The 70,755-nt window shown below is 48.5% G+C and overlaps 1 protein-coding gene across 4 annotated transcripts; it reads left to right on the top strand.

Moving 5' to 3' along the window:
• Positions 1-21,888: 21,888 nt before the first annotated feature.
• SLC25A37 (solute carrier family 25 member 37) lies at positions 21,889-58,071 on the top strand. 4 transcript variants are annotated; one of them, XM_040966445.1, is made up of 4 exons: positions 21,889-22,274; positions 51,414-51,642; positions 53,631-53,687; positions 55,919-58,071. In XM_040966445.1, exons 1-4 carry the CDS (start codon positions 22,062-22,064, stop codon positions 56,437-56,439), a joined length of 1,020 nt encoding a protein of 339 aa, XP_040822379.1. In that variant the 5' UTR covers positions 21,889-22,061; the 3' UTR covers positions 56,440-58,071. The 4 variants fall into 4 exon arrangements, with proteins under 4 accessions (XP_040822379.1, XP_040822381.1, XP_040822380.1 ...); XM_040966447.1 differs by lacking the exons at positions 21,889-22,274; positions 51,414-51,642 and adding an exon at positions 51,668-52,140; XM_040966446.1 differs by lacking the exons at positions 21,889-22,274; positions 51,414-51,642 and adding an exon at positions 51,668-52,232.
• Positions 58,072-70,755: the final 12,684 nt, after the last annotated feature.

Here is a 70,755-nt window from a genome sequence, read left to right as displayed (position 1 = left end):
GCCACTTGGATATACAGTGCTATGTTAGAAAGAGGTACAGGTTTTATTGTAAAATGAAATGACTCCCCAAAATTTGGAAGTAGAGGAAAAGTCTTCAGGATGCACTTAGCCATAGTTGGTCAGGGGGTTCTGGGTAAATATTTCTTCTTCTGTTCCTACTGATGTTTCTTCACCCAGCATAATCTAACAAGTCCACTTACAGATTTACTGGTGATAAATATTTAACTCCTGTTAAAAATAGCTACTTTCTGGGAATAAGTCTTCTCAGATAGCTGAGTTTAACCTTTTAATCTCTTAAACATTTTTACATTGGAATGATTCAGAGTAAGTCTAGTCCTAGAATATGTTGCCTACTTTTCTTTTTCAACAGAACAGAACTTCTTTATCCAGCTAGCCCAGTGTTACCTTCTGATGGGCTGCACTGTCAGCATCTGTCCACAGCACCCACATTCCGTATGGGTTTAGAAGTTCACTTTTTGACTAGTTTGCAAAATAATAAATGTGATAGTTAACACCAAGAGAACTCGCTAAGAAGAAAGCATGCACACCCTTTTTCCCCATTATTTTTATTTTTGATGAGTTTTACATAGTTGATTAGAGTGATAAGGGCCAAGGGCTATAGGAAGGTGGGTAAGATCACCATTTCTACATTCTCTTTTTTTCCTTCCTGTATCTAGGGGAAGGAGGGCGATAAGGGGCTAAGCCGCACCCAGCCTCCCAACTACCCCAGGGTCCCCAATGTGGGACATGCTCTGACAGTCCTGCTATAGCTCAACCACCCCCCAGTCTTGGCCCTCATGTGAACTGACATGTGTCGCAACCCAACCCAACCTGACTTACTCTCCATTTTGGTGCTCGGATTCACCAGTGGGTGATATGAACTGGCCCAGCCTGGTCCACTTCTGACCTGTGCCAAATGTATGCCAGTGGGTACCATTCCCTGGCCTGGTATGAGCTGCTCCCTACCGTAGTTCTTACGTTCACCTGCAGGGACTATGGTCTGGCAGAGGAGTTCCCCAAGCTCCTCCATCAGAACTTCTCCCAATGCCAGATCTCGCACCCATCATTCGGTCCATGGGACAGCCCTACTTAATCCGTCTACTGTCCTAGCAGGAACAGTGACCTTTCCTGACCAGCCCACACCTATTCTCTGCTTTTTTTTTTTTTTTTTTGTCAGATACAGCCTAGCCAAGCCTGGTCCACACCCAGATACAGCTCACACATGGCTCAGCAGGAGCAAAGACCTAGCCTAGCCTGTCCTACACCTACTCTGGTTCTCAGGAGCACCAGGGGGTGCTGGAGCCCAGTCCAGTTTGGTGTACCCCAGACCCACTCCACACTTGTGCCAAGGGACACTGCAGCCATGTTCAGATCAGATAGCAGCCTCACTCTGGCCTTCACACTTACCAATGGGAACCACAACCCAGTCAGGCCTGCTCCCAGCCATAGATCTTGCACATGCCAGTGGTTGCTCTGACCTAGCTTGGCATAGTCCCTCCCCTGTATTAGCCTTTGCCTTTGGATGTTGTAGCCTGTCCTGACCTGGCCTGCTCCCAGTCCCAACTCATGCTGGTGGGTGCTGAAGCCTGGTCATGCTCAGTCTGCTCCCATTCCTGACTCATGCAGACTGGTAGGAGTGACAGTCTAGTCCTGCATGACCTGTGATCTAGCCTGATTTCTGCACTTGTCTGTGAGCTAAGGTTTGCTTGACTCTGCCTGGTCTGTCCTCTTCCAAAACCAGCCCACACATTTTCCAGCGATTAAAGCTATCTTGCCAAGCTTGCTCGACCCCCAGGCCTAGATCATGTGCTCAGCAGTGGTCACTGTGACCCACAAGGGGAGTTTCCCACGTTCTCCCACTCAGTCCACTCCCAGACCCAGATCTCACACATACCAATAGGTGCTTGGCCCTTGCCCGGCATAGCCTGTCCCTGCATCTTGTATGATCTTGCCTTGTATGAGCTGGTGAATGTTGCAGCCCAGCCTGCCCCACACCCTATTCTAGGATGGACATGTAGCTGCTGCAGCCTGCACCTGCCCAGAGTATTCTCAGTCCCTGTACCCATAAGTGATGACAGGTTCACACCTAGCTCAGACCATCACCACCCCAACTATTAAGCTAACCAGCAGGACTTGTATTTCCACAGGATTTGGCTCACATATCCCTGACAGAATCTACCTCTGGACCTGGTTCTCTCGAGTGCTGGTGTCCTGGCCCTGCCTGATGTGACCTGTCACCTGTTCTGACATTCAGTCAGGTACTTGAATCTAGCCCTGCTAGACAGGCCCTCAGCCCTAGCTTTTGTGTAGACTGGCATATGGTGGTCAGCAGTGTTCTGAGCTAACAAGCCCTACTCAGGACTCCCATGTGGGCTGGTGTATCAGTCTGACCCATTAAAAGTGTTCTAGTTTCTCCCTTCTAAACCACCATGTCTCAACCCCCTTGCTTACCTGCAAGTACAGTAGTCTTGTTATTGGGAGTCCCTCAGGGTTCATTTCCAACCTAAACATACAGTAGCTTTATCCAGGGATGTCCCTAGGCAGTAACTCCACACCCCCAAGACCCCAGAACTCTCTGTGGGGCAGCCAGCAGGCAGAGCACAGTGCCACTTGGCACTCTGGCCACCCACAAGCCCAAAATTGGCTTACCACTTTGCAGTGATGACTGGGACTCAATGCCCCAGGCACTGAGTCTGACTTGACTCAGGTAACCCCAGCATCTACCAGGCTGCTGGGAGCTCCATCCACCCAAGCCCCGAGGTCAATCTCACCTTGGCCCCTCCCATCTTAATGGTAGCAGTGGGTGGAGCCAAGGACTTGGGCTGTGAGGCCTTCATGGTGTAATTACCATGAAGGGAGAAAACTCTCCAGCCTAGGCAAGCCCAGGATTAGCTCACCACTTGGCAGCGGTGGCTGGAGCTAGGGCCCCAATCATTGAGTCCAACCTGACTCAGGTACCCCCAGCAGCTGCTGCGCTGCTGGAATCTCCATCCACCTCAATCCTCAGGTCTATCTCACCTTAGCCATTTGATTTTACTGCCTTGGGATTTTTCAGTGGTATTTGGAAGTTTAAGTGTGGGAGTTGGTGAACTGACTTCTGAAGGATCATAGATGTTGTTGCCATGGGCACAAAAGCTCTTGTCATAGAAATCAATTATCTTCTGTGGATAACAAGTGTAAATGACCCCAAATGGAGACAGAACCTGGAGTCCTGCAGTTATTGCTCTAAGATGTTGTGGTTTTGTACAACAAATTTACAAGATACAGTGAATGAGTGTTGGTAGCCTCTGCAAGTCACAACCCTGTACAGCTGAGCAAGTGAAGGCCCAGGGCAGTTGGGGCTATAATCTTGGGCCTATTGCTTGCAAAATCAGAGGGATTAGGGGAGAGAGTACAAATGTGAGCACTGGAGCAGAAGTCTCACCAAGAAGGACTTCTTACTTCTCTGTCCCTGATGCCCTCTTTTCTTCTGTTACCAGCAAATAAGCAGTAACTCAAAGGGGTGGTGATTCACAACTAGATTCCCAACCTATGAGTCCAGGAAGTTATGGGTGTTCAGATAGTATCAGGGAGCTGGGGTAGTGGTGACCAGGTCTTCATAAAAACACTGAGGATGCAAACGCCCAATCCCTTCTAGAAGGACAGCTCTTAGTCCGAAGAGCACAAAGTCTGGGAGAAGTCCTCCTTTGATGTTTCCATACAACGAAGCCTCATCACAGAACACAACAGCAAAGCTAGGTGGCTCTTCGGGAGTCTCCTGCAGCACCTCCACCATTCCTCTACGACACGTAGGGCTACCCCATGAGTTAGTGTGTTTGCATCTAAGGTATAAGAGAGGAAGGAAGCTCCAAAATGAGGCAGAGTCAGGGAGAGATGGGCTGCTCAAACCTCTGAAATGTCTCATCTCAGTGTCCCCACAGGAAGTAAAGCGAATCACCATTTCCCTGCCATGCAGTCTAGCCATGCAGAAGGCATACATTAAGTTATGACTGTAGAAATTCTTAGAATGACTTGGGAAGTGGGAACTGTGTTAGACTGCAGTGTAACCTCTCCTAAAAAGCCTGAGCTTGAGGGACCAGGAGAGCTCAAATGGTCTGCGCCTGTAGAATGCACTTCATGAACTCTGGGGGCTATGGGGTTGGTGGTCATGATATTTGGATACCTGCAGCTTGTGGAAGGCATTGTGAAAGACCATGATTTCCTCAATGTGCTCTTGGGAATGCCTTAAAGGTTGATTCTCTTGTGTTATAGACACATAAGTGGAAGCACAGAGAGATGGAAAGACTTATCCAAGCTCACACAGCTACTCCCAACTCCAGGTCTCCAGATCGTTAAGTCTAATGCCTTCCTCAAAAGGCAGGGGCCTTTGATATCACATGCTTGAGGATCCCCTGGTGTATGTACAGGAATATGGGGTAATGATGTAGTGGTGAAGAGAGTCACTGATGGGCAAATGCCTGGGTCCTACCCCAGGCCCACTGAATCAGCATTTCTGGCAGTGGCAACTGAGAATCTGTATTTTAGCATAACTGAGTCTTATGCAGTCTGGCTTTATTTTACATTGAACTGCTTGCTTAGAGTGAACTGAGTAGGGGTGCTACATTGATGAAATACCTTGTAGAGCACACACAAAAAAATGCGTTTTATGCGTTGCCACTTGACACCATGCCTGCAATGAGCCACAGTAAATGACAGCTCAGTGGCCTTTTACCCAAAATCATACAGTTGAACATTATGAAAAATTGAAGAATGCATGAAACACAACCATAGTGCTTGATGCTACTTTGTGGGTCTTTCCCCTGATGGGTCCTAGGGTGGGTGTTCTCCCATATGAGGCCACCCACAGCTTATCCTGCTGTACCCACCACCTTGCTAAGACATCTTGCTTTGTACACATGTCTCTGGTCTGAAAGGTTTCTGATACAAGGCTGAACACACCCTCTCCCTAATCAACCATGAAGAACCCAGCAAGTCCACAGGAGATAAACTCAGTGAGCTCTCCCTGGGAAGGAACATCCTGGGCAGTTAACTATGCATGTGAACAAGAGACAAAAGACAGATGATCACCTGCCTCTGAAGGTCCCTGGTGGGCCCTTTTCACCATTTGGTCAGCTGTGTGGGAACCTCCCAGCTGGAATCTTGGTGCAAGGGTCAGAGGCACATCCCCTGACCCCAGCTGAATTCCTGTGACTCCACAAAGTCTGGGGCATGGAGGGTTCAGCTGTTGGATGCTGGAACACCTGCGTGTGCTCACCTGCCTACCAGCAGGTGGGTCCTCCTGACTCTAAAAGGCCTGGCTATGTCACAGTTTTGCTGATTGTCTTTTTCTGTGTCCAGGGAGCACACAGCAAAGATGGAAAGGGACTTTAAGAAGGTAGACCACTTATTAAGCATGCTCTTTAGTTCGGCAAAACCTTAGAAATGGAAGGACAAGGCTGTAAAAGTTCCTTTAATATGCAGTAATTTTTTTGCAGGTTTTTTTTTTTTTTACTTTTAAAAGCAATTTTTTAGCCTAAGCAGGGATTGAAAAAGACTGGTTTCACTTTTTCTGAAAGCTATAATAGAAAACAAAATCAAAGATATCAAGTGAGCCAAGATCTGGTATCCCCCAAAACTCAAAGATACTCCAATAGGAGCCTGCACTGTCACACAGGGCATTAAGCCACCACCTGTGATACTGGCCTTCCATATAAGCATTTTTTTTTTTTTTGAGTTCTGGATGCTCTGCTTCCAGTCCAGCTCCTGGCTCATGCATCAGGGAAAGCAGCAGAAAATGATCCAATTCTTTCTCTAGATTAGGGAAATTTTGCGTTATTATTTGTGTTTCATTAAATACATTTGTAAACCCAACTTGTCTTTCTGTACCTTCTGGGACTCCCATAACTCTTATATTTGGCCATTTAGTAGTGTCTTTGAATTCTTGAATACGTTTTTTGGCCTGATCTAGCTCTGCTTCCAGCTGTTTGTTTCCCAGCTGTTTGTTTGACAGGAAATATCTTCCAATTCTGAGATTCTTCTTCCTCCTTCATTCTATTTTGGAGACTCTCCCACTGTACTATTAACTTGCTCTACTGTAGTCTTAATTTCTGATGTATCGGCTTTCATATGATTCATTTCCTGTGTGACATGTCCTTTAAATTTCTTGAATTCCTGTATTAGATGCTTCTTATTGTTGATAAGAAGGTTTATAAGAAGTGTTTTGAATTTTGTGTCCCCCATTTTCTTCATGTCTTTCTCAGTTAACTCTGAGATTGGCAAAGGGTTTTACTCCTTCGCAGGGGAGTCTGCAGTAATATTCATTGTGCCTTTGTCTCCTCTTTTGCTCTTGGTTATTGTACTTCTAGGTATCAAATTCTCCTTGGGCAGGTTTCTAAGATGTGTCACCCACACGTCTACCCTTTACTCCCAGTTCAGCACATGTGTAGCTCACTGTTGTTCCACCAGTCTTAAAGTTTTTCCACACTGTACAAAATGGTGCCTAATGTGCCACTACTAGAGTTCTTGATCTACTTGAGGGCTACTCAGACCTATCTTGGGTAAAACCTGTAGGATTCCACATTGTTGCAGTTCACTGAGCCAGAAATGAGTTTGCTCCCAGCTCAGTGCATACACAGTACTGTCCATACCCATTGTCTCCTTAAACAATATGGCGCCCTATTCTGCTCTGTGGCAGACTGGACTGTGAAATCCATTCTGTTCCCACACTGCCCATCTGGGACCTGATGCTCTGTCTCTGCTCCTGGTCAAGTCAAACAGACCAGCAGGATGGGCAATTCTTTGTCTGGGTTCACCTCCTGAACTCCCGGTGAATGCTCCTTCCCACCTTGTTGCTGGTGAAGTTCTAGCTGTTGGTGCAGTTCAGATTGCCACTTGCTGAATGCCGCTGGAATATCTGTCACTGTAACATCACACTGCTGTGTCCACTGCTTTCCTATGTCTGTCAGTGTCCAGATGCCTCTCTTGTTATTTTATCTTCTCCTATTTCCTGGAATGTGCCCTCTCTGCTTCACACTTGCTCATGTTTCTCTGTCTATTTAAATGTGTCCTTACCCTGTTTGGATAAGTCATTTGTGTATGTGGCCATTGAGACAGAGGTACTGCCTGGAGAGTAGCACCTTGCACACTTTTGGTGACTGCAGACAGTCCAAGAAGTGGGACATTGTCGGGGTCCCTTGGCCAGCAAGTCAAACCCAGACACACATTGTCCTTGTAGAACCTTTATTGCAGAGACGACACAGCAAAACCGGTGCACAGCGGCTGCGCAGCAGCAGCTGCACAGCAGCCACAGCATGGCGAGGTGTGCTCTCTCTCCCCTCCCCATTTCTCTGGCTCCCTAATATTGGGTAACACGGCCAATCAACGTAAAGGTCACCTCTGCACACAGCAGGCAGGCCAATCCTCACACAGATCATGTGCTGTTCACGAGCCATCCACGCACCCCTGGGCCAATCACAGCAGACTTCCTGAAACTTGTTTTTCTACCACAGGAGGAAGCAGCAGTTCGGCGCTGTCCGTCTAGGGTGTGGGCTGCAGGCTCCCTACAGGACATAGCCTCTGGAACTGCCTTCTTCCTCACACTTATAACCTGGGATGGCTTGAGCAAATTTCTGGAGATTTTCAAGCTTCAGTTTCCTCATCTATAAAATAGTGAATATAAATGATGTCTTAGGGGTTAGTGAAGAATTCGCGAGATATTCCATGCTTAACACAGGTACAAACACAGTGAGTGCTTAACAAAAGTTTAAAACAAAAAAACAAAAAAAGCATAAGGATGAAAATTAAACTTAAGCCTGGCCTTTTGACACAGCAGGTTAAGCCACTGCTTATGATACCAGCATTCCATATTGGAGTGCCAAGTTAGGTCCAGCTGCTCTACTTCTGATCCAGCTTCCTGCTAATGTACCTGGGAAGTAGTATATGATTGCCTTTATATTCTTTGTGTTTTTTAAAAAATTAACTGTTTTAGGGCCCAGCGCAGTGGCACAGTGGTTAAGGTCCTCGCCTTGCATGCCCGGGATCCCATATGGGCACTGGTTCTAATCCCAGCAGCCCCGCTTCCCTTCCAGCTCCCTGCCTGTGGCCTGGGAAAGCAGTCGAGGACGGCCCAAAGCTTTGGGACCCTGCACCCGCGTGGGAGACCCAGAAGAGGCTCCTGGCTTCGGATCGGCATAGCATTGGCCGTTGCGCTCACTTGAGGAGTGAATGATCAGACAGAGGATATTCCTCTCTGTCTCTCCTCTCTGTATATCCGCCTTTCCAATAAAAATAAAATAAATCTTTAAAAAAAAATTAACCATTTTAATCATGTTAGGTGTAGGACTCAGTGACATTGAGTACATTCACATTCCATGGTATTGGTGGTGTCTGATTTCCACAAGAATCACTGGTTGCCAAGTGAGATCCTGAGCTCCCACACTAGCTCTTTCCTTAATAAAAAGTTTGGTTTTATTTTATTGGAAAGGCAGAGACACACAGAGAGAAAAAAAAGAGATCCTCCATTCCCTGGTTTACTTCTCCGAACACCTGTGATAGTAAGGGCAAGGAAGGTCACACAGGATCTAGGAGACAAAAACTCAATCCAGGGAACCAATCCTTGGACCAACACCTGCTGCCTTCCAGATCAGCATCAGGAGGAAATTGGCTCAGGAACAGGGTCACTGGGACTCAAACCAGGCACTGTGGTGCAGAAAGTGAGCGTCCTAAGTGGTGACTTAGTCGCTGTGTCAAATGCTTGTCCCTCACAACGCCCCTTGGAAACTAAGATGTTTCACTGTTTCATAATTTACAGATTTTTTATGTCATTGTAGTTTTTCAATCAACTGATCTCTTTTTTGACAAGGAATTATCTTAAGCTAAGCTGACTCATTCTCTGCAGTGGGACTATTCCCTCTCTGCTCTTGACTCTGGTGAAGTGCAGGCAAAATATGCCTTGAACAATTTCCACTGAGGGCTTCATAGAGATGGGGCAGTTCAACGTGGCAACTTAAAACTTGACCCCCAGAGCCAGGCTTCCTAGGTCAGAATCCAAGAGCCACCTTTCCTAGGTCAGAATCCAAGAGTCATTGTGAAAGTTTCTTATTTTCTTAGAGACTCAATTTCCTTATCTATAAAATAAGGGATCATAGTAATACCCAACATAGTGATTGAGTTGCTGTGAAAAATAAATAAATTAGCACATGCCAAGCTTAGAAAGAGTGCCTGGTACTTGATGAGTATGTCATTGCTCCATGTAGGGCATTGCCCAAGGTGCTGGAGGTATGGTGGCCAGCCAGGTTGACCAGCTGTAGGCTCTTTGTGGTTTGCAGTGTAGTGACATGGTAGAGTAGTAGGTCAGCACTAGCATTTATTTGGGGCAAACATGTAATTAAGAGATACATATGTAGGAAAAAACTTGAGTCAATTACACTGACAAATGCAAACTTTTATGATGAGAGGATTCCAGGACGATGAAGGAGCGCAAAAGTGAGGCATCTACCTTTATTCACGCATCAGAAATAGATCATTTTTAAAGTTTTATTTAGTTTCATTCAAAAGGCAGAGTTACTGAGAGAGAGAAAGAGACAGAGAGAATAGCCACATTGGCTCGGTCTGGCCCATCTGAAGCCAGGAGCCAGAAGCTTCTTCTGTCATCCCCATGGGTGCAGGAGCCCAGGGACTTGGGCCATCCTCTCTTGCCTCCCCAGCCATTAGCAGAGGGCTGGATTGGAAAATGGAGCAGCTGGGACTCCAGCCGGTGCTGCAGCCAGAGAGGTTTACCCCCCATGCCACAGTGATGACCCCAATAAATCCTTTATGTGAATATTCTGGAGAGGATTGGCAAACAAAGCAGAGATATCTCTTCTGAAAAGTTTACATTGTGTGGCAGGGAGTAAAACAATAAACAATAAGCATAAAGACCCATAAGCAGTAATAAACATGTTACACTTTCATAAAGAATGAATGTGTCAATTGTATAATAGAAGATACCTATAAATCACGATTCTTGACAAAGAGAATATTCTATGTGAACAGCAATGCAGACTTTGGATAACACCAGGGCTTTTCCAAAAGCAAATAGTAGGCCACCTATCAGGCCAGAAGAGCTTCTCAGAGGAGGTGCTATCGCAGTGGAGACTGAAAGGTCAAGCAGCAGCTAACTGAGTGGAGAGAGCCAGGTCATGTTCTAGAAGCTGGAGCTGTACCCAGTCTATGAGCAACCAGTGTTTTGCTCCTTTTAACCAGTGTGGCAATGGCCTAGTCCATCTAGTACATTTCTGATGTTTACAAATCAAGGACAAAATTTTACATTTTTAAAGACTAAAAATATAATCGTTTTTAAGGAATTTATAATTTTCCAGGGTCACAGCAAATGTACAGTGACTACTACAACACAATTCTCATGCTAATAAGATATTAATGTACAGAGAACAGATTCAAGGTAGTTCACAGATAAAAAAATAAATATATAATCTCAACTTTTAATGTTCCAAGAAACAATCCCTCCTCATGTTGTCTTCTAAAAAGTTAACTCTGCATTCCACGACTTTTTCCAATAGTTAATAAATATGTGTGTGTTGAGTTGAACTCTGTGAAGGACAGAGTTCAGTGTCACATTTTCCTTCCTGCTGATACTGTCACCATTAATCATTCCAATTTGGGCACAGCTGGAGATCAAGGCAAACATCATATAGTGCTATTTGACCTGCAATTCTCTGTTGTACCCCTTGGCTACAGCCATAAGAAACGAATGAGATAAGATATGTGAAAGTGCAAGGAAGTTATCAGGAGTTATGCAAGTTGCCATTAGCTAATACGGCTTGGTCGCTGACTTCTGGGGGTGTAGATACAGGGTGGTGGTGTTGAGGCAGTGGCCAGGGTGAGGAGGCGAGTCTGGAAGATCACTGAGGAGCACTAGAAAATACAGCAACTCTGAAAGAAGCCACTGCATATTTCTGTCTGTCTGAATGTGCCGGAATCCAATATCTTCGTGCCTGGGCAGGTGCATAGTCATTTAAGACAAACATGGCTCATTTATACCACACTGATAAGTCTGAGATTACCAGTACACTTGAGTAACATTGATACATTTGTGATATAACACAAATGGTGAGAATTTTGATTGGTCTTTATAGTGAAATTTAGTCATGTTCATGTTCTGATTTTATATACTTGTACTTATCAAAAAATGTTCTGGTTTTTGCAAGATGGAAAAGAAAATGAGCACACTTAGAAAGCAGAATTAACCACTGTTTATGACAGAAAAATGTTTCCAGTGAATATAAGCATTCTATGAAAAATATCCAAGCTACAGCAAGGGTTGACATATGGTGGTTTATGTAACTTTCCCTGTGATTCGGTAATGTAGGAATTCTTGTGCACATTTGGTTGAGAAACCAGACCCAGAGATGAGAAGTAATTTCTCCAGGAACATGCAACTGCATAGTAAGCAGTAAATCCAGAGCTGCAATGTCAAAGTTCGCCCTTGCTACTATGCTCTGCTTGTTCCTCAGTTGATTAAACAAATGGTTATTACATTTTTCTCCACTGTAGATGAACGTGTCTGTGTTTCTGTGTTTATAGATATGTATGGCATGCTTTTTGTAAAAAGCAGAGAAATTCTAAACGTCCAGCTCAATAAAACCCCACAAGGTGAACGCTTCTGTGCCACCAGTACCCAGGTCAGGAGACGAACCCCAGCCAGGCTCTCAGAAGTTTCCTTGTGCTTCCCCACTGCCACAAGGGTAACTGTCATGCTGATTTCTAACATGTTTAGTGAGTTTTGTTACCTTTGAGCTTGATTTTCAAAGGATCATATGACAACCACTTTTTCATGTCTGTCCTCTTTGCTCAGCATTATACTGTGATATTCATTCACATTGTCTAACGTTGGGAGTCAATCAGTCTTGTGATTGTATAACATTCTGCTATGTAGACATTCCAATTTGTTTATCCACTTTCCTGGACATTTGAATTGTTCCTGGCTTGGGGCAACCATAAATTAGAAACATTTTTATACACATTTTTTATACATAGAGTATACATTTCTGTTGAGTGTAATGTTAGGAAAAGAATTTCTGGTTCATGGGCTATGTATACATTCAACTTGAGTAAATATTGCCAGTGTTTCAAGTGATTTTATCTGTACTGATTACTGGTGAAAACCAGACAAAAACTATCCATGGTTATGTTCATCAAGTGCCCGGAACTTTGATCAACTGTCCTGTGCAGATCAGTTTCTTGATAAACTATTGAGAATGTATATTTACTATATCACATGGGATTCTGATAATTAACAAAGCAGAATTAAAAACTCACAGCTTGCACGTGACAGATTTTCTCTGCTGCTTGAAGTTTTTCTATTGGGGCAAAGGTCCCAGCTAACCCCTTGGCAAGAATCACATTCCTGATGCTGCCTCTGCCATCACGGTGGCTCAGGGCTTCCGCCTGAGAGATGACAGAAGACTCAGCTGTTCTCCAAGGCAGCTCCCAGAGCTCCGGCCCTTGCTAGGGCAACCATGTGGTTATCGGCTAACCCTCCTGCCTCTTCTGTGAGGCTCCCTGTGCTTTGTCAGGTGGTGACATCTGGCTCCTGTGCCTGTCTTTCTCCTGGAAATTGAAATGCATTCGTTCTCTGCAACTGCCCTCTCAGTCAGTCTGAAGCCCATATTTGACAGACACATGTGAGCAAGTGTCAGGAGAGACATGCCATGTGTAACTGGATGCTGAGGACAGAGAAAATAAAACAGGAAACCCAAGTGGAAAATTACAGCAGTGATAGGTGCTATGAGTCATGAATGAGCTGCTTCACCCAGGACAATGCTTAGAACCATAGGAATTTATTCACTAACTCCTGGCCTGCCTCTGAAACACATGCTTTTAATTTAAAAAAAAATTTTATTTTTAAATGGCTATGGAAAGTTGGATATAGAGAGAGGAGGAGAGACAGAGAGGGAGATCTTCCATCCATTAATTCACTCCTCAAGTGGCCGCTATGGCCAGAGCTGTGCCAGTTCAGAGCCTCTTCCAGGTCTCCCATGCGGGTGCAGGATCTCAAGGCTTTGGACTGTCCTTGACTATTTTCCCTGGCCACAAGCAGGAAGCTAGATGGGAAGTGGGGCTGCTGCAAATAGAACCGGCGCCCATATGGGATCCTGGTGATTGCAAGGTAAGAACTTCAGCAATTAGGCTACCGTGCTGGGCCCACTTTTAATTTTTATGCTATATCATTTCCATTCTCCTAAGAGCATCTCCTGTAACCAATATTGTGGTGTGATGTGTTATGTCATAGCCTGCAGTGCCTGTTCAAGTCCTCGCTGCTCCCCTTCTGATCCAGCTCCCTGCTAATGCACCTCAGGGAGCAGCAGAGGATGATCCACGTCCTTGGGCCCATGAACCCACATAGGAGTCCTGGAAGAAGCTCCTGGCTCCTGATTTTGGCGTGGCCCAGCCCCAGCTTTTATGGTCATTTAGGCAGTGAACTAAGAGAAGATTTCTTTCTGTTGCTTCCTTTCTCCTTCTATAGCTTTGACTTTCAAAAAACAAGCAAATTTCAAAAACGTACAAAAGCACCGAAAGAGGCAACTATGTTGCCTGGAGGATCATGGCCAACAGTTCTCACATTAGTGATGTGTAGAGCTCAATGCAAAACTGCCTTGATGGGGCCAGCTCCTTGGCTCAACTTTGGCTAATCTTTTACCTCCAAGTGCCAACTTCCTGTATGGGTGCCAGTTCATGTCCTGGCTGCTCTAGTTCCCATCCAGCTCGCTGCTTATGGCCTGGGAAAGCAGTAGAGGATGGCCCAATACATTTGGAAACTGTACCTAAGTGGGAGACCTGGAAGAAGTCCCTGGCTCATGGCTTCAAATCGGATCAGTTCCAGCCACTGTGGCCATTTGTGGAGTGAACCAGTGGATGGAAGATCTTTTTCTCTCTATCATTCTCTCTGCTTTTACAATAGAAATAAATCTTTAAAAAATCAATTGGATAGCTTGGCCAATCTGCAAATATTCTGGGTCAGGTGAACTTGGCTGGAAGAGAGAATTGATGACTATTGATTTTTACACAGCAGGTATCTGAAGTACAACTAATGGAGCAATAAAATGTTCTTATCAGCCTCAAAGTTTATTTCAAAGGTGAGAGAGTAAAACAGTTCAGAATGACACACCTGAGGCTTTAACCTCTTGTGTCCTTGGCCAAGTTCCTTTACCCTGGATTGCTTTGGCTTGGTTCTAGGATGTAGTTTATCTTATACACTAGGTTACCTGCAGGCCATTAGTTTTGTGACTGTGTCTTCCTAAGAGAGGCAGTGCCCTAATTGAACATTTGTGATTCCTACTTTGTAGGGGAAGCCATTCTTTAAATCTCCTCTCCAGAAATTATGTTTAGAGCTTCTGGAGCTATTAGATGGCATGTATGTTTGTTTTTTTTTTTTTAAAGATTTTATTTATTTTGGGCCTGGCATGGTAGCCTAGCAGCTAAAGTCCTCATCCTCACCTTGCACACGCCGGGATCCCACATGGGCACCAGTTCTAATCCCACCTGCTCCATTTCACATCCAGCTCCCAACCTGTAGCTTGGAAAGCTATCAAGGATGGCCCAAAGCCTTGGGACTCTGCAACTGCGTGGGAGACCTGGAAGAAATTCCTGGCTCCTGACTTTAGGTCAGCTTAGCCCCAGCTATTGTGGCCACTTGGGGAGTGAATCAATGGATGGAAGATCTTTCCTCTCTGTCTCTCCTTCTCTCTCTAAATCTGACTTTCCAATTAAAAAAATAAATTTTAAAAATAAATATTTTATTTGTTTTAATTGGAAAGGCAGATCACATTATGGAGAGAAGGAGAAACAGAAAGATCTTCCATCCTCTGGTTCACTCTCCAAATGGTGCAACAATTGGAGCTGAGATGTTCCAAAGCCAGGAGCCAGGAGTTCCTTCTGGGTCTCCCACAGAGGTAAAGGGTCCCAAGGTATTGAATCATCCTCTACTGCTTTACCCGGCCTCAAGCAGGAAGCTGGATGGTAAATGGAGCAGCCAGAACATGAACCAGTGCCCATGTGGGATCCTGGCACTTGCAAGTTAAAGATTGAGCCATTGAGCCATTGTGCTGAGCCTGATGTTGTATCTTTTTCATTTCCTGAACATCCACAACAACTTAATGTTACTGTATAGAACTACAAAGCTGTCTTCCAAGATACTATTATTCATTAATAATATTTGCTGCATATTTATTTGATGTATGATCTCAAGGAACTTGGAAGGTAATGACTGAATTCCTTGAACTATGCTACAAAGCAGAAAGGTATGAGAACAGTGATTGAGGCAAGGGAGAGTGCCAGGATCCATGTTTCTTCCCAGGGGACAGAGAAGACATTGAGGAAGCCAACCATCTGAGCTGAGAGGCATGCCAAATGCCATTTTCCCAGGACACATGGAGACTCATCATTCTAAAGGGAATGCAAGTAAAGAAAAGGGCCATGGATTTAAGGAGAATGACAAGCAAGGGCTTGGCATAGTTAGGACGGTCACTTGTCCTGGTTTCTAAGATTATACTGTACATCCTGGCATAATTGTTAGCATTGCCCCTTTTCACGCTCAAAAAGTACCCCAGTTTAGATAACAAAGTCAAAGGGCTCTAATGAATTCTGTTCCAGAGGCTAAAGCCACCCAAGGCTCATAGGGTCTCAAAGGTAGTAGAAGAGTCAGGAATGACTTGGTGCTTACCAGCTGCATGGCTGCAAAAAGGGGCTACAATTAGAAGGTATTGGTGATGGCGATAGAGATGATGAATTTAGTGTTAGATCAGAAAGCCAGATCATGAAATCAAGATATTGGTCAGGACTGGAATCGGGCATCTTGGGGCTCTTGCCTTTACCTCACTCTACTGAGTTGAATAGTGTCCTCCCCAAATCCATGCTCAGCAAGTGACAGTCATGTGTGACTGTGACCTCAATTAGAATTAGCATCTAATTAAATGAAAATTGTGTCATCCTGGATCACGGTGGGCCCTACAAACAATATGCTAGACATCTTTTTAAGAAAAGAATGATTGGCGCCATGGCCTAGCGGCTAAAGTCCTTGCCTTGAACCTGCCAGGTTCCCATGTGGGTGCTGGTTCCAATCCCTGCTTCCCATGTGGGTGCTGGTTCCAAGCTCTGCTTCCCATGCAGCTCCCTGATTGTGGCCTGGGAAGGCAGTCGAGGATGACCTGGAGCCTTGGGACCCTGCACCCATATGGGAGACTCAGAGGAGCTCCTGGCTCCTGGCTTTGGATCGTTGCAGCACCGTCTGTTGCGGTCACTTGGGGAGTGAATCGTTGGATGGAGGATCTTCTTCTCTGTCTCTCCTCCACTATATATATATCTGACTTTGCAATAAAAATAAATAAGTCTTTCTTTAAAAAGAAAGAAAGAAAGAAAGAAAAGGATGATTCAGGCAGATATAGACACCCTGGGAGAATACCACCTGACAATGGAGGCAGGAACCAGGGTGCGCTTCCACAATCCAGGGAGCATTAAACATTGCCAGACTGAGAAGCTAGGAAAAGACGTGGAAGGATCCACACCCACAATTCAGTTTTGACGTCTAGTCTCCAGCACCATGAAACAACACATTCCTGTTGGTGTAAGCCACTGGTTTGCAGTGCCTTCTTACAGCAACCCCAGGACACAAATATACATATGGCAGAGAGGCAGAGGAGCAAATTGACTTATGGGACTTGGGCTTGGAGGAGTCATTATCGGTAACTGGAGCATGGGGCTGGATGCGATGACCACGAGCAGGCAGGAGAGAAGCTCTGAAGACAGTGTGGGAGGAAAGAGAAGCAGAGAAGGCAGGAATGAAGAAAGAGGAAATGGAGGAGGGAGGTATTTCAAAAGAGAAGGTCTGCAGAGGTCAGGAGACTCACTTTTGGCTGTAGCTAATTTGGCATTGAGGTAATTGGTGACCTCATTGAGGTCATTTGCAAGATACTTTATTTAAAAAAAAAATCACAGGATTTAGAAACCACCATGCAAAGGTCTAAGGAATGGGTGTCTTGTGAGTAAGGAGAGTGGGCACTTGGAGATGATTCAAGGACTTCAGGAAGGAGAAGAATTGGGCATCGACTTTAGGTGTGGAACTGGGAAGGGCAATTTTATTAAGCAATTGAGGCACTCCATATTTGTGGAAACAGAGGAGGGGAGGAGAAACTTAGATAGCAGTTGTTGTGGGTTGCCAACAGATGGTCCATGGACAACTACATAAATGCAGAGAGCATGTATCCTGCCAAGAACATATGCAGTGCTCCCTTGCAGGCACCAGTACTCTGCCACAGTACTACTTTTCTGGTAACTTCTGGGCCTTTGGCCATCTGCTAGAGGATAGGTCCTTGAGGGAGAGGAGTGCCACAACCATCCTGTGGCAATGGTGTGGTAAAGGTGTGTATTGGGGGAGCTGGCATCTTTGGATCACAGGCGATAGCATGGGCATATCCTCAGCAGAGAAGTTAGGGGGTAGGATGACTCCAGTGAGGTCATGTGGCATGATTAGGGGAGAACACATGAGTAGGTGCAGACTCTTGGGAAGTAGAACAGACCAACACATCTCATTCATGCTACATTTCCTTTCTTATTCTTGCTCATCACCCACCTTTGTGAAAGGAGGACCAGTAAAGTGAGGAACTTGACAGCTCTTGCTCCTTCTTGTTTATTGGATTTGGGGTTCTAGTATAACATTAGCATTTGGTTTATTCCTTCTTTGGGCTCATGCTGAGAGTCTTCTCCGAGTATGAACCACACTTAGAGCCTTCCAAATCAGTACTGCTCATGACAAAGCAAGACATCCTGGAATGGCAGGGCCATAAACATGTGGAGGGAGGTGTGGCATATGTCCAGAGGCCCCTACAGCCCTCCCAACACATGTATTTGACTTGAAATTAATCGGGGTAACTATGAACACCCACCAATATCATCAAAGACCCACAGCAAAACCCAGCGTGGTAGTCTAGTGGCTAAATCCTTGCCTTGCATATATGTTGGGATCCCATATGGATGCTGGTTCGTGTCCTGGTTGCTCCACTTCCCATCCAGCTCCCTGCTTGTGGCCTGGGAAAGCAATAGAAAATAGCCCAAAGCTTTGGGACCCTTCAACTGCCTGGGGGATCTGGAAGAAGCTCTTGACTCCTGGCTTCGGATCAGCTCAGCTCTGCCATCACAGCCACTTGGGGAATGAACCAGTGGATGGAAGATCTTACTCTCTTTGTATCTTCTTCTGTCAATTTGTGTTTCAAAAAAAAGACCTGCAGTACACCCTGGCACCTAGGAGACACAATGCCTGCCACAGTTGTTCCCAAGCAAGGAGCCTTCTTTATGGCATATGACAGAGAAGTACATGGGAGTTGCAGGAGGATACGTAGCATCGGCTCAGTTCTCGATTGGATGGTAACATGTTTGTGTGCAGCTTGGGTGGGTGGACAGACATCAGGACTAGATCAATTACTGTGAAAAAGCAGGATTTGTGGGAAAACCTGGGCCTCTTGTTCTGTCCCTCTTCTTTCCAGAAGCCTCAAATGACACGTTTTTCACAGTGAACTACATTGCATTTTTCTCTGTTCCCTTCACCATGTGCTATCAAGAACCACAGTCCCACTGAGACAGGCATATCCCAACCCAACAGTGCAGAGTCACAGTTAGTGATTGGCGACAGCAGGGCTTGCAGGGACAGTTGAGTCCATGCCAGGTGCCCTGTATTCACACACTCAGGAGCCTACCCATCTAAGAGCCTACCCATCTAAGAACCTACCCATCCAGGATACCAGAGAAACACATGAAGCCTTCAAAATATCAGTAATCAGAAACTTGACATGACACTCCAGTGGAGCCATTCTCAGTCTCCTGGTCTGCCCCCAGGGTGAGGATCAAATTAGCAGCCACCCCTGGGCTCCTCCATCCCTTGTTCTTGATTGTTGCAGAAAGATCTGCTCCTTCTCTGCTGGAGTGTGATTCAAGCACCGGGTTAGAGTGTGTGGGGTGCTGCCAGTTCCCAACAAGCCTTCCCCAAAGGCCTGGGAGAGGGCTGGCTACTGGGTTCTGACATCTGGTGGTGGGACGTGGGAGGTGGTCAGCTTCTCCTTTTTGATGCCCTTGCACTGCTGTCCACAATGGTGCTGTGAGGGGTGGTAAGGCAGACTGCAGGCTGGGTCTCAGGGAACGAAGCTCAGATCCACACTGGCAAACCACCTTCCCAAGGGACCGGCTGTGTTGTCCTTAGAAGTGGAGCCACAGAGCAGAGGTCAGGAGGCTGTCACCATCATTGCCATTACCTTGCATTGCTGGTGCTCCTCAACATGTGTGAACCTGCTGATCAGGCACTGCTGGGGAATCCACCGTCCATTCTCTCTGTTCCTACCCTATGGGCTTGCCTTTAGGCAGGAGCAGCCTCCACTCACTTCCACTTTGCCTATCGCTGGTTCATCAATTGCAAATGATAACTGACATCAAGACCCCTGGCTGCAAGGGGGTCTGAGAAACATGGCTTTAGATGTCCTGTCTACTGCAGTGTAAGGAGTGTATGAAGGATAGTGTGCTCAGCCGCTGTCTGTCACATAAAGGGAGAAAGTAATACTGAATACTTAACAGTATGTGCTCCAAAGAATTTCAACTGTGTCCGATGACATTTGATAATTTTAAAAAGTTATATCTGAAGATTGTGGGCATATTCATGTTACCAAGAATCCTGTTAATCATGCCAAGGATGAATTATCTTTACCAATATCAACATGACAAAATTCAGAGACTGTCTCATCACTTGGGAGATATTCATGTGTATACACACACAAACACATTTATATTTGTACATACATACAACTGTACAAGATACATCTGTATAGGATTTTGTATATATAGGACATGTATACATGTATGTCCTAAAAAGAATGATTCATTTTATTTTAAAAATTATTTAGTGCACACACACACACACACACACACACACTCACTCACACACTCCATCTGCTGATTTACTTTTCTAATGCTCAAGAACTGAGAACTCAAGTTAGCTTTCTTCCCACGTGGCTGGTAAGAACCTAAACACTTAAATCAACACCAAGGTGCACATTAGCAGAAAGCTTGGCTAGGAAGCAGGGCTGGCTCTCGCCTGGAATGTAGGTATCCCAAGTGGCAGCATAAGCTTTGTACCAAATGCCTGCTCCCTCTTACATGCAGAAATCACACACGTACTACTCAGCCGGAAAGGCAGAGGCAAACAAGTTGCCTAGACTCTTCTGTCACTCGTACAATAACCTCTTCATTCTTCCTACCACATGAATATCCTGGGTATAGTGGGGTCAAAGAATGTGGTTTTGCTTTTTCCTCTAACTTTGCATTTAATAATAATAATGTTGTACAATAGAACCACAAGTTTTAGTGTTTGCCCAACATTGCAAGGATACACAGGTTATAATTTATTCAGTTACTTCCCTCTGGTTGAACACTTGGGTTGCTTTATTTACTACCATGAATGATGCTTTAAAGAAGGATGTCCTGAGTATTCAGGCTTTCCTATCACATGCCCTGAAGTAAGATTGTGACTTCCCTTGTACTGCTTCAAAGGCATCGTATGTTTTTTTAAAAAATGAGAATCAACAGCTCCTAGTCAACATTTCTTTAAAAAAATCACCTTGACCAAAGTGGAGTTTTCTTGTGGCCATCACTAAACGCAGAGCTTGTTTCCACCCATCACATCGTGTGCAGTTTTCTTGGGAGTGACCACAACAGCTGTCAACACTGGAGTTGATGCCTCTTCTGCCTGTTATCAATGTGCACATACTGGTCTATCAAACCCCAGGAGACTGCCCAGCTGCTGGGACCAACGCCTTGGCGGGCAGAGCCTCCGCAGGGTCTCCTCTACCTCGGGTATCTCAAGGCCCAGTCTTTCTGACCAGAAGCCCTGCCCCGCAGATAAGGTAGGGCTGCCATGGTGCTGCTGCAGTGGATCAGCTGGCATTGTTTTCAGCCCCCCAAAAGGCATATACATGGAATTTCATAGGCAGAGGGACCCCACTCCTTCTCTGTGATCTTTCCTTTTCCCCCCTTGGAGTGAGTTATAACAAAGTTTTCTGGGTTACAATGGATTCAAGAAGTTGGCTGACTTGAACTAGGCCATCACAGGTCTAAAAGGGAGATCTATGCTACCTGCCACAAGGCTTTCCTCCCAGTCACTTGGCTTTCCCACAGGGAGCCTAGGCCTCTAACCATCTCTAGTATCAAGCTCGAAGAAAACTGGCTGGAGCTGTCGTTAGAGGGTTATTGCTTGACTTGGCCAATCCAGGAGACCAAGAGGAGGAACACACTTAGCTGCACGTTTTCTGTTTTCAGCCAGGAAAAAAAGCCCCTTGGGGTTCTTTCCAACAAGCAGCCTGGAAAGCAGCCTTGATTTTAACTGTCCCCAGTGGTGGCCTGTGCCCACTGGTTGCATGAATGGTGCATAGCAAGGTAAGGCCTCAATTCTAGAACTCCACTCTCCCCCACAATCCTCCCGCCTCCCCATCCAACCACCAACTACTGCATAATCGACATTACCAACGACCCTCTACCCCTACCCCAACCTTTATCAGGCCTCGGGAATGCCAAAGCTTACTAAGCCATAGGGTTTGCAAAACCACCAACTCTGGGGCGGAATTTCCCTGAGCGGCAGATACTGATCCCCCTCCAGCTCTGGTATGTCCCCACGGGGTCGCGGCCTTCCCTCCCCATGGGTCATCCTAGGGCCTGCCCCTGGCGGGGCAACACCACCCTTAGGTAGCCTAACTTCCCGGGACACCCCAGCGTCCCCTCTCGCCCCCGTCCGGTTGCTTGGAAATTTGCAGTGGACAGTGACGTCACATAAAAAGGCGGGTCCTCCCTGTCCCGCACACCAATGGCGCGGGCGCGGCCTGTCTCTTCTATTCCAGTGATTGGTGCTTAGGGCCCCTCCGCTCCACCCCAGCCCGCCATGGCGTCAGGCGCCGCAGCCCCGGGGAGGTGGTTCCCACTTTAAGAAGTGAAGTTTTTCGCCCCCTCCCCCTCCCTGCCCACCTCCCGCAGCCTCCGGCGCCCCGCGGGGCTGGCGGATGGAGCTACGCAGCAGCGGCGTAGGGAGCCCGGCTGTGGGGCGGAGGATGGATGGGGACAGCCGAGATGGCGGCGGCGGCGGCGGCAAGGACGCCGGGTCGGAGGACTATGAGAACCTGCCGACCAGCGCCTCCGTATCCACCCACATGACAGCGGGAGCGATGGCCGGGATCCTGGAGCACTCGGTCATGTACCCCGTGGACTCAGTGAAGGTGAGGCGCGGGGAGACTTCGGGGACGGAGCCAGCAGCGCCGGAGAGCGCGCGTCCGCATGCTTGCATCCCGCGCCACACCAGCCAGAGGCAGCGCCCCGAAACCACGCTGTCCACCCCCGGAGGCAGCGGCGTCTAGAGGGGGCCGGGCCGGGGTCTCTCCACATGAACACCTGCACAGCGCCACTCCTTCCGCCGCGCAACGGGCTCCCGGGGCACCCCCCCCCAAAAAAAAACCGCCAGTGTGCCCCGGCCGGCACTCCGCGTCGCCGCGTGCCGGGCCCCGGTTGCTGGCTGCGTTGAGGCGTGGGAGGACGAGTGGCAAGCTTGGCTGGCCTCGGCAGCTCCGCACGGTCTGCGCTGGCGGTGCGCGGTGGCCGCCTCTTGCCTACACGTGCACCGTTGCCGGGAGCTCGCGGCGGGGAAGCGCCAGCAAGCCTGGCGCTAGAGAAACGGGGCCCCGCCTGGCCGCGCGTCCCCTCGCCCCGCAGCATGTGGCTGCAGCCCCCAGCTTCCAGGGTGGTTAGTGACGAGATCGTGCGATTGGCAAGGGGACGTCCGGCTCATGAGAGCTCTTTTGGGGTTCCCGATTCCGCGGCGCCTCCGGGAGCCCCCCATTTCCGGTGCTCCTGCACCTCTCCCTCCCTCTCCTCTCCCCCACGTTCAAGCAGTTGAGTAATTGGGGGAGTGGGAGACCTGTGGTGACGTTTGCCTTTTCTCTGCTTGCTGGGACGCGGACAGGCTGGCAGAGCTTGTCCCGTGCAGCCCTTTCTTACTACGCGTTGTGTAATAGACAGTTTGACCCCGGCCATTTCCGCAGGTAGTTTTCAGTGCATTTCTGCCCGCTCTAGCGGGCGGGTTCTGCCGGTTAGTTTGAAAACTCCTCCCTGTCAGCCTGTCCAGAAGGACCAGGAGAGAGAGAACGGTGAAGAAGTTAACATGTGTGTTGGCTGTTGAATAAGGCACTTTTACTCATCTCAGAGGGACAGTGGCCTGGGGAATCCCAGATAAAGCAGCACGATGCAGAGGTGGACAGATGAAGTTGCCTGGGCTGGGAACCAGCCGAATCATCCGGGTCTCTAGGTGGCAGTTACCTTGCACCCTGTGGTGTTTAGAGCTCCCCCACCTGCAGCTGTAATTGCTGATCCTGGCCTTACCAGAGCAGGTGTGCAGGCCACAGGCTCTAAAGCAGAGGGCTCTTAGAGCTCTGGGTAGCTCTCCTGGAGCTCTCAGCAGCTGGACAGGCTCAGGTCCCGTGAGAAAAAGCATGGGTAGTTGTAGTACCCGGAGGCCAGACCCTCATCATGCTGCCAAGCCTGACCTGTGACCCCTTGGGTCTCTCCCCTTGTCACAGTGGGGAATTTGAAATGGTCCTTGCTTGGCACTGTCACCAGGAGTAGGCAAGACCTTGTTGTGTAGGTGTGTACAGGGCTCCTCCAGGAAAGACCTGGAGTAGGAACCAGGTCGCACTGGTATTAGAGAATCTGGGAAAATTTTCATAGTTTCTTAAAGATTTATTTGTATTTTTATTGGAAAGTCAGATATACAGAGAGGAAGATCTCTGTCCATTGATTCACTCTGCAAGTAGCCACAATGGCTGGAGCTGAGCCAATCTGAAGCCAGGAGCCAGGAGCCTCCTCAAGGTCTCCCACACAGGTGCAGGGTCCCAAAAATTTGGGAGTCCTCAACTGCTTTCCCAGGCTACAAGCAGGGAGCTGGATGGGAAGCAGGGCTGCTGGGTTTATAACTGGTGCTCATATGGGATCCTGGCACATGCATGGCATCCTGGCACATGCATGGCAAGGACTTTAGCCACTAGGCTACCAGGCTGGGCTCGATAGTCTCCATATTTAACGTGATCATCTCAAGGGCCATGGGCCTTCTGGGATAGGTTGGGAGCGGGGAGATGCAGTGGAAGCAGGTGTCTGATCTGTCATCTCCTGTCTGTCATTTCGGGGGCTTGGAAGTTGGATTCAGAGCCTCCTTTCTCTTAGTTTTAGAATTAGAATGAATTGGGCCTTTTGAGCTCTGGTTGACACTCTGGAAAGGCATTTATGTCATGTGTTTAAATCCTGTGCTCCGTGTTCAGTTCCTCACCACCCCTCCGACCTTGGTCTGTTTTGATTCGGATGTGACTTGTGGTCTCACGATTTGTTTCAGTAGAGTTTTCCCTGTCGACAGGTTGTTAGCATGGTTGGCGCTCCCCTGTAGAAGGAAGCCTGGGGCTGGGTAATCCCAAGGGTCTTCTGTGTCCTGGGAGCCCAACTCTGGCTCTGCTGTTCCTGTATGGGTAGGGTTTCTGCTAAAGTATCTGTCTGCTTTAGTTTCTCTTAAGTGTTTTGTCTGCCACTTTCTCAAGAGGCCTTATTCCAGCAAGGATCATTCTTGGCAGTTTTTAGCAGGCAGAGAAGGTCCATGGCTCCCTCCCAGGGTGTATGAGCCTGCGGAGCCTGCTGCAGGCTCCAGGATGACTGGGACCAGCGCTGTTGTCCGTGTCCATCGGGAGGACTCCACAGCTCCTCTGTGGCTCAGTCAGGGAAATGCTTCACTTGCATGACGTCGGTGAGTGCTTAAATGCTTCAGGTGCTGGAGACCAGGAGTAATTGAGTGGGGAGGCCCGGGTTTTGTTTCCAACCCTGAGTTTAACTAGTGCTGTGCCTTAGTTTTGTCATCTGAAAATGGGCGCTGAGGCACTGTCTCCACATTGTAAGCCAAGCTCCCTCTCCATGCACATAGGACATGGTTGTCTGCTTTTCTCTTTATTTGTGGTCTCCAAATACTTACTACGACCACAGCCGAATTCATGGGAATATTATTCTCTTGGAAGAGGAAAAAAAAGTGTTACTGTGATTTTGCAAGGCACATGTTTTTAACTTTGATGTTGTGATGATAAATGAGAGTGTCTTGTCAGCTTGCTTTTTCCAGTCTTTCTCCCCTGGGAAGTGTGGACAGTGGAACCCAGTGCTGGGCACTTGGAGCCCTGAATTCTGCGCTACTTGATTTTATGGTGTTAAGCACAGAGGGGCAGCCTCACTGATGCTTACCTACAATTATAATAGGAAACGTGCCTTTTTTATGAGGTCCCACTCCACCTCCTCCCCCAGTGTCACTTTAATAACTAGTGTTTCTTTAAAAAAAAAAAAACTGTGAGTCATGGCCTATTAGTAGGCTCAGCATTAGAAAAAAAAAAAGTTGGTGCGATTACAAACTAGAACATGCACAGCATGGGTAGGAAGGAGAAATGTTCTTGTTGAAATTCTAGTTGGGTTGCACATGTGTTCCCTGGATAGCCGTATAAGGTGCACTCCTGACTGGAGGTCATGGCCGAGAGACTGGGAGAGCCACTGGGTGGCATGCACCTGTCTTAGCCATTGCGGTCAGCATGTGGTTAATTGGCAGCCTTGGTAATCTTTCTACTTCTTTCCGTGCCTTCCTTTCACATCCCACGGTGGAGTGTGAGTACTGGTTCACCTGTGAAGGATGGGTTACTAGAACCTTCATTCTGCACCCCCAGAGTAGAGTGAGAAGCCTTGGGGTGGGGAAGGGGGTGGTACCCAGGCAGGGGTATGAGACTGTGGGGCCCTCAGTGAACGGCAGCAGGGCTATCTTTGTAGCTGGAGTAGCAGGTTTCCTGTGTACCTCTTTTCCTGGTATTCCAAAGTGGCAAGTGGGATGGTGGCCTCCAGGCGCAGTTGGGATGAAGTGAGGAGCCCTGGTTGGGTCAGGAGTGTTCACAGCTGTGGGCGCATGCCAGGTGGGTGGAGGAGGAAATTCCAACCAGATTAGGCACACACTTATAGACCCTGCCGAGGTTGCCTGCCGGCCTGCCTGCCGTGGTGAAAGCAGGGGCAAAAGGAAACAGGAAAGAGTTGAAGCGCGGGAACTTCCGCTGACCTTCTTCTGCTTGGCTTGTCCGGGAAGCCCTGCCCTTTGACTCTCCTGGGATGCACCCTGCTTGAGCCCTGGCACCCCGTGAGGCTTGGCCTGGACTGTAGGGGCTCTGCTCCTTGGGTTGGTCATGTGTCTGTCTGTGGAGGTCCCCAGGCAGCCCAGGTGCCAGGTGAATGTTCTCCTCTTGGCTCCTGCCAGGCAGGCAAACTTGGAGGAAGGGTGCTGGGGGTGGGGTGGGAGAGGGTGCAGGCAGCTGCCGCCATCACCTCCCACCCACTTCAGTGCTTTGGAAACAAAGTACAGTCCAGGCCTTTCAGCGGCAAGAGGGCGTGAAATCTCAGATTGCTCTCGTTCCTGGAATAAAATTAGAGTGATCACTTTCTCTCCTTCTTCCCTCTGTCTTCTCCCCTTCAAATTCCTTCCTTCCTTAGTCTTCTTTCCCCAGTGATAGGTGGTTGTGCTCTTCAGATCTGCCACTGGGGGCCATCTTCCACACAGAGCCTGCTCCCACGTGTCTGTCCACTTTGCTCGCCAGGGTGCAGTTTGGAGGACAGCCCCTAGAGTCGCGAGGACCAGTGAAGGGGCTGCATGGGGTCATTTGGTGGCTGGCACTGCTGAGCGCATGCATGGGGCTGCCTATGGGTGCTCCACCTGCTTTTCCTTTGGGCCCAGTGCCATCAAAGAGGGCTTTTGTCCCTTTTGTCCTTTGGAGCCATGTCCCTTCTCAGAGCCTCAGGTCCTCCCTGCCTGAGGACAGCCGTGCACTCCTGGCCGTTGAGGGCTTTCGTGGTGTCTCTCAAACTTGGCTCTTTTCCCATCTGCCCTATCTTTCAGCTTTTCCTTCGGAAGGAATTTCTGGTTGTGTTGTTTTGAAGCGGAAGCAAGCTGCAGCCTCCTGCAGGCACTTGTCTGGGCCACCTCAGAAGAACTTGCCTTGCCTCCAGCCTGCTCTCTAACTGCCCAGCCGGAGTACCCACCGCTGATGTGCTTCCTGGAAGCAAGTGTCCACTCATCCCCTTGGTGGAACTGTTCAAGCTTCCCTCCAGCTCCTGCATTGGGTGTCTTACCCTCGGAGAGCAGTGTTGGAGAGATTGAGGGCATCTGAGTTTTAACATCCTGATCTATAAAATAGGGTACATGACTTGACTTTCCTGGTTTTTTTTTTCTTTCTTTTGCCTCTAGCTAGAGATACTCTTTTTTTTTTTAAATTAAGTGTTTATATATTTACTTGAAATGATGCATGCACACACACACACACACACACACAGTGAAAAAGAGAGAGCTTTTCCATCTGCTAGTTTATTCCTCAAGAGGCCATAATGGCGAGGCCTGGGCCAGGCTGATGCTGCAAGCCAGCCGCTTCATCCGGGTGCTCCATGTGGGTGCACAGGGGCCCAGGCCCTTGGGGGCATCTTCTACTGCTTTCCTAGGCAGACAGTAAGACAGTTGGGATTTGAGCGATTTGAGCTGTGTCTGTTATGGGATGCTGGTGTTGTACATGGCAGCTTAACCCACTTTACCACAGTGCCCGTCCCTGTAATTTTCTTCTTGCTTTCTCTTTCTTGACCTAGCTTTCCATTGCTTCTTTGTTTCTTCCCTTATTTTCCCTCCAGACCCTATGAAAAACCTGTTGTTAACAGGCTCCTCTATGTCTCCCCCTGTTCCTTGAATGTCCCTTCTACTCCTGCAACCTCATAGAAATCTACTTTATTTGCTTCCAGTCTGTTAGGAGCGTGAGTCTTAGGGGGGAAAAAAAAAAGATTATTTTATTTTATTTATTTGACGTGCAGAATGACAGAGAGAGAGGTGGAGATGAGGGAGACGAGAGAGAGAAGGGAATCTTTCATCCTCGGATTCACTCCCCAAATGGCCGTGATAGTTGGGGCTGGGGCGTGCTGAAGTCAGGAGCTTCATCTGGGTACCCCAGGTGGGTGACAGGAGTCCAAGTATGGGTTGTCTTCCACTGCTTTCCCAGGTGTATTCTCAAGGAGCTGGGTCAGAACATGGAGGCTCAACCTGCTGTGCCATGGTGCTGGCCCCAGCAGCGTGATCTTGAGCCTGGCTGCTTAGGACCATGTTCCAGTTCCCATTTAGGTGTGAGTTTGGGTGAGATCCTGAGCTTTCTCTGCCCTGGTTCCCCATTTGTAGTGGGGGACAGAATGGCGCTGTTTTCTAATGGCCAAGGGAGTAAGTCCTGATACACTTAGAACAGTACTTGTACACAGAGATGCCCTCTGGGTGTCTGGCCTGTCTTCATCCTCATCACCAGCCATGTGGTGCAGTCACTTCCCCTCATTCTTGAAAGACTTTGGCCTCTAACCCATAGGTGATTTCCCCGCCACAGACCTGGTCATCCTCTGACGGTCTGCTCAGTCATCACCTGACTTATGTCCACTGTCTGTCCTTGATGGCCTTGAGGGTTAACAGGAGCTTGTCCTAACCCATAATACTCCCACCTCTGTATTCTTAAATTCAGACTGTGACCATATCTGTGATCCCTCAGTGCAGTCAGTCTTGGACCCTCAATTTCTCTGCCTTTGCTGCTGCCAGCACCTGGCCCAGTCCCACCCTGATCTGGGACAGCACTCTGTCCCTGGGGCAGCCCAGCCTGCCAGGAAGGACTCACACACAGCCTCCAGCACAGCCTCGCTGGGTGTGCTGGGCTCCTTGGCCATGCGGCCGTCGGCTCTGTTGTCTGTCCTGCATGACTGCTGCTGTCCCTCCCCTCCATTGTTTTCAGCCTGGGTGGACATGGCATCTCGCTTCCTGATCACATAGATACTGGCACCCTGATCACATTCATCTTCCTGCCACTGTCCTTCCAAACTCCCTCGCCTTCTAGGCGCCCATCACAAACAAATAAGTGCTACTGGTTCCTTAAAGGTGAGGCAGCAGGTGTACGGAACAAACTGCCCAGACATATGTAGGCTTCTGTCCTGGCTTTACACCTGAGGTTTGTGGCTTCACCTCTGGAAACTCAGGTCCTGACCTGTAAAGTGAGGACCTTCATCTCCAGCCCTACCCAGAAGAGTTGTTGAAAGAATTCCATCAGGCAGCGGCTGCTGAGGAGCTGTCTGTCACTGGTGATGGTGGAAGCTGCTTTGGTCACCTGTGTCTTGAGTTACCCAGTTTCAGCATCTTTGGCTGTCCCTCTCCCACTGGGTCCTTCTCAAAAACAGTTAATATGGGTCCAAGCCTGTCTCATCTCTCTACTATTCACTAAGACCCTGTGTGCCCCAAGACCAACCTAACCCTTTCCTGCTCTGGTCAGACTCTAGTTGCACTTGGTTTTCTTTTCTTCTGTGAGGAATCCTGGGCACTTGGTTTCTGCCTGCTCACCTGTCAGCTGCCAGCCCCCTGCCCCCTCTGCAACCCCTTGAGGCTGCCGGGGACTTTGGTACTTATTCCGACCATCAGCCTCTGAGTCTGTCCAAGGCACCTCCAGAGGGGCCAGCGGACAAGCCCACATACTGCTCTGCATGGCCGTCAGTGGGCCTGTGTCCTCCACCTCCTGGAGGCCCTTCAGTCCTGTCCTCCACTCCCTCGTGTATCCCCAGTTCACAGGTCTTGCTTTCCACCTGGGCCCTGATAAGGTCCAGATCCGTATCTCAGAGGCAGCCTCTCTTGGGAGCTGAATCTCCAGTGACCTCACAGACCTGCACTTGGCCACCTCACGACTGCCGCACACTTAGTGTGTCCAGACTGGATGTCATGCTGTCCCCTCCCCCTTAGGACCTTGGTAGCTTCTACTTCTCTGCAGCTCCTGCCTCATACACACAGAAGACCTGCCCATTACGGCACCTGTGGAACTTCTTCTTTTCTCTCTCTCCCCATGGCCATAGTTCGGGAGACTCAAAAGCTTGGCCTCCTTTCTGCATGTCCCTGCTGCCCATTTGTGCTGGTTTCTCTACACAGGATTCATTGCCTTCCACAGTAAGCTGCTGCTGTACTTGCAGTGTTCTTGCCTTTTATTTGCAGGTGCAACATTGTTCATGCTGTGGAGGGTCTGTGTGTCTTTGTTAGAGTGTAAGCTCCAGCAGGGAGTTCTTTGCCAGTTTCTTCTCTTTACTCATACCAGTATCCGGCGCATAGTAGGTGCTCAGGGAGCCTCTGGGGCGTGAAGTACTGCAGTGCCTCCTGACGTCACTCACGATCAGTCTTCATTCGTCTCAGCCAGACACCATCCTGGGTGGGCTGTGGGGTCCACATCTGAAGCAGCAGTGCCTGCCCTGCCTCCCTTTCACTACTATAACTACTAGTAGTGATACTATCCTATTTACGTCTGGTGATTGCATCTAGTCAGTACCTGGACTGAATCTACAGGGAGCATGGTTTGAAAGGTGACAGCTGTTTGTAGGTGCCAGGTCCTGTGTGTGTTTGTCATTGCACTGGGGTCTTCCTGGACCGGTTGTGGGGGAACAAAGCTGTCCCACCCTCTGCAGGCAGCAGGAGCAGGAGCTGCAGTGGCTGGCTGTGTCTCCCCACCTGCCTAGCCTGTGGTGGTGCTGGCTGCCTCCTGCCTTCAGCCTGAGCTTCACCTGGCATGTGTGGAGCCTGGCTCGCATCCCCTCCGTGCACCCTAAGTCCCCATGGTTCCACTGGCCAGTGCCCCACAGGTATTCTGTGAGGATTTCTGTAAGTGCAAACACAGTTGCTTTTTGTGTGTTTGTTTACTTGTGTATTTTTTGAGAGAACATCCTCTCCATCCCCCAAATAGTTTTTCATTTGGTTTTGAATTAGTAACTCTTCTTTGCCACACAGAAAACCTTTCTTGGCTGTTTTGTGAGGCTTTTTTATTATACAGCCCAGCGAGCAGCAGTGACACCTGATGGTTCCTTTCTTCCTTTGGCTTCTGCATGCCTCTCTTGCCAGTCACTCTGCTGGACCAGGACTCCTTTCCCCACATGGGCGTACTGCCTGGAGAGTAGGCCTTAACCTTCAGTGATCAGACCGCCTTTCTCTTCAGAGGAGAGTTGCCCTGGCACAGTGGTGCCCATTTACCTGCCAGGCATATGTCCTGTGACGTTGGTTGGCCCCATGTAACTGAAACCTTGGAATGAGAAGTAGCAGATAAGGGGGAGGATATTGCCATATCTCTTCTTGGGGGCTGGTAGGTCAAGGTCTGGGTTGTCTGTTCTCTGCGAGAGGGTCCGCGCTGCTGCTGTTTTGAAGTCTGGAGTCCGCAGGGGGCAGGGGGTGCCCCAGTTTCTTTGCGGGGCCCTCAGAGTGGCTCCTTGTGCCACAGGAGACAATGGCTGTGTTTCCCACCTGTTCTCTTGCATCCGTTTCCTCACCACTGTGACTGTCAGTCATTCTGGAAGCTCCAGTCGGCTCCCAGCAATACCCTTGCCAACATCCTGTCCCTGCTGCTAGTCCAGGCAGTGTCTGGAGCCAGCAGCCTCCTTCCGGGCACTAGGAGGTGTGAAGGTCCCACAGGTTCATGCTGTCTCTCTCCAGAGAAAACAAAGCCTTGTAGGAAGAGGGAGGAATCCCGCCTGCAACACGGGCTGCATAACAGGGTTAGAGAGTGTCTGCTGCTGTGGGTTCCTGTGAAGGACGGCAGCCTGGTGTCACCGAGAACCTTGGCTCTGGCACTGGATCCACCAAGCAGAGCCAGTGGGAAGCATGCAAAGCACCAGGACCCCGAGTCGGCCTGGCCATGCAGCCTGTGATGCCTGCTGCTGCTGCTGGCAGAAGCCTTTCTGTCTCCACTACTTTCATTCCCTGGCATCCCCTTTAAGGGTACTGGGAGCAGTGGCGTGTGTGTGTGTGTGTGTGTGTGTGTGTGTGTGTGTGAGAGAGAGAGAGAGAGAGAGAGAGAGAGAGAGAGAGAGAGAAAGCGCCTTGCACCCATGTTGAAGCCCTTGGGGAGTGGCCAAGGGAGCAAGGACAAGCCCCGGGCATTCAAGTCCAGCCCTGGTCCTCCCATTAGCCAGCTTGGCACCCTCGGGCAAGTCGTTTCTCTGAGTTGGTTTTCTTCCTTGGGGAACTAGAGGCGTTTCAGGTGTTTTATCTTGATGTGGCTCCTGAGAAGCTTGGATGGCATCTGATTTGTGATGGGCTCTCTGTACTTGCAAAGCTAGTGACAGGTTGTATCAGAGGCAATATGCTTAACATAGTTATTCAGGTTTAACCATGCATGCTGTGGGTCACAATGGCCTCCATGTCATGTTTTCCTCACCTGTTAAAATGGAAATAGCATCAGTGTCTTCTTGTGTCCCCTTTTCCCCCCTCACCTATAAGGTGGGGATAATAGCAGTTCCTACTTTGAAAAATTACCATGAGAATTCATTGAGATGATAGACCTAGTGTTAAGAATTGTTCCATGGGGCCACTGTTCTGTTGTAGCTGGTAAAGCTGCTGCCTGTAGTGCAGGCATTCCATGTGAGCACTGGCTCAAGTCCCGGCTGCTCCACTTCCAATCCAGCTCCCTGTTAATGTGCCTGGGAAAGCAGCAGAGGATGGCCCAAGTCTTTGGGCCCCTGCACCCACATGAGAAGCCCAAAACAAGCCCCTGGCTCCCTGCTTTGGAGTTGACCAGCAGATGCAAGATCTCTCTCTCTCTCTTGCTACTTTTCAATTAAATAAATAAATTTTAAAAAGAAAATAATCATTCTACATATGTGGTAAGCATACAGTTAATTTTAGCTCTTGTTAAAATTTGCATACATATGATTGCTTGAATGCCTGAATAGGTTTGTATATTGCTATTTGCACATTGTGATTCCTTGTTGCAGAGTTCTTGTCATGTCTGTACCTCCAGTCTGTCATTTAATCTGCCTGGCTGTCCTTTGAAGGCAAGAAAAGGCATGTGCTGTCTGTCATTTCATAGATGAGAAAACTGACCTTCAGAAAAATAGCATGGCCTGGAACCCGAGCCTTTTTCTGCTACAGCCAGGCTGGAGAGGGAGAAGTGCCGGGGCACACACTCAGATGTAAGTGATAGCCCAGCCCTGGGTCTGCATTCTGGGAGAGAAACGGCTGGCATGACGGCGCATTCTTGGGAGGGAGGGACCAGAGGTCAGGGAGCCCCAGGGGGGAAGCCTGGCCTAGAATGCAGAGCCCTAGTGCTGAGGAAGGTCTTCTTCAGTGAGGAGGGCAGGACGTGAGGAAAGCTGCTGCCACATGGTATGGCTCTGTCTTTTCTCTCTAACAAATGGTCCCTTCTCACTGCAGCAGGGCGGCGGAGTTGTGCTCCACAGAGTGAAGGGAATTGGACTTGGGCTGGAGATTCCTTTCCAGGTTACAGTCCAGATGCTACCCACGGGAAGAGCTGCTGGGGTGGCCAGTTCTCCCCAAAGACGGGCGAGTGATAATGCCTGACCTTCTACCTCTCTTACCAGGTGCATGTATCTGCTAAGGAAATAAAGCCAGCTTGGCAGGATACACAGTTTAGAGTGCTCGAACCTCTTTGCAGGTCCCAGATCGTGGTATTATCAAACTGGGATCCTGTTATTGGGGTGGAGGAGGGGAGGTTAGCTCACTGGAATGGAAAATCCGGGCTCTGGTTCCAGCATGATTGCAGGATCCCCGCAGCTTCATGGCCTTGGGTGTTTAACCTCTCCCTTTACACAGCCTGCCTCCCATCTGTTGTGTAAAGCCAAGGACAGCGGCTTGCAGAATGGGGATGAGCTTGCTATGCTCGGGATGTGCTAAGAAGTGCGTGTTCAACTGGATAATATAGATCAGGGCTGTGTAGGTCCTAATGGCAGGCAAGGGAAAGGCCGCAGGAGGCCCAGCAGTGTTAGGCTAAGACACGCTATGTATGTCAGTATGTGTTCACCCTCAGTTGTCAAGAGAATCTGTCCCTCTGAACAGCAGGCAGCTGGGGATGCCATGGGAGGGGCCCCCAGGAGCAGGAAGGTAGCTGGGGCATTTCTGTGTTGGCCGAGCATCCTCCATCTCCTTGTCTCTGTCTTCCTCTCTTGCCTCTCCTCTGTGCTGACACAGGTGCCCTACTCCTCAGGCCCCTGGTCCTCACTTCTCCCTGGCTGCCCATGCCAAGGGCTTTTCTGGGGCTGAACCTTGCCCCTGCCGAACGTGAGGAATGGAAAGTGAAGGGTGGGTGTGTGTAGGTGGGAAGCCAGCCAGGTAGGCAGGCGTGTGGGGTAGTGGCCCAGGCCTGGCACAGCTGCTGACTCATGCTGCAGCCAGGCTGGAGAGGGAGAAGTGCCGGGGCACATTGCTTGCTCAATGTCTGCCTGCCTTAGCCTGAATCACAGTGCAGTTCTACCTAGGGAAATTTGAAAGGTGTTTGCAGAGCTGTGACTTCGTCCCTCTGCCTTCATTGGGAGAACCTGTTAATTATGGAGTGGGGTCCTTGGGGGTTCCCACCCTGTGTACTAAGGCAGAAGGCTGTGCTTGGCCCAGGACTCTCCCTAAGTGGGCCCCGATGGCAGGAGGCCAGATGTGCCAGACTTATTCCGCTGGCGGAGGGCTTGGAAAGGGTGCTGATATCTCCTGATCCATATCTAGTCCTGCAGGAGACAGAGATATTAGAGCAAAGCTGCATGTATCTCTGTGTCACCGAATGAGAGGGCTTGTGTCCGGGGAGCCCGGCCACCCTCAGCACACTAACACGTGTCCTCCATCATCTCTCTGCTTGTGGGTTCTGCTCTGAGCCTGCTGATGCCAGATTGGCTGAGCAAGCTGTGGGGACTCAGGCTCTGCACGACGCAGGCATTGGGGGGGGGGGGGGCTGTGCAGCCCTTCTCTGCTGCTGCTCCCTTGTCTGAGATGGTTACCCCGGGTTCCACTGCCTATCTGGGACTTCTCAGGCACACCTTCACCCCAGAGTGGGCGGAGACCCGAGCAGAGGGAAGGGAAACAATGTTGAAGGATGGCGAGTAACTGCCCTACTAAAAGAGATTCTGCTCTTAACTGCTTTGTAATCTCTGCATGTAAGGAGCAACACCCAGATAAGCGGCTGAGGAATATGTGTGTTCACGTGCTGTGTGGAGGTTTAAGGTTTGCTTGAGTGACCTTTACTGCCTGGGGTCACGACTTAATCCTATAGGTGATAGCTTAGTTCAAAGGAAAGAACAATCTGGAAGCCATGTGGCTCTGGGGTTCGCTCAGGTTCTCTGTCCCCATTGGAAGGCAGCCAGGGAGCTGGACACGTCTTCCTGCTTTTGCCTTCTCCAAATGTGAGCCTCCCCTAGAAGCCTGGTGGGCTGCATCAGCTGGCCTTGATCTCGTCCCGGAGACTGGAGGGCCCCACAGTGCTCCTGCACTTTCCTCCTCCCATCCATCTAGCCCAGGCTTAGGCAAGCTCCTGGCTGCCTCTCACCACTTCTGGAAGTCTCCAGGAGGGCAGCCCACACTCGCTGACCCCAGTGCCACCTCGGTATTTTTGTGTCTGCAGATTCCCCTGGCACAGCAGGCCTTTGTTACTCAATCTGTTCGCTGGGTGTTTGGAGGAGGACATGCGGGGGCCTTGTCCAGTGCCACTGGACAGGGCCGAGCTGTTGCCCAGAGGAATGCTGTCAGGGGAAGTGTTGGAAGCCTTAAAATGGTTAAGGCTAGAAATCTCCGTCTTGATGTGGCTAAAGACATTTTGCTTTTCTTGAATTCTATGTTCTTAGTCAAAATCTGAATTTTAATTGACCTATATTTAATATGCAGGCCAGGAAATGTGAGGTATTAACTTACTTAGGGAAAATCACTAAGGATTTATATTTAGCGATGAGGCTTTCAAGAATCTTGTGTTTTAATTGGAAAACACAAAATAATGACCACATGGAATATACTGACAAGTTAGAATGACACTTAGCTACTTTGTTTCCAAAAAAAGAAGAAAATCTTCAGCATCTGCAAGGATAAGCAGAGTTGGAACTGCCTGTTTGTGACATGCGTGTTGGTCCAGCTCTGGGTGGTGGCAGGTTCCATTGACTTGCCGAATGAGCACTGTTCCCTCCACCATGTTCTGAGCGGTAGGTCAGCTTGGTGACACTTGGGTTGACCTTGGTAATAAATCCTTGTTTTCCAGTTCCCTTGGGCATCTCTTTCAAGGTTGTCTTTTCTTTTCTGATCATCCAAGCATAAGAAAGTTTCTGGACTTCTCTTTCAGACCCTGCAAGCCAAATATCACAAAGCTGGGCTTCTGCCAAAAGCAGCTTCACATGGAAAGCAATGGAAGGTTCTGGTGGGGCCATGGAGAGCTTGTGTCAGCTCCAGACAGGCTGTTCGTGGTGTGCCTTGGTCACAGAGAGCAGCGGGTGGAGGGCGGAAGGAGAAGCCAGAGACAATCTGATGCTCATCAATTACATGTACATTTGTGTGTCCATTTTAGGGCTAATTAAGTTTAGCTTCCTATGATGGGGGAGGGCTACTGACTGAGGTAACCCCCCAAAAATTTATATAGCTTGTCTGGACCTCAGTCTGTTTACCTGTGGAATGGCAGAACAACTCAAACTCCGTGGTCTCTGGGGAGATTTCTATGTCTGCAGCTTCCATTCCTGATTCCCTGGGGAAGTGTAGTTTTCGGGTTCCCTGTCCTGACATGAGGTGTAAGACACAGATGCAGAAGGAAGGCAGGGCTTTAATGAACCCTGCAGGGCATGCGGAGTGAGCGAGCGGGGAGAGGAACCAGCTGCCTATAAATCATCTGGGGACACTCCCTCCCCACCCCCTCGCCTCGCATTCCCAACTGCTTGGCTAGAAATGATAGTTTATTTTGTCTGCTCCGCAGCACTTTAAGACTAGAAACTGTTCATTCAGACAGTTCTAGCAACTGTATGGCCACGGCCCTGCCCTGGAACCAAGGAAACAAGCATGGTAGATGCTTCTGGAAGGCCCTGTTTATAGCGCTCTGACTGCTTCCTGCTGGGACCTTTAACAAGTTAGCTACCAGGAAGCTGAGTCATCCAGGGGTCAGCCAGCGTGGCCAGAGGTCACCCAGTGTTGCCAAGCAGTTTAGGTGGGGGTGGCACAGCTGATCTGGGCATTTCGGGGATTTACAGGGGGAACGGCAGCCGGCAGCCGAGGGAGGCTCCCTGCATGGGGTTTTGCACTTCTGGTAGGTTCCACAGGGTGCACTGGTCTCCTGGTTCCTCCTCCATTCCCGAATGTTCTGCAGATCAGTGCTATTCAGGCATCAAAGCAGGGCCTTTTCCTGCCCCTGTGTCCATGCTTCAGAACAGACCTCATCCCCTGGTGCTCAGGCAGGTTCTCAGGGCCTGTGTGCACCCTGCGTCCGCTATTCCCTGTGGCCCAGGCACCTTTCTCCTGAGCTTCACTCTTGTAACTTTCTCCCCAGCCTCTGGTCTTTTCTCTGAGGCACCCCTCCCTGATCTAAGTTCTGTGCCCTGCGTTTGTTCTCCTAGCAGCATCTCCTTTGGCTCCATGACTCAGAGTTTAGGGTGTAGGGAATGCACTGCTTTTGGCAGAAGGATCCTATGGTTTTGCCAGCCAGCGCTTCTGCTTCTGGGGATGCGATGTCATCCCTGGGGCCTATTCCTTTCTGTCCCTTCTGGAAACCCTCCTGCACCATGGCTTTGGCTAAGTAGTATCCCTGATCTTGTTTTTTTCTGAGGAGAAAATATGTGTCCATGAAATGTCCTACTGGTGATCAAAGTTTCCCACCAAGCCTTTCAGCCCCCAGGATAGCTTAAAAACTACCTAGGGGTTACCTGTTAGGGTGGATCCCAGACAGTGACTGGCTGCTGTTTGAGTTGGACATAGAAGCACAACAATCAAAGAGCACGGAGGGCTCCAAGTACCAACTTTGGCTATGCCTGAAGGTGAGACTTGTTTCAGCTCCGAATCCTTGCAATTATTTGCAGAGCCATGCGCCTTGTGGAGTAAGGAACCATACCTGGTGTCAGAGTGACAAAGGGGATGCTCTGCTATCCATCATGCTGATTCTCTGCAGCGTTTATGAGGGCAGATGTGCCGACGCAGCACCTGCCATGATTATAAGCACAGGGGAATGAGCAATGGCCACAGTGTAGCTTTGAAAACCCCCACTTATTTTCTGTGGATAATAAGCTATTAATCATGGGGCACGCAGCAACAGGCATGGCTGCTATGAAGGGCCTGGAAGTTTGTCTCACTGAAGTCAGCGGGACACACCTGCCTCGGGAGGTGTTACGTGATTTTTGAGTGCCCATCTCCCTGGCCTTGCCAGCATGGGTCCAGGAGAGCTGGCGCCTGTGGCATGCATGGCCCTGCCCTGGTGCTAATGCCAGCCTCAGAGTTCTCACCCTGTTTTCTCACACATGCGTATGTAGCTAGGTTGCTTGCTGGCTCCATGCCTGAGTAGTTGAGGAGCTGGTTTCTAGGATGATGAATTTGGGGTGGCCCAGGCCAGCAGAACCTAGGAGAAGCTTAGTGTCCTTGGGGTCAAAGGTCAGTCTTTTGACTTCCATCTGAGATGACCCCTCATCTGATCACCCAGTTGCTTCCTTCAGCAGCAGATGCTCCTATGCCCAGGGGCTTCTGCTGAGTGTTGGAGACCCCTGCCTGCATTATACATCAGACAAATCAAAGGACCTACTCACCCAGGTATGACAGGCAACCTCAGGGAGTGAGCTGTGTGATTGTGCAGTGATTTTTACACCCTGAGATGCAGGAGCTGTGTTGAGCATGAGAATTAAAAAATTTTGGTAAGCATCTTTTTAAAAGCGTATAGTTCAACAGCGTTAAGCTCCTTCCTGTTGTTAGCTAGTCTCAGAAGTCCTTTCACCTTACAAAACTAGAACACTGCCTCCTAAATAAAAAGTTTCCTAGCCCTTTCTTCTTAGCCCCTGAGAACTTCCACTCTATGTCTGGTCTCCACAATGAACTTGTTTTTGGGTATCTCCTCCACATGGAATTGTGCAGCTCTATGATCTTTGAACTGTCTTATTTTGCTCAGCAGAAGGGCCTTACAGTTTGTGCATTCTATGGACCGTGTCAGAATTTATTCCCTTCTAAAGACTATATGACATTCCATTGTAGATACAAGATCACACTTAAAAAGACAGATGTACTTACTTGAAAGGCAGAGTGAAAAGAGAGCGAGTGAGCAGACGCTCTTCCATCTACTGGTCCACTCCCCAAATGGTTGCCACAGCCAGATCTGGGCTAGGCCAAACCCAGGACCTCCAACCCTATCTCCCCACGAGTGGCAGGAGTCCCAAGAACTTGAGCCATCACTGCTGCCTCCCAGAGTCCCCAGTGGCAGGAAGCTGGACTGAAGAGTGAAGGTGAGACTTGAACTCAGGCATTGTGCTGTGGAGTTCGGCTGAGCTAGTGAACTTGGGCCCATGGGCTGCTGGAAATCCATGTTAGCAGGTAGAAGTTGATGTTCAGAGAAGTGCCATGATTGCCCAGAGTTCCAGAGCTGGAGGGGAATGTGAGCTCATTCAATCAGGGACGTGTGTGGCCACAGCAACCCCAGCAGAAATGTCAGGGGCTCTTCATCTCACTCTTGCCCTGGCCTGGCTTTCAGCGTCTGTCAGAGGCTCTCAGAATGGTCCTTGGCCTAGGCAGCCTGACCAGGTGAGCGAGCTTTGCAGAGCACTTTTGTTTCAGCCTCTGTGAGCCTGTGTAAGCTGATAGCAGTGATTTTCCCCCCACCCTGCTAGCTCTAAGTTTCCTTTGTTACATAATCAAGATTAAATTAAGCAGAGCAGTCTATGCATTGAGAAATGGAGAGCCAGGACAGGTGCATTGGGAGGGCCAGAGTCCCATAGGAGCTACCGTGGGCAGGTGCCTTGGCTCCTCTGGGCCTGTGTGCGTCCTCTGTTAAGAGGGGCGGTGGAAGGAAAGCACTGTGCTAGTGGGCAGTAGTAGGTGGTCACTGGTGTGCAGTGTTCAGGTTTCTGCTTGCACCTGAGCTGGACCCTGAGGGCATACGCCTCAACACTAGTGAGAATCTTATGCAAGAAAGAATAAAAATGCCATCTTTCTAGGAATTTGCTGTTTATCCAAAAGAAAAGAAAGAAAAAAGAAAAGAGGCAGAAATAAAAGCACTAGGCAGGCTGGTTGCCAGAAGCTCTGCAAAGGCTTTGCATGCATTATTTCCTTCCATCCTCACAGAGACTTTTTAGGACGTGGATGCTAATAGGAGCCCCATTTGCAGAGCAGCAAACTACATGCTCAGGGACCTCAAGTGGCTAGCATAAGGTCACACAGCCTAGTGCTTTCTGGTCTTAATAATGGTACCTGCGGAGGGCAAGCGCTCTGTGCTCATTGTTGGGCACATAGATGGACTGTCTCCCTCTCTCCATTTTTCCCTGCTGCCCCATGCCCTGTGCCCAGTACTACACTAAGACATTGCATGGCAAAGCTCCCTTCCTCCTCCTTGGCCCATCCTACTCCCATTGCAGCAGCACTTAGATTTCTCATGGGGTCTCATTTCCCTGATTGGGATGGAAGGTCTTGAGAGGCAGGGCTTATGCCTGAGCATGGAGTGGCTGGAAGAAGTGTCCATGAGATTCTGTGCGTGTGATGGGCAAGAAGGCATGATCACAGACCAGCTCTGGGAGCCTGGGTACTCACACAGCTGGTGCTTCATTAGCAACAAGAAGTGGGGAGGTTCCTGGCTAGCAGAATTCTGAAATTCAGCAAAAGCTTGCAGGGAGCGCCCTTGAGCCAGATAGGCCTGTTTGGAGAGCTGCTGCAGCTGAGCCAAGAGGAGGGGAAAGAGGTGTGAGCCTTGGTGTGGGGAGTGTTCAGACGTGGCCCTGGCCCCTGGGCTGTTTGCTCTGCTTGCTCACAGAGCCAGACGTGCTGCTCTGGGATGGGTCAATACACTCCATTGCACCTCCCTGCAGATGCCTGCCTGGAACTCATTCCTCAGTGGGTCACCGTGAGGCTGGAGTATGTTTCCCTGTATTCCAGGAAAGCAGAATTCTCTGGAGGCCGAGATTTTGCTGGCTCCCCTCTGACATCTTGTCCTTACTTGTGTGGGGGTGTTTATAAGCCCAGTACTTCAGAAAAGCGCACTGAGTCATTGTAAGTCCTATGTAGCCCAGTTTACTTGCAGTGGGCCTGCACAATTATTGGGATATTCCAATGAACATAAGCTTCAGCCTTTGAACACCAAGGGGGGCACCAGAGTAACCCTTCTGCCCCCCACCCTGACCCTGGTGAACAAATGGTTCTAGCTTTCTTTGGGAGGGAGAATGAGTTTGTGTTGAACCAGCCGCTACTGTCCAGTCCCATTTGCTGCAAGTGGCAAAGCTGGTAGGGTTGTGGGAATGACTGAAGCTGCGTGACCTCTGCAGGCTTGGGCTTGTGGCCGTGCCTTTACCCACACGGACTGTAGACTGGACCTGGGCTGTTCCCTCTTCCCTGAGGTTGGACAACGTTGGGCACATGGGAAGTGGCGTGCACATGACCCAGCACAGTCACAGAGGCAGAGCATGTTGACGTCACAGATCACCTGTCTTTTCTCAGTGCTCCCACTTTCAGGAGAGTTAGGGTAGACTAGTGGTTCCCAGCCCAGTCTGGAGCCCCCCTCTGCGCTTTCTGACTCCTGGAGCAAGTCAGAGCTCCTCTGTGGCCCAGTTTCCTCATTTGTACAGTGAGGGTGGTTAGCCGCTGGCTAATACTACTGTTTGCATTGTTAATTATAAGTAGACGCATTAAGGGCTCAGAGAATTGATTTACCCAAGGCCACATGGTCTGTCTTGTCAGATGTTGGACTAGAATGTGTGACATGGCTCCCCGTTCCTCTTACCAGAACAGAGCAGGTGGGTAGGAGTGATGGGAAGGTACCACAGGCTTCTGACCCAACCTTTTCTCTGTCTCCTTACTGAGGTCATTCATTGCACCAGTGACATACCAGCCCTGTTACCTGGAATCCTGGGAATTTACCCCACGTGGAGGACAAGGACCATTTTATCCTTTAGAGTGAAGAGGCCATAAGGGGTGTTTTGATTATGTCCTGGGCGTGGGCCAGGCTGGATTCCTTCATCTGTCCCTCCCTCTTGCTAGAGGCTTTTCTAAAGGTGAGGAGACCAGGTCTAGCCCCTGAGGTCAAGGAATGGGAAATGGCACCCTTGGAGCCAGAGGCCAGGAGGTGAGTGCTGCCCAGGGTGGCATGTAGAGAGGTCAGATCAGTATGCGATATTACCTTGGCCTTCAGGTGGCTATGGTTTTGGAGGGAGGGACAGCCCAAGTGATGGCCCATAGGGAGGACTCCTGCTGCTTTAGCCTGCACTAGGTGAGACCATCCATCTTCTTGTGTGGGGCTTTGCATAGCTCACAGCCTGTCACTGTCACTTGTGATTTGTAACCTTGGAAAACACCTGACTGTGCATTCCAAACTTCCAGTGGAGGTATTCACAACCTCCTTCAGTCTAGCCCCAACCTGTCTTTCTTCTAGCAAATATTTATTGACCATCTAACGTTCCAGCCGCTCTCCTAAGTCTGACACTGCCTTTCCGACCAACACCTGACTGCCGCATTCCCTTGTATGCCATACCCTCCAACTGCCTGGTCTTTTTTCCTGAGTGTACCAGCTTGTTCACATCTCCCTCATCCAAAAGTACTCTCTGCATGCCCCCATTTTTTTTTCAATCTAAGTAATATATGCATCTATTAAAAAAAAAAAGAAAAAAGATAGTAGAGAAGGGACAACTTGACCTACCATTGCTCTTGCCAGGTGCAGCTCAAAGATCCCACTACTAGCCATTCACTCCCAGGCCGTCATCTGGGACTGGTTCCTTGAACTGTGCCACTCCCACCATGGCCTGCTCCAAGGACAAGCAGGCTTTTGTCAGGGGCCTTTTTTTTTTTTTTTCCTTTCTGTTTGGATGGAATTAATTTTACTTCCCTGATGTGTGGAAGGGAATTTCATTTAGTCCTGTGGCCCTAAGGAATGGCATTGCCTCCCAAAACATGCCCATCTTAGTCTGTTTTCTGTGTCTAAAAGTACCTGAAGTTGGCTACTTTATTTTATAAAAAAGGAATTTTATTCAGCTCACAATTTTGGAGGCTGAAAATCTAAAATTAGGCAGCCCCATCTGTGGTTTGTCTGGCAAAGGCCCTGTTGGTGGCATCACAATGTTGGATGACATCACAGTGATGGGAGTGCAGGTGAGTAGCAGAAGATCCCTTGGGGACCAGGAAGCTGAAACTTCCTGGAGGCAGCGTTGCTCCTTTCTAACAGCTCACTCTGAAAGACTAGCATGAACCCCTTTAGGGTGATGCCCCCAGGGATCTTAAGACCTTCTGACCTTCTGTTAGGCCCTCCCTGTTGAAGGCTTCACTCCCATGAACAGCTCTCCTTTGGAGACGGAGTCTGCACCACGAACCTTTGAGGATACCCTCAGACCATCTTAAACTGTAGCAGCATCCCAGGAGCTCTGCTGTTTCTGGATCATGTCTAGAGTCTGACTGTTGGGTGGCGTAAATGATGATGGTCTAGGCTGGCCTTTCACAGCAACAGGTTCATCTATAGGATGAATGAGCTAAATGTGAGCCTGCTGGCCATTGGAACCTCCAGGGGACTTGGGCTTTATGGTTTGGTCTCCCCTGTGTGAACCACCGCCACCCACCACCCTACCATCCCTAACAACAGTTGGACCTGAACGTGGAGTGAGGTCTGGGCTATGTGCAGGATTCTGCTGGATGCTTTGTCTCTGCCTTTCCTGGATGGTTTTCCATCAAGCTGAATATAATTGAAGCAGTGGTCCTCAGCAGGGATTTTCAAAATGAGCTTTAGAACCTGTGTGCCTGAAACTCCCTTTGTCCTGCACCCTACATGGAGTACTAATGTGTGATCATCCTACAGCATCATCTGTTGTTAGTTAGAAAGCAAAGAGAGAGGGAGAGACAGACAGACAGACCGTTTATGGTTCACTTCTCAAATGGCCACAGCAGCCAGGGCTGGGCCTGACCACAGCCTGGAGCTGGGAACTCCATCTGGGTCTCCCACATGGGTGGCAGGGGCCTGAGTACTTGAACCATATTCTGCTGCATTCCCCCAGGCACATTAGCCCAGAGGTAGATCAAATGTGAAGTAGCTGGGACTGGAACTGGTACTCTGCTGTGGGATGCTGGAGTTTCAAGTGAAAGGTTAATCTACTGGACCCTGAGACCTGTCCCAGCATCCTTTTTTTCTGGAGGGAGGGAGAGAGGGTAACTGATCTGTAGGGGAGTTGTTTTCCTCTTGCTGACTTCTAACCTTGAAGAGGATTGAATCCTTTTGATTAAATATACATACATATGTATATGCAAATGTGTACATGCTATGAACAGAAGTTTCTTCTCTGTTTATATATTTTTGCCCACTTGGAAGATGTTTAAAAAAAAAGAGGAAAAGGATGTGATTTGGAATCTTGAACACTGAATGAACATAATTGTGTTTCTGAAAACTGTGAATGTTTTGGTAGTCATAGAGGGTTTTTGGTGTCACTGCAGCACTGGCTAATGGATGCATAGGAATAGTGCAGGTTGGTGTTGTGGTGTGTCACTGCGGACTTTGATGTGATTTCTCAAGGGCCAGGGTGTGGAAAGTCCCACTGAGAGTGTTTTTTGGAGTGAACCTGGCAGGGGAGCTGGCTCCCTGATTGGAGCTGGGAGCTCTGAGAGCCTCCTTGTGGGCTGTGGGTCTTCTGTGCATTGGCAGTGTGCACCTTCTGAGCCTTCCCTAGGGTGAGGCAGGGCCTTGCAGTGTGTTGATGGTAATTGTGGATTCACTCTAGAAAGACAGTTCTCTCTCAGTTGCATTGTGCCAGCAAGGTCCCTTCCTCCTGGCCCCTGGGCAATGATATTTCAGGGTAAGGCGGAAATATTGCATGGGAAGAAGGGACTTCCTTGAACCTATCTTTCTGTTCTGTGTGGTAGTTGATGGGAGCTGGTGTTTCAAGAGTGCTGTCTGCAATATGCAGTGCAGGAAGGCAGTGAATGAATGCATGGGATACAACTAGAGGACTGGGGGGAGGTGAGGCTGGAAAATAGGGAGGGGTTGGAGTTGGTTCCTGCCAGCCTGAGCCCATGTCACTTGTGATTGCATTTCGTGACTGTTGGGCACAGCTGGCAGATAGGATGGACTTAAACTTTACCAATTTGATTTCTAGTTCTGAAGCATACAGCGGAGGGCAGGGCTAATGAGATTTGCCATTTTCTTAGTGCTTGTTGAGCACAGAGCTTGCTGGGCAGCCTTCCGGAGCTCAGGTCCTGGCCCCGCTGGGACTTGAGTTCGCAGTAAGGCCTCAGAGGCCCCAGAGCACCAAGAGGCTACCCCCTTGTCTTGTGCCTGCCTCCAAGTGGGAACGCTGCACAGCACCAGTGTTAGAATGAGTTCTCCAGATTCCAAACACGCCCCCTGCCTGTGGAACAGGGGAAACTTTTTAGTTTTAAGAAACTGAGAAGAGGCTGGGGGTTCCTGGGCTGTCTCTGGGTCAGGGAGGGAGGACGGTGGCCGGGTGCTGGAGGCTGCAGGGACCCGGGCTGGGCCAGCCTGTCTGTGCCCAGCAGCAAGCTGCGCATGCTCTGTCCCAGGCTTAGCCCCTTGTCTTTTTCAGTTCTGAGCCCAGATCCTAGAGTCCTTATCCACTGTATCTTAGACAAGTCACTTTCCTTCTAGGAGCCTGTTTCCCCTTTGAAGAGGTAGGGGTGGAGCCACATGCTGGCTCCCTCCCTTCAGGCCCTGGTTATGTGATTCCGAAGAGCTCACCCTGGGACGGAAAACACATTTTCCACTCTGCCTCCTCCCCTCAAAGAAACAACAGGTCAGTGAGCTGGAGGAGGAGAATCTGAGCTGGGGGCTGACCTATCACACCATTCCGGCTTTCCTGGGAGTTTGTGGAGCCAAGTCAGTAAAGATACAGAGCTGTTTCATGGCCTCAGAGCCCACCTATTGAGTCACAGCCCTTAGCCTGGAGGGGACTTGGCTCGAGCCACATACTGGGATCCAGATGCCTTGATTTCTGGGCCAGAGCATCTGCCTCCTCCTTACCCCTGGGAGAGTGGACTGCAGCCAGGCAGGAAAGCATGGTGGGATGCTGGCACCATGCAGAGCCCTCTCTGGAAGGCTCCCTGCTTCCCCCAGGGTGTGCCAGCTGTGGACCCTGTGACTGCTATTGCAGGGAAAGTGAAGGGGCTGCTTATGGGCAGGAGACCCCCGGATGCTCTCCACGCTCACCTGCTCTGGGCTTTGGGTTGGCCTTGGCTACAGCTGTGTTTTCCCAAGTGTGTTTCTGCAGAGTTGTAACTGGTTGTTCTGAAAGACTCTTCTTACCAAAGAGGGAAGCTTAGGAAGTACCCTGTTAAACCTGGTTAACAGGTTTCTTTCCTGCTGATTTCTTGGAGCCTTTCATGTACCTTGTGTGAGGAGGCCAGCATTAAAAGAGACCCATGGAAATGGACTGCAAGGGAAGCAAGAGAACCACGTAGTGAGGCCACTGGGAGGAACCGAAACCCAGACAGGAAAGTGATTTGTAAAACTGGGTCTGCACTGTGTGTGTCTATGTGTGGCTATTTTTAATCTCTTTCTTTTCTTCATGATTCATTCGTTTCTTTTTCCCTCCTGTCCATGCTCATTCCCCATCTTTGGTAATGTTAAAAAGAAACCATGGTAAAGTATGTGTCACCCAGTTTGCCACCGCAGTCACTTTTAAGCATGTATTTCAGCACTGTGGAGTTCATTCATTTTCATTGTGCAATCGTCACCCCATCCTGCCTCAGCTCGCTTGATCTTGCAAAACCAAAGCCCTGTCCCCATTCAACATTGACTTCCCGTCACTGGTAGCCCATGTTCTACATCTGTCTCTATGAATCTGGCTGCTCGGGGGGGTTGGGGACCTGGGTGTCTTCCTCTTTGTTCTGGGTTTGTCCTCACAAAGAGCAGAAGCATTTGATGCCCAGGCGAGGGCAGGTGTGATGTAAGAGCAAGAGAAAACGTAGGCACATGTGAGTGTGAGCTGCCCCACACGGAGATGCACCTGCCACAAAAGGCTGGTGAGCCCTGCTCGGGAAGGAGGCCTGAGAAAGGGCTCCTCCCAAGTTATCAGCCTCTTTCATGACTCAGAGGGTGAAGCCTGGGTGGAGTGGGGTGTTCGTATGCCTTGTGTAAGGCTTTTTGGGTTTTCATGGCTGTCCACATGGAGTTTAATTTCCATGTGACCATTATGGCATCTCCTCATCCCTGGTCCATGATGAGACAGAGGCGCATCATGGGAAGGCGAGTGTATTGGATTGACTGATAAGGGGTTGAGGTAACTAGGCAAGGCTGGCAGAAATTCCAGCTCATGTACTGCCATCTACCTCCCCACTTGCTTGCCTGCATCCCAGGGACCACAATCTGCCTTTTTATGACTGACTTATTTCTCACAGTGCCCTGTCTTCAAGGTCCATTCATGTTACATGTGTTAGAATTTCCTTCCTTTTGTAAATAAAAACATTTTAAAATATTTTAAAAAAATAAATAAATTTAAAAGAAGAATTTCTTTCTTTTTGTAAGATGGATTAGTATGCCACTAAAGGGATTATTAATGAAATACCACATTTTGTTGATACCTTCATTCCTCTCACTTCTACCCACTCCAATTGTTCCTCCTTCTCTGTCCACAGGCAGATAGAGTGTGCCCCACTGTCACTCGTGTATTTCTGAGGCAGTCATTGGAAAGCAAGAGACTAAGGTGGTGATTGTCTGGCTCTGGCCACCGCTGTCACTTCTTCCTGCCTATCTCTGACTTCTTCCCTGAGGCTGTGGTTTCCATCACTCCTGTCCCCCACATTTTTTTAGGCACCCTAGTCAGGCTGTGCCCTTCTCTTAAATATAGATATGGTCCTTGTATTTCCCCCTGGGTGTCCTGGGGCCCAACCTCAAATGGGTGCCCTGGACAGGCAGGTGGCAGATGGATGCACCTGCAGGACTGATGAGGTTTTGGCCACTGGTGCCAGTGGACCCAGCAGGGATTGGATGGCAGTCCTTCCTTTGTGCTCTAGGGCCACTTGCTGCTGCCTCTGCCCCAGCTGAGTGCCATTGGAGTAGGCCTCTCCTGAGGTCTCCAAGGGTGTGGAGACAACCTGCTGTCCTTTTCTTCTCCTTACAGGAATGGTGGTTTTGGTTTGTGCCAGCTGCCCCTCTTCTGTTTCAGGAATAGGAGGGACGGGTCAGACATGGTGTGGCGCCCGTCCACAGCAGGCATTCAGGAGCATGGAGAGACCCTGCTAGTAATGTTACATATGGGAAGAGTGGGTGCAAACAGGCATTATGACTGCAAGCCATGCAAGATGTTTCCTAAGGGCTCTTTGGGGATTATTCCAGAAGCTGGCCACCACACCCCCACGGTTAGAGAACCACCTCAAGATCCCAGGGCTGGAATTAATATCAGTGGCCTGAGAGTGGCAGACTGTGAACCCTACTGCTTCCTGCTTTGCCCACTTCTGCACCTCCCACCCTCTCTAGGAGCCCCTGCCACCTCCTGGAGCCAGAGATGGACCCATGACTGCCCACACTGGATGAGTGCTTAGCTGGGAAGGGGCCAGGCAGAGCGATGATCAGAATCATCTGGGACATTCAAAATGGAAACAGTTTGAAGCAGCAGGTTTGGGCAGTACCCATTGATGAGTATTTTCTAATTGTTTCCTGGGTGGCTCTGATAATGCGCCCTGCTCTGATCCTCTGCTTCGTGTTCCAGCCAGGGACACTGGGGACCCACCAAGGAGACGAGAGGCCATGCCTGATGAGGCCACTCGGTTGGAGCTAGCATCGAGCTCAGGGTGCAGCAGCTAGTTCCTGGTTCTGTGTGCTTCCTCACATCCTCCTCCACCCCCTCACTCTCCTCTCCACTTTCCTGGGGCTCTTGAACTAGAGGTAAACCTTGTAGGGCCCTGCCCAGGGGAGAAAACAAAGGAGCCCTTGAAACAGAGTCCCATGTCTCCCCCCAAAAAGGGCTGCAGCGGGCATTTCTTCCCTGGAAGGGCACTGGCAAGGGCCAGCCCTGTCCACAGGCTACCTCAGCTCCGCCCGTTGCTGGGCAGCTCACACCCAGGCTTGAGAAGCAGTGAAGTTTGTATCATAGGAAAGGTCTAGGTGACAGGTGACAGCCGGGACAGGTGGGTCTGAGCAGTGCTGTCCCACATTGGTGGAAGAGGGAGAGTTAAGACACAGTACTCCACCCTTTACCCCAGCTAGTATCAGAAGTCACGTTTGTTTGTTCATTCATTCATTCCACAAATATTTGTCAGGCCTCTAGGATTAGTGTGTATTTCTTAGCATTGGAGACTTGCCATGAGGAAGACAGACGGGGCACTTGCGTTTGTGGGGCTCGGACTGTGGTGGGTCAGCGCGCCTGGAGCTATGCTGTTGAGCCTCAGCGACTCCCCTCCACAGAGCCACCAGATGCATCCTTGCCTGTGGCCCACGGTGGGGATGAGAAGCACATGTCATCCTGTGCCCTTTTTCTCAAACGCAACAAAATTAACCAGTGTGCTCAGGGTCACACCAAGCGTGATGGGCCAACTCTCTTTGATGCCAAAGCCTGGGTGTTCTTCACCACCATATGGTCCTGAGTTATGGTGAGTTATGGCCCGCTTTTTTTTTTTTTTTTTTAATCAGGGGCAATTAGAAGAAAAAGGCAAGCGCAGTGTGAAACATTTTTTGCTCTAGAACTTGAACAATTTCAAGCACTACTAGAGAACCTCTATAGCTTCCCAAGGAAGTGTGGCCTACTCCTTCCCAGAGAGAGAGCGCCTTGCTGTTGGGTCCCCGTCCATTGGCCCAGCTGACAGCCACTCAGGCACCATGTGTCCCAACTCAGCTACCCTGTGGTTGGTGCCTTCACTTGCTTCTCTTGTCCTTGGTCTTGTTTGCTCATGTCGTGTCCTCTGATGAAATGCCTGATACAGGAGTAAATCAGTGGATGAAAGTTTTCTTATCTCACTCTGTCACTCTTCTTTTCTAATGAACAAATCTTTTTGTAAACATCCTTTCACAGAAACATCTAGGCTGATGTGTTTGATCAGTTCTCTGACACCTGAAGTTAACCGCCGTACCTTCACATCTATGCAAGTGACTGTCCCCCTTGGGTGCTGGGATAGGGATAAAAAAAGAGGAAAGCCAGCTCCTGCCTCGGATAAGACTTTTCAGGGAAGAAATGAAGGGACAGGAGTCCTTAGGTGTGAATGCTGACTTGTGACAATGTGTCTTTGGTGTGTAGCTGCTGAGGGCTGGAGTTTTTGGGCAGATTTCAGGTAAGGACTTAACAGGAGTGTTTACAACGTGGCATATTTTCTAAAACGAGGGCAAAGGTGACTGCAGTGACAGTCCAGCCAGCTGTCTCCCTGTAGGTCCTGCATCTGTGGATTTAACCAGCCATGCCTTGAAAGTCTTTTTTAAAAAATGACATCTGTACTGAACATATAAATTTGTGTTTCTTATTAGTATTCTCTACACAGTACAGTGTAACAGTTCTCTATGTAGCATTATACTGTGTCAGGTGTGGTCATCTAGGCTGCATTTAAAGTACCAGGAGGGGGCTGGTGTCGTGCACAGTAGATAAAGCCGCTGCTGGGGACACACATCTCTCATGTTGGAAAGCATGGGATCAAGTCCCGTGTCTGCTTCTGACCTACCTTCCTGCTAATGTGTCTGGGAGGCAGCACATCATGGTCCAAGTGTCCCCCTTCCTATCTCCGTTATGGCAGACCCAGACTGAGGTCCTGGCTCCTGTATTCAGCCCAGCCCAGGCTGTTGCTGTCATTTGAGGAGTGAACCTGTGGATGGAACGCTTTCTTCTCTCTCTCTCTCTCTCTCTCTCTCTCTCTCACTGTATGTCTCTCCATCTGTTGCTCTTCTTTTTCAATAAGTAAATGGACAGCACAATGTAAGTTATATGCAAATAACATGTATATAAGTTACATGCAAATACTGCATCGTTTTATGCAAAGGACTGGGGCGCCCACAGGTCTTGATGTTGTCGATGTCCTGGCACCAGCCCTTGAGTACTGAGCGAGGACTCTGTTGCTGTGTGTCTAGCCCTCTGTGTGCGGAGTTTCCCTGTGCTTCGCTTTGTTGCTGCTTGTTGACCCAGTCCCAAGTGTCCCCTTAATCTGAGAGGTGCAGGGATTCATGAGAAGCTGTAGAACAAAGCATAATAGGGAGTTCCTGCTGCACATTCTGCTCCTTGTTCCCCCAATCCCCTTTAGGGGACATAATAGGATCTACAAAAATGTGTGTACTGTGGAAGGGGGTGCCAGGGAGGCCTCTGTAAGAGGACAAGGGTGGGTGAGTGCTCACTCTGTTTTCTCTCTCTCCCTGGGTCCTCACTAACCCACTGTTTGGTCTCCTCTTTCCACTCTCCCGCAGACGCGAATGCAGAGTTTGAATCCGGATCCCAAAGCGCAGTACACGAGTATCTACGGAGCCCTCAGGAAAATCATGCGGACTGAAGGCTTCTGGAGGCCCTTGCGGGGCCTCAACGTGATGGTGATGGGTGCGGGGCCGGCCCACGCCATGTATTTTGCCTGCTATGAAAACATGAAAAGGACTTTAAATGACGTTTTCAACCACCAAGGAAACAGCCACCTAGCCAACGGTATTTTGAAAGCGTTTGTCTGGAGTTAGAAAGTTCTCTTCTTCAACACATCCTTCCCCGCGCTGTTCCTCCCCGTGGCCCCAGCAGCCTTGCGCCTCGACTTCGGCACGCTTGCTCATGAATAAGGAACTCTAGAGCCGTGTGTGCGCCCGCACACGTGCACACACACACACACGCACACACACACTTTTGTTGTTGTTGTTCTTGTGCCCATCCTTCACTCTCTGAAGTTGGAGGCACAGCAGTGACAGAGGTGTTTCTGTGTTTTGGTCATTGTTGTTGTGGTGGTGTGGGTTTTTTTTTTTTTTTTTTTAATGCGCACCAAGGCAATTAATGCTGAGACCTCTGAAAAACACACAAAACAAATAGAAACACAGCTTTTGAATACTGGATTCAAAAAACAAAAAACAGACAGTGATCGGGACAGCTTCTTTGAGACTATTTAAAAACTGGCACAACAGGTCTCTACAACGCCAAGATCTAACTAAACTTTAAAAGGTCAAGAAGTTTTATGGCTGACAAAGGACTTGCGCCAGTGCAGAAGGCCTTGCCCGCTTTAAGATCTGGGAATCTTGCCCCCATTCTCTTCCGTGTGTCTCAGTCTCGTCTCTCACCTCTCTGCAAGCAAGGGCTGAAGTCGTTTTGTTGTTTGGAGGGAGAGAAGTGGGTGGGGGGTTGTGGAGGGCGACAGCTCTTACATAAGGCGTGTTTCACCAGGCCAGGCCGGGTGCTTGTGGTTCCTGGGGGTGGGGTGGCCTTGGCATCCAGTGGCTTTTTAGTTATTTGGGTGGGTATGGAATTGGGACTATAGATAACAGCACAAAATGTCCTCCTTTTGAGAAAACTCGTTTAACAACAGAGGGACACCCGTGACCAAGCCATCATGGTGTTCCTTCTTTTTTTTTTGTTCTGCTCAGAACTTATGTCACTCCTGTTGTCACCAACCTTGGCCATTTGGAAATTTGTAGCATGTACAAAGATGTTCACTAAGTGAGCCACGCCATGCTCTGCGGTGCCCTGAGTCTGTGACACTGGGGTTCTGCTTTAGCCAAAACTGCCTTATGTAATAGTGAGGCACCTCTGATGGGGGGCTGGCAGGAGCCAGTTGGTGCCAAGTCTTGCCCTGGGCTGTTGCTGCAGCTTCGTGGTGGAGGCTGTGGTTGTGTTTTTGCCTTTCTGGGAATAATGACAAGTGTGGTGGGGTGGGATTGGGGTAGAGGGTGCTGGAGTGAGGGGTGGGGGTGGAGAGGGACTGTTGCCTGCTTTTTCTGCAGTTCTCCTGGCAACCCATCCATCTTCCAGTGGACATTTTAATTACCAGGCAGTGTCACCAGAAAGGGCGGAAATGCAAAGCCAAAAGCAAAAATCCCAGGCCTGACTGAGGCTTTTGGAGTCCTTGGTTCTTGAAGCTAGGCCAGACAAGGTCCACAAGAAAACGGGCCATCACCTGTGTGGGCCCTCACAGCTATGGCAAATGTACCCTGGAAATCAGTAGTTCTTGACTTCTCTTGGCTATTTTCCTAAAAAGTGCCTGGATTTTAACTACAGAATGTTCTTGGAGATACCTCTTCTGTTCTCCCCCCCACCACCCCCCAAGGCTCTACAGGATATTAACCCGTTTGATCTCCTCTGCTTAAGGGCAGAGTGAGTTAATCTGTAGACAAAGGTGAGGGTAAACGCAATGAAGATCTAGACAGCGGATAAAGCCATCAGGTGTGCTTTCTGGATAGCCTCCGGCTTTAGCAGCTCTGGTCTGTGCCCAAGGTTGACTACTAGAAACCCAAAGCGGTTTCTACGGAATGAAAGCCCTGTATGTCAACCTTCCCCCAGTCACTTGAGGTTCCAAGCAGCAGTGATCCTCGAGGTGTAGCTGGCAGTGAAATGTGCAGTTTATAAGCCGAGTCCACAGCTCCTCCTGCTTTTAGCTTCCAGGGTCTTCCTCAGAACACCCAGTGCCAGAGGGTAATTTTCTGGAGTTTGTTTTGCAGGGATAGCTGGGAGTATGGCCACCCTGCTCCACGATGCTGTAATGAATCCAGCAGAAGGTAATGTCCCATGGTCCCAGGGAGGGGCCAGGAGGGGATGTGTAGAGGGACAAGAGGAAAGGAGTGTGGACGGGAGGGCCGAGGTGGGCGAGGGACTCCTGGTTCCCAGGCAGAGCCAACAGGAGGCTTGAATTCTGTGTGACATTGCTGAAAGCCGCCCGAGGGACCTTGAGTATGTGAGGTTTATGATCTTCCTGTGTTTGTCAACAGAACTAGTTAATCGATTGTGGTCCACAGACTGCCAGGCAGCTTCATGGAAGGTGTTAGGCTAACTGTCGTGGTTGGGTGATTGAATTACACACACACACACACACACACACACACACACACACACACACCCCTGGGCCTTGCTGAGCAATCTTAAGGGAGAATCCACCAGACACCATTATTAGAGTTTGTGTTTATTTTTTATTCATTAGAATTTAAAGTATGGACAAATGTAGGGATTGAACTTCCTGTGAAACCGTCATTCTGCTTCAACAGTTCACCCTGGGGCCTTGTGTTCCCCACATTGTTGTCTCTTCCCCTTTGGACTGGGACGCGTATCCAGCCCAGAAAGCTGCACACACTTTGGTTCTGTGTGTTGTTTCTGTGTCTGAGCTTCCTTACCTGAATGAGCTCTGAAGATTGAGATGGTGTGGGACTTGGGACTGAATTACTTGCCAACCGTCCTGCTCTCTGTGGCTCACTCTCCACGCCATTTCCCCCATCGGGTTGCCAGAAGCGGGAATCAGAAAAAACTAAGTTTCAACATTATAACTGTGGTATGTTAGGTTTGTTCTTGTTTTTTAAGCTTAGAAGCTCCGAATGGCTCTCAGCTGCCTCTGTCCCAGCAAGCAGAAAACTCATTGTGCCCTTCGGGGCCCTGATGGGCTACACTGGGAAGTGCAGTATGGAGTGTTTTTCAGTCCTGGATCCTGAGGTTTACTAGATGGACAGGCAGAGGCACCTGTTCCTTTGTGGTGGTTTCTATATAGTTTATAGTCTGATGTGTTAGAATCTCACACGTTTTTCACTTTTTATTTAGAAAGTAGAGAACTCAGATGTCTTGTTATCTTTCTTAGGAGTCTGTGGCTTTGTTAAGTAAATTTACCTGTCCTCATGACTTTAAGGCAGAGTGCTTTGGTACCAGGAAAGATGTTTTTAGGTATTACATAGAGGGTAGGAATCCCCTGCAGGAAGGCGGTGGCTTGGTATCTTGGGATTTGGTTTCTGTATCACTGTGGTTGCTTAAGTTCCATACATTAAATGGCATCCTTCTGGATTACTTGCAAGACCTAATAGCATATACATGCTGTATACATAGTGCTATTACGCTATATTTTTAGGGACTAATGACAAGAAAAATAGTTAATCTGAATTTGGTAGATACATAATCCCTACCCTCCTCCCCTGCCATATTCCCCCTCTGAAGTTAGTAGAACCCCTGATGCAGGACTGTCTGCTAGAGAAAGCCACCTGGATGTGGCGTGGGTTCTTCCATATGTGATTGACCTGTGCTCATTGACCTGTCAGTTCATGTTAACCATGCAGGTTTTTTTTTTTAATGCTTCCTAGAGGAGAAAAACAAAAAAGCTATTTATCTGAAAAGCAAAATACATCATGGCTGTTCACTTGGCAAGCTTGGACACCAAGATAACTCCAAGCCCAGGGACCACAGTTAGCTGCCATTTGTCTGCTGGCTAGTGAACTCTAATGGTTGTTGTGAGTTAGAGAAGTCAGGGTCTGCCTTGGACATTGCCACTGAATTTGGACAGTCGTCATTTAGTGTCTGCTCACCCTCTGGGGTGAAGACCTTGGAGGGAGTGTAGTGATGATGTGTGAAGAATGGAGGTCAGCCAGGGCAAGCCCCATAGGCACAGGGGTCCAGTTTGTCGGTTGGTGCTGAAGGCAGCTGCAAGGAGCAGCCAGCGTGTGGGTAAGTGTGAAATGGCTGCCTACTTTGAAAAGCCACCTGACGTGTGTCTGGCAGGAGCCACTGAAAGAGTAGCCACCTTCCTGGCCCTGGGCACTGGAGGTGAAGCTGCAGTTGCCCAGTGGGACCGCTCAGAGCCAATCCTTCCGTGGAGGCTCTTGGGCTGGGGCTTGTGTGTGCTTGCTCTTGGTGACGTCTTACCAGTGTGTCTAACGTGCTTGTTTCTCTTTATGGCTTGGCTTCCCGTTGCATTCCTACCTGGGGTGTGACTAAACCCACCCAACTGCCCACTGCCTGCCCCACGCGCCAACACCAGTTGTGAAGCAGCGCATGCAGATGTACAACTCACAGCACCGGTCAGCCCTCAGCTGCGTCCGGACGGTGTGGAGGACCGAGGGGTTGGGGGCCTTCTACCGGAGTTACACCACGCAGCTGACCATGAACATTCCCTTCCAGTCTATCCATTTCATCACCTACGAGTTCCTGCAGGAGCAGGTCAACCCTCACCGGGGCTACAACCCGCAGTCCCACATCATCTCAGGTGGGCTGGCCGGGGCCCTGGCTGCGGCCGCCACCACCCCACTGGACGTCTGTAAAACCCTCCTCAACACCCAGGAGAACATGGCACTCTCCTTGGCCAACGTCAGCGGCCGGCTATCAGGCATGGCTAATGCCTTCCGGACGGTGTACCAGCTCAACGGCCTGGCTGGCTACTTCAAGGGCATCCAGGCCCGTGTCATCTACCAGATGCCCTCCACAGCCATCTCCTGGTCCGTCTATGAGTTCTTCAAGTACATCCTCACGAAGCACCAGCTGGACAGTCGAACTCCATTCTAAAGGGATAGGCTATGGGAAGGGATTCCAGAATCTTGGATTCTCCAAATCCTGCTGCTTCTGTTCCCGCCTCTTCAACACCCAGATTCTTTCTGCAGGCGCTCCCCATGGGCCTTCCGAGCCCTCCAACGCCTTAGAAAGCGTGGAAGACGAGGCAGCCGCTAACCGGAAGGCCGTCCACAGGGGCATCTGAGGTGGTGGCGCTGGTAGACAGGAAAGGTTGGAGAGGGGAGGGGAGTGAGGAATGGCTTTGTCTCTTCCTCCCCCAGGCCAGAAATGTAGCTTTGCTGCTTCACTGTAGCAGTCTCCTTCCTACATCCTTAGATCCCAGAGGAAGGGGAGAAAAGACACAGTGACTAAAAACCATTAAAGGAAACAAAAGTTTTTATGTATATAAAAGTTCCATTACACAGTCTAAAATAGATGGATAATGTTTATCCTTTATTTTTCTACCTAGGTGTTTTTGAATTTGTGTGTGTGTGCTTGTGAGTGACCACAGATAGTGTGACAGCTGTGGGAGAAAATAAGAGGGCTGACTTCTAACGCCGGGCTACGTGCCTGAAAGGGCACCCATGGAAGAAGTTGGTGCGTGTGGTCCCGAGTTGTGTTTGGCCCCTGCTAATGGAAATTTCACTTGAATGTAAAATAATAAGTTTGTATTTGGAGTTTTCTGTTTGTGAGGTTGAAGAAAGGTACGTTATATATATATATAAATGTTGTATGACTTGCAGCTGCAGCTGTTTCCTTTTGTCCAGTCACCTGGATGTGCTCTTCTCTTTCCTTCTAAATGCCCTGGACCAAAGAGCAGGCTCTTAGGTGTTTTCTCGTGGTGTATGCACACGTGCTAGTCCGTGGGACTGCCCAGAATGTAAAATGGTGGGCCCTGGGAGGGTGAGGGCAGCGGAGACCTCTCGCCCAGCTCACTGTGAGTTACAAGTGTCAGCTGCCCTTGGTCAGCACTGAGAAGCCTTTGATTGGGCAACATTTGACTACCCATTCAGCAGGTAATCGAGTTAAATTCCCTCTTTATTCTAGGACCTGGTCTGCATCACCCTTCTAATTCAGAGATATCAGGAAGCTTGGTCTAAGTGTGTGTATTGACACAGCAGCAGTCTACGTCTGGCATTTGGCTACCTGCTACTCTTCTCCTAGCATTCATTCCCCCAGCAGAGCCAATTCTCTGCCTAGTGACAGAGCCAGGCCCTCTAGTCAGGGCCCTGCGCTTGACCACCATCAGGATTGGATGGCTTCAATTTTCCCTTGGCACTCCTCAGCGCCTGTCTTTAAAAATCAGCACATGTGCATGGTTTGGTGGGATCGGTCCTTGTCTGTCACCACAGCAGTCATCTACCCTTGGGCTGCATCTCTCTGGGGAGGCCCTGGCCTAGGCTCTTTTGGATGGTGTGACTGCCTAGGAGGAACTGGGGCTGCCCTTGGAGAATTTCATCTCAGGATCTGTTGCCCCATGTAGTTTTTTGTTTTTGTTATCTCAACAGCTTTGGGTTTTTAGGATGAAGTAGTTGGCTTCTTTTTCCAGATCAGGGAGAGCTACATCAGGTTCCTCCTTCCTGTGCCCAGTGAACAGAACCTTCCTTGGGCAGCAAGGCTTAGCTGCTGACCCATCCTTTCTGGGGACTGAGAGCAGCCTGCTTCTGTCCCACATCTGGGTGCAGAAAGCATATGGTGCCCATGCCGCCACCGCCACTATTTACTGTGTGACTTGCCTTGGGTTAGGAGGGGAAAGCCCAATTCTAAAGTCACATTAAAATCAAATCCTAAGGTAATTATTCCTTTTTCGCCTTCGTTAAGTCCTCTTAAGGTATGCCACACTACTGAACTACTCCTGGTTTCCTATAGGATTTTGCCTCTCCTGATGGTGGGATGCCAGAGGGAGAGATAGGACTGCATTTCAGAGGTGCAAGGTCTGGGCCTGGTACTCTCATTCCAGAATGGCTCACCTGGGGGGCAGCCACCTGTCTGTCCTGCCCAGTGGTCATCAGGTTGGTGGGTAATGTATCTGTCTCAGCATGAAAAATTGTGCTGCACTTAACAGATGCAGGTATTAACTGCTGGGCTTTAATTTTCTGCTGTTGCCCTTAGCTTTGCCAGTGGTAGTGTTGCTTCTTTCAGATTGCAGACTTGTTGCTCAACAGGAAAATAATATCACCACCCATCCCCTCTATAACCCCCCACCCCCACCCCGTGACCAGCTTCATTTCAGGGCATGGACTTAATGGGTGAATGTCTTTGGAGTGACTTCTGTAGCCAGCCAGGCAATTCCACTTCAACATAAGGTCTGCATTACGTGTGTGTGTGTGTGTGTGTGTGTGTGTGTGTGTGTGTGTGTGTATGTGTGTACATTAGGTCTTTTTCCCAGACCACAATTTGAAATTCAACCACGTGCACATCAGTTTTGTTTTGGAATAAAGAATGGAACAGATTTTCAGCTTGTGACTTTTTTCTTCATTTTGTATTGAATCTAGCTATTGCTGGCCTGTGTTCTATGTGTGGTTCCTCTCTCTTCTATGACGTCTTAGTCCAATTGCAATCCTCCAGAGTCCTCCAAGGCTGTATGTCTAACACCTTGGTATGCCAGGAGGGTTTATTTGACTTTATTTAAGGTTGATTCTGCCAAATACTAATGTATTGCTGTCTTCTGCAAGATGCACAGTGTGGTAAGGAGCCGGTGTGTGATTTCTGAAATGTCTTTTATCTGCCTGTAGGAAAACTTATTTATGTGCCTCCATTGCTGCCAGCTCTCTGAAGAAGAGAGCAAAGGTATGATTATGGTGTGAGGATGTTTCTGGTTTGCTGCTACAGTTGTAACACTGGAGCTAGAGAAAATAAAGCATTGATCTTTGCAGCGTTGTCGGCTCTTCTGGTGGAGTGTGTATGCACTTTGAGTCTGAACACATGTGAGGACATGTGGTCAAAAGATGAAGGTATCCCAAAGTTCAAGTCTCTAGCAGGACAGGAGGTTGAGCTGTGGATAAGTCCTGCTTCCCAATTCCCCTCTCTTCCAGTTCCAGCTCTTTCGATGTTGCCTTTATTCTTGTAAAAGGAGGCCGTGTGGCAGGCTGTGCATGGTTCCCCAGGACGTAGGGCCTAGAGTTTCCATTCCTGTTTCCTGTCTCTGGTCTGTGCATAGGCTTAGTCAGGAACATCTTGCATTGGGGAAGGCTCTGAAGGATTAAAGTTCATGCTTCTTTAATATCATGGCTTAAGACAAAGAACATCACCTTTTCTTCACCAGACCCTATGATGAATGAGAGATAACTTTCAAGCCTTCCTGAAAATTAAAAAAAGCATATACGTGTATCTAAGAGGCAGGGTTACAGAGAGAGGATCTTCCAACTGCTGATCTTGAGCCAAGAGTCTCTTCTGGACCTGCCACTTGGGTGCCAGGACCCAAGCCCTTGATCGATCTAGTCATATTAGCAGGGAGCTGGATTGGAAATGAAGAAACTGGGACTGGAACCAGTGCTCATATGGTATGCCAGGATGGTCCAATTCTCCCACAGTTTTGAAGATGAGAATACCTGGTTCTGTCATGACCACTGAAACCCTTAGCGAGTGTGCAGAATGGAGATCAGGCCTGAGCATGACCAGAGAGGTAGGACAAGGGACTGGTTAGTATAGAGGACTGGAGATAGATAGATGCAATCGTTTGTCCTTTTAGCAGCAGTCAACCCTATGCTATCAAAAAATTCACTAATGACACATGGTTGCTTCCACCCACCTGGGGTTAATGCCAAGCACAACCTGTTCTTAGTGCATTCATTTCCATCCAACGTACACGTCCTTTCCATATCCCAGGAAATCAGTCATGCACATCCAAGGTGTTGACTAAGACCAGGACATCATACCAGTGCTGTGGGCCAGAGGGTGAAGTGCAGGATGTTATCCCTGCCCTGATGGAGGATAACACGGAGGCACAACAGACTAATAGTAATGAAATCCTGATCTCAAGATGGTAGTGAAGGCTGTTGTGGAAGCACAGACACCCAGGTTTAGGAGACAGCTGTCTTGCCCTTTTTACCACTTTCTCCCCAGCCAGTGGTGTCCTGGAGCTGGCCTTGAGCCAACTCCCTAATGCACATGGGGTGTATTTCTTCCTAACTTTGCATGTAGTAGGGTCATGTTGGTACCTTGAAATTATGGCATAAGTGAGCATATTTGCACCACAGTATTTTGCAAGAACTTTTAAATCAAGGCTTCTGCTTTACCAAGAGCTAGCTTGCCAGCACCCCACATAACATGGCATGTGGTTTATGCCAAGTGTTCAGTAAAGGTTTACTGAGACAGATGGTAGATGGAGCTGGTCCTCAACCTGGGTAGTCCTACCCCTCTTAGTTCCTGACTTGGTTCCTTAAGGCAAATGGCATCTCCTGTCAGACACTGACCACATTCATTCTCAAACTCAGGTTCTAGAGAGATCACAAAAGGAAGGTATTCCCTTTTCTCTTGATTTAAATTCTCTTTGCAGTCTGCCTTTCCATATCTGACAGTCCCAGGAGAGATCTCCACTCTTACCCATACAGCCTTAATGAAATTAGCATCTCAGAAATAGAATAGGCCCAGTATTAGATCAGAGAAAGACTGTCCCTGGGAGGGAGTAGAGGAGTTAGCATTGCTTACACAGGAATGAAGCTTTGTGTGGTGTAAGACAAAATGGAGAGGTGGCTTAAGAGTAATGAGTGCTGTGATACTCCTGTGGGGAACTGCAAATAAGGGCTTTGACTGCAGTTGTGAGAAGCTTGACCTTTAAGCAATAGGTAATAGATAGTCATTAAGGGTCTCTAAGCAGGGACACTATGATTGGAGTTCAGCTCTAGGAAAAGAAGTGGCAGAAGTGAACAGGACCAGGTGGGGAAAGCATACTTGAGGAGGCCGTGAGATAGATGGTCTGTTTGGCATCAAACGAATTGTCCAGAAGAGGGGTGGCTAACAGAAAGGTATGGGAGACTGACTCAGAGTAAATGGGACTGGATTGATGCTACTGGAATAGAGAGGTTGGCGAGGGGGGCAGGTTTTCTGTGAATGAAGATGAAAATAGACTGAGAAGGAGGGAGACCAGCTGAGATGCCTAACGGAGAAGTGGGAAGGATGCCTCATCTTTAAGCAAGTGGGGGTGGTCTGGGCCTGCTCAAAGTGGAGGGTACCCACCCCTCACTTGACTTCCATTTCCAAGCCCTCCTCCAAGTGGCCCAGCCTTGTCACCATCTTCTCTCACCTCCTGCCAGCTTCAAATTCTTTCTGGGACACCTAAGTATGATGGTTTAAAGGTTTCTGATGTGGGTGTCCTGTCTGTCCACACCACCTTCTCTAGGGGCAGATATGGGGCAGTAGCACCCCAGCTCATTGAATGCCAGACATAGGATGGTCATTGTTTCACTAGAGTTCTGATCTCAAGTTGTCCCTTGTTCTCAAAGGTCCACACTCTTGCTACTAGAGGGTTAGCATGTTTAGTAAGGAAGACAAGTGGGAGCCAGAGGAGCTGCAGTGGTCAGAGGGCATGGAAGCAGCTTTTATCTTGTCAGCAAACTTCTCTGAAAGACGGGCAGTCATGAATTCCGTGCTCTTAATGTAGAGTAAATCAACTAAAGTCATTTCAGAGATTTTCTAGATCATTTCGTCTCTTGCCTTCCTTGTGCCTATTATTTTTTTTAATTTTATTTTTTTTCAGGTTCTCTTTTAACTCCCACCTCTGATATGGGCTTGTGGGGGGGCAAAGGGCAGCCAATTCAAGATCACGAGTTTGGGGCCCGGCGCGGTGGCGCAAGTGGTTAAAGTCCTTGCACGCCCGGGATCCCATATGGGCACCGGTTCTATCCCGGCAGCCCTGCTTCCCTTCCAGCTCCCTGCCTGTGGCCCGGGAAAGCAGTCGAGGACGGCCCAAAGCTTTGGGAACCTGCACCCATGTGGGAGACCCGGAAGAGGCTCCTGGCTTCGGATGAGCATAGCATCGGCCATTGCGCTCACTTGGGGAGTGAATCATCGGATGGAAGATCTTCCTCTCTGTCTCTCCTCTCTGTATATCCGCCTTTCCAATAAAAACATTAAAAAAAAAAAAAAGATCACGAGTTTGGAAGTCACACCTCCCCAGCCTGTGTAATTTTTTTCTTTTTTTTTTTTTTTGGCCCACCCGTGTGTCCAAGGATGCGTACCCATGATCCCCTGGGACCTGAGGAGGGGGCGGTGTTGTGTAACCACGCCCCCTCTCAGGCCCCTTAAAAGCCCATGTTGGGGCGGGGCTCGCGCTCTCCGGTGCAGCCTTCGTGGGCTCTCTCTCTCAGCCTCCTTCCTGTCTCCTGGGCTTCGGCGCTTGCCTCTCCTGCCTGCTCTCTGGCTTGCCGCGGACGGACTCTGAGGAGAGAAGGTAGCGGTGTCTCTCCCTTACCCTTGGCTTCCTGGCTCGCTCGCCATGAATGTGGGCCACATAGGCCTGTTTTCCTCAACCTCTGACCCTACCACTTTCTTGCGCCGCGTCTATGCCGATACTTAAAATGTGGTGTTTTTTTTTTTTTTTGGTTTTTTTTTTTTTTTTAAAGAGGCAAGAACCCAAGAACCTAGGAAATAAATATTCGGTCCAAACCTATACCACAATACCTTTACCAACTTCATTCAGTTCCTTCTCCCCACCCCCACCCCCTGCCCCGTACTCACAGACCACCATTTTTAAAGCATCTGACCTAAGGTTTAAAAGCTACCTAACTGGTCAGGTACTCAGAAATGCACGCCACAAATTTCTTCATGAATGTGACAAGCTGCAGAGCAAGCTAATATCTGGCAAGGGGTTACATGCTTGACAGAACATCTCGGGCAGTCCTGGCATGTTTGTGGGAAAGAGGGAACTTCTTTAAGTGTCCTCCACAGATACTGTATTTACAGTCTAGACTAACCGATATGTTAGTCCCATTCAACAGCACTGCGAGCACTTCCACTTCTCCAGCCTTGCCTCCCAAGAACGACTTCCTGTGGGGAGTGCGTGAGCTCTTCTTAGGGAAGGCCCGGGTGTGAGAACACACTAGAACTCCAGGTTCTTGTTGACATGGCTTCTTTGAAAGTGCTTCATTCCCATTCTTCCTTGCTCACGGGAGTCATGCTGGTTCACCTTGTGTTGGATGTGCGACATCTGAGCCTAGCCACCAGCCCTGCTAAGACACACTGTCGCCATGGAGGGACACGCAGGCAGGCCCGAGTCTGCTGTCCCTGGCGGCTCCACGGTCAGGAGTCAGATGTGTCAAATGATGTTGGGGGAAGGTCTTGGAGCCCTGTGAGCGCCTGTTGGTCCTCAGGACTCACTGCTGGAAGGGCTTCCCGGGCAGCCTGCTGGAACCTCGCACTGCCAGCACCACAGAAAGAGGCCTTTTGGGCTCTGGGTTCTCCACCATGGTCTCTCTGGTCTTTGTGGTCGCTGCTTCAAGGGGAGAAGTGATTAAGACTGGGACTGGTGGAATTATCAGGTGGAGTTTGTGGCAGTAGATTCTGGTTCCTTGCTGAACAGGGAACTTAGTTTCTAGATTAATTCTGCCAGCTTGGGTTGACAGGTGACAAATATGTATCTCCAATTTCTTATTCTGAATTTAATGCAACCAGATGATTGAAACATTAAAACACATCCTCTCCTTTTCCCTGATATGACTATATATAGTTTAGAATAAAATGATGCATTAATTCTCATAGAAATTGCTATGCACATCCATAAAGCCTTCAGTCTTGCCCTAGGTTCCATGAGGAGTTAATGGCTTCTTTGTGCAAGTACTTTTTTAAAGATTTGTTATTATTTTATTGGAAAGGCAGATTTACAGGGAGAAGGCGTGACAAAGAGAAAGAGCTTCCATCCGCTGGTTCACCCCCAAAGCAGCTGCAGCAGCCAGGGCTGAGCCGATCCGAAGCCAGGAGCCAAGAGCTTCTTCTGAGTCTCCCATCCTTCACTGCTTTCCCAGGCCGCAAACAGGGAGCTGGATGGGAAGTGGAGCAGCCGGGACACAAACCAGCACCCATATGGGATCCTGGTGTGTGTGAGGCAAGGATTTAGCCCTTGAGCCACTGCATCAGGCCCCGTAGGTATTCTTAACATCAGAATCCTTGATCCCAATAGAAGTTCCTGAGCACTTAAAACTTTGAAGGTCTTGGTCCCAGACAAAAGACATACCAGCAGCCTGGAAACTGGTAACACCCAAGTGTTTTGTTTAATTGTTAACCTGTGGCACTTCTGGCCATCTTAGCCATGACTTGGTATCTGTCTGTAGCAATGTATGGTCATTTCACAGCCTTTAGTTGGGTTGTGAGCATCTGTGAACAGGTAGTCATGGATGGCTCTCACATGTCCCTCAAGCTCTGGTGACAAGCATTGGACTGCCCTGAAAGTTCCTGCTTGTTTAAGGGGAGCTGTTTAGAACATGGTAGCACTCTGCTGTCCTGATTGGTTCCAAGCTTCTATCAGAACTCACCTCATCAGCATTCCCATAAACCAAGTCTTTCGTACCTGATCAGGAAATACAATTTGGACATTACCACAGCTCCCTTATTAGTCTGTCTCGTAATTACTTCTCTCTCCTTGGCTTCAGTGACTGGCTTACTGATGCCTGCAGACAGATGGACTCGTGTTTGAGGTCAGGAGCAATGACATGAGTGAAGTCTGTGTACATGACACCTGAAGGGGTCTTGGTTAATTAAATGAAGAGACAGTCAATCTTAGAACAGCCAGGGAAAAGAATGTTCTAGATGGAACGAATGAGCCAGACTCTGAGTCCATTACTCAGAGTAGTAGAAAAATTTTCTTCAAACAAAATGGAGCATAAGGTCCTAAACAAAATGCTCCTTTGAGCCAGGGTCCCCAAGAGCACTCATTTGAGAAATGTCCTTGCATTCTCACTGTCATGCTGTAATCTGGTCCAACTTCCTCTTTTGAAGATTGTTTTTGCTGATTTTAGATCAAAGTCCTTGTTTATTGACGCTACTTGAATTTCTACCCTTAGCCCTGCACCTCATCTGTGTTTAAGATGGGCAGATTTCTGAAAGCCAACTTGGAGAAGCTTACAATTACCTGATAGTGAATCCCAAAGCAAGGCTAATTCTGTGTTTGTTGACAAAGTGCAACAGCTTATTTGCTCTTGCCCATTTGAACCATTGACTATGGAGGGTGAGTCAGTATGTCCGAGGCCCACGTACTTGCCCTGGAGGTCATCAATCTTGGGTGACCACGGGTATATCATTTAATCTTCTAGTCTACAGTTTCCTTATCTGAAAAAAATGGCGATGTATAATAACTGAAACAGCTGCAATAGCTAGTAATGTGCATATAATAGCGCCGCGTCCAGTCTCCAAGTCTGTCATTTCAATGTGATTATATGTTTTTTATGTGAGATTAGAAGGAAAATGTCACTGGCCTATTAGCTTACCTCCTACAAAGAAGCATTCATTAGCATTTTGCTGTATTGTTTCTCACTTCTCAAAGTACTCTTCAAATCAGATATGAAAGCCCAGGAACATGTGATAGGAAAATAATAGGTAATGATACCTCCTGCTACATTTCTGTACAATTGGAATTGAATACTTTATTTGCTCATATGTTTTTCCAAATTTGGAGTCAGGACGTTCAGTCTCCGTGGAGTTCTAGCCTCCTGGCACTGGCCATGCGTTTCTTTTCACACTGTCTGCACCTGGGGAGGTGCCGTAACTTTCTTTTTACGTATTTACTATCCAAAAACAGTTTCCTTTCTCATGTGTGTGTGTTTTTTTTTTTAATTGCAGGTTCCACGTATGTCTAATTTTCTTTAAAAATTTTTTTAAAGATTTGTGTATTTTTATTCTTATAGAGAAAGAAGAGACAGAAACATCGTCCATCCACTGGTTCACTCCCCAAATGGCCACAGTGACCAGAATTGAACCAATCCAAAGCTAGGAGCCAGGAGCTTCTTCCAGGCCTCCCATACAGGTGCAGGATCCCAAGGCTTTTGGGGCGTCCTCTACTGCTTTCCCACCACATGCAGGGAGCATGATGGCAAGTAGAGCAATTGAGATATGAGTTGGTGCCTGAAAGGGATCCCCGTGCATACAAGATGAGGATTTAGCCACTTAGCCATCGTGCCAAGCCCATTTAATTTTTTTCTAAAGATTTGTTTTATTTTTATTTGAGAGGCAGATACACAGAGAGACTTCCATCTGCTGGTTCACTCCCCAAATTTCTGTAATGGCCAAAGCTGAGCTGATCAGGAGCCAGGAGCCTGGAATTTCTTCTTAGTCTCCCATGTGACTGCAGGGGCCCAAAGACTCAAGCCCTCCTCTGCTGCTTTCCTAGGCCACAAGTAGGGAGCTAGAGGAGAAGTGGTACAACTGTGACTAGAAATGGTGTCAATATGGGATGCTGACACTGCAGATGGAGGTTTAGGCTACTATGCCACTGTGCTAGCTGCCTGGATATTTAATTTTCTAAGAAATGGAGACTATTATTGAAGGCACTTTCAGGTTCACGGAACATGTGAAGGGAAGGTGCAGAGACTTTGTCACATACCCTCTGACTTTAGAGCCCTTAGCAACTTGTCCTGCCTGCGCCTACGTGGCACAGCTGTTCCAGTTGATGAGCATGGACTGAGACAAGTCACACCTGGATAACATAAGTCCACTTGGTGGCTTGTGAGTTTTGGTGTCTGGGAAGAAAGTTGCGGTAAACATTTCTGAGTGGGGGGAGGGGAGGGAGTTTGTATGGGCTCTAAATACCGAGGAATACAACTGCTGGATCTGATGGTGAGGATGTTGAATTTTGTAGCAACTTCCAAGCTCTCTTCAGGTCCCTGTACTGGTTCATTGCCATCACTGGTGCATGAGACTCCGTGGCTCCCTCGCCTCGCCAGCCTTCGCTGCTGTCGGTGGTCTGGGTCCTGGTTGCACTTTTCTCATGGTTGTAATTTGCACTCCCCCACTGAGCCATTGGAGCACTATTCCGTAAGCTTCTTTGCCATCTGCAGGTGTTCCCCGGGAGATATCCTTCCAGGGCTTTGGGCCACTTAAAAATGCAGTTTTCATATTTTTCAATTTTCTTGATTCTTTGTGTATTTTGGATAACAGTCCTCTATCAGATATCTTTATGCAAATGTTTCCTGTCCGTCTGAGGCCCCCCTTTTCATTTTCTTTCACAGAACAATTAATTTTAGTGAAACCCGCTTTATTTTTTTCCTGGAATATGTCTTTGGTGTTGTATCTAAAACATCATTATTGAACAAGCCTAGGCCTTTTCCTATGTTAAGTCCTGGGCACAATGTGTTTAGGTATGTCATTCACTATAGTTAACCTTTATGAAGCCTGTGAGATCTGTGTTGAGCTTTGCCTTTACCATGTGGATATGCAGTTGTCCCTGTCATGTTTGTGTAAATGGCTTACTGCCATTGTGTTGTGGAAGATCATTTGCCTGCAGTTGCTGCAGTTCTGCCTCTGGGCTCTGTTCTTTCCTTTGTCCCAAGGTCTGCATTATTGTTACGCTAAGTTTGAGATTAAGTGGTGTCCTCCTCTGACTTTTTTAGCTGCCTATTGATTTGGCTGTCCTGTAGTCTCTTCAAATAGACTTCAGAAACGTTTTTTATTTTATTTTATTTTAGCAAAGTAGTTCAATGGGAATTTAAAATAACTTTTATTTGCTTTATTTGTTTGTTTTGAGAGAGAGATAGTGGCTAAAGTCCTTGCCTTGCATGCGCCAGGATCCCATACGGGCAGTGGTTCAAATTCTAGCAGCTCCACTTCCCATCTAGCTCCCTGCTTGTGGCCTGGGAAAGCAGTCGAGGATGGCCCAAAGCCTGGGGAGCCTGCACCTGCATGGGAGAGCCAGAAGAGGCTCCTGGCTCCTGGTTTTGTATCCATGCAGCTCTGGCCTTTGCAGTCAGTTGTGGAGTCAATCAATAGATAGAAGATCTTGCTCTCTGTCTCTCCTCCTCTCTGTATATCTGCCTTTCTAATAAAAATAAAATATTTTTAAAAATGTGAGAAAGAAGGCTTTGGCTTCACTTCCCCAAAAGCCCACAGCAGCCAGGGATGAGGCAGGCTCAAGCCAGACCAGAACAACGACACCCAGGAATCCACAGTGGGTGACTGTGAGTATTGGAGCCTGCACTGGCCACACCCCCAGAATGGACTAGTAGGAAACTGAATTGAAGTGGAGGTGAGACGCACATCCTAGCTCTCCAATATGGGACACAGGTACCCTACACAGCCGCTCAGGGCATGTCACAGTGTGTGCCTCAATCCGCTGGGATGTTGGTTGAACTGAATCTATGGATCAAGTTAGGAGGAACTGACATCTTGCCAATATTAAATATATCTATGAATGTGGAATCGCTTTCCATTTGTTTGATTCTTTTTTAAATTTGCTTTATCAGAGGTTTATAGTTATCCTCCTATAAATTTTATATGTGTTAAATTTATGCCCAAGTATTTCACTTTTGGGGCAGCTAAGATAAATGGTTTTTCAATCTGCACATTTTCCTTGCTGATATAGATGTTTGACTTTTTTTTCCCACTTTTATGTATTAACCGTATATCCAGCAATCACTTGTTTCCAAGAGGTTTTTACTTTCCTGCTCATCAGCAGTTTTGGATTTTCTACTTCGATGACCATGTCATCTATATAGAACAAAACAGTTCTGTCTTTCTCATCTGGGTATCTTTTATTTCCTTTTTAAAATCTCACTGCATTTACTAGGACTTCCAATAAGCTCTTGAAAGGGGGTGAGAAGTGACATCATTGTCTTGTCCCTGCTCTTCGTGGGAAAATCTCTAGTTTCTGACCATGAGATCCAATGTTAAGTTTTTTGCTAACTTTGCTAATTAAGTTGAAAAGGTTTTCCTATATTCTTAGCTTACTGAGACTTTCTACCAGGAACAGATGTTGCATTTTGTCTGTATTTATTGATTTGCTCATGAGGTTTATTTATATATGGCTAGGCAACACTATGTTTGTGACTTGTAAAAATGATTTATTTATTTTTATTGGAAAGTCAGATATACAGAGAGGAGGAGAGACAGAGAGGAAGATCTTCCATCTGCTGATTCACTCCTCAAGTGGCCACAATGGCCAGAGCTGAGCTGATCCAAAGCCAGGAGCCAGGAGCCTCTTCCAGGTCTCCCACGTGGGTACAGGGTCCCAAGACTTTGGGCTGTCCTCAGCAGGGAGTTGGATGGAAAGTGGAGCTGCCAGGATTAGATCCTGCACCCATATGGGATCTCGGCAAGTACAAGGTGAGAACTTTAGCCAGTAGGTACCACAAAGTGCCCTATATTTATGACTCTTTTAAAAAAATTTTTTACTTCTTTTTATTATTAGCATTTTATGATGCAATTCCATAGGATCTGAGATTTCCCTTATTCTCTCCCTAATTGCCCCCCCCCCCACTGAGTTCCCCTGTATCATTACTGTGTTATAGTTCTTCATAAACAGTCATATGTCCATCATTACTGGCATGGACAATTACAGAGAGTCCAGCATCCTATTGTCAAGATATAGTAAACAGTTTCATTGGGAGTCCATCTTTGTCTGGAAGACAAAGATGCATGCTGCCTTGAATCCTCACATCTGGATATGATAGTCTTCATTACACAGTTACTACACATCCCCTTAGAAAAAAGCCACAATACAAAATCAACATTAGGAACAAAAATAGACATTTACAACTCCATGAAGTTAAGGAACATGCTACCGAATGACTAATGTGTCGCTGAAGAAATGCAAAAGAAAATCAAAAACGTTCTTGACGAAAATGATGCTTCTGCATGATCTATGCTTCATTGAAGATTTAATCAGAAGAAAGTGTTTTAAAGAGATGAATCTGACAAAGAAAAAAAATCGAAATCCATGCGATACAGTTTTCACTGATCTTTGCTGGTGAGTTGTGTCTCCTATTTATGACGTTAGAAATGTTGAGCATTATGTACCTGTGATGGGCCCTGTTTGGTTGTGGGCATATCCTTTTTGTACGTTGAGTTTAACTTGCTAATATTTTGTTGAGGATTTTGGTGTCCTGCATTGATGAGATGTTGATCTGTAGTTTTCTTACCTTGTGATGTGCGTGTGTTTGGTTTTGGTATTAGAGTAATGTTACTCACATAAATGAATTAGGAAGTATTCTCTTCCATCTTCTGGAAGACATGAGCGAATCGATATAATCCCTCATTAAATATTTGGTAGAATTTGCCGGTTAATCTATCCAGATCTAATGCTTTCTGTTTTAGATGATTAATTATTATCCAATATCTTTAATAGATATGACTATTCAGTATATTTATTCAATACTCAATAGGATAGATGTGACTTATCCAATATCTTTC

Source organism: Ochotona curzoniae, unplaced genomic scaffold, assembly GCF_017591425.1.
Source record: "Ochotona curzoniae isolate NIBS_2020 unplaced genomic scaffold, NIBS_Ocur_1.0 scaffold_4505, whole genome shotgun sequence".
NCBI classification, from domain to species: domain Eukaryota; kingdom Metazoa; phylum Chordata; class Mammalia; order Lagomorpha; family Ochotonidae; genus Ochotona; species Ochotona curzoniae.
This window is presented reverse-complemented; position numbering and strand designations above follow the sequence as displayed.

Bases quoted from the DNA above. Each gene is read 5' to 3' on its own strand.
- SLC25A37 (XM_040966445.1), top strand. From the start codon at position 22,062: ATGGAGCTACGCAGCAGCGGCGTAGGGAGCCCGGCTGTGGGGCGGAGG. The intron at 22,275-51,413 runs GTGAGGCGCGGG...ACTCTCCCGCAG, and splicing joins ACCCCGTGGACTCAGTGAAG to ACGCGAATGCAGAGTTTGAA. The intron at 53,688-55,918 runs GTAATGTCCCAT...CGCCAACACCAG, and splicing joins TGTAATGAATCCAGCAGAAG to TTGTGAAGCAGCGCATGCAG.